Source organism: Mobula hypostoma, chromosome 9 (assembly GCF_963921235.1).
Source record: "Mobula hypostoma chromosome 9, sMobHyp1.1, whole genome shotgun sequence".
In the NCBI taxonomy this organism is placed as follows: Eukaryota; Metazoa; Chordata; class Chondrichthyes; order Myliobatiformes; family Myliobatidae; genus Mobula; species Mobula hypostoma.
The window spans coordinates 18,567,363-18,639,451 of NC_086105.1; positions in this window are offsets into that span (position 1 = coordinate 18,567,363).

Sequence of the window (72,089 nt, forward strand, 5' to 3'; positions counted from 1 at the left end):
CATATATTCCACACTTACTTTTATGTATAACCATTGCTAACCTGTTTGATTTATCTACATTTATATTACTGTATTGCGTAGTTACTAATAAATATTAGTAGTTTATAGCAATACTGGACTCCAAAGTGATTTCTATTTCTGCTACACACATCAAAGTTGCTGGTGAACGCAGCAGGCCAAGCAGCATCTGTAGGAAGAGGTGCAGTCGACGTTTCGTCTCGGCCTGAAAGGTCGACTGCACCTCTTCCTACAGATGCTGCTTGGCCTGCTGCGTTCAGCAGCAACTTTGATGTGTGTTGCTTGAATTTCCAGCATCTGCAGAATTCCTGTTGTTTGTGTTTTTCTATTTCTGCTGGTTTCTTTATTCCCGTCATGGGGTACGTGACATAAATTGGGGCCTGCGTCTGCAATATGAACAAATTGGTCGGGAGGCTGGTTTGATTGATTGGGGAAAATCCCTTTTGAATTTGGACTTTTGATTTGGTTGTGTGGAAAAACAGCAGAAATGGGTGTTAGAGACCTTCTGAAATCACCAGACCTGGTGACTTTGAAGTTAACTAAAAAGTATGAGTTGCGGGACATTGCTAAAGAATTGAAAGTTGAGGTAAAGAGAGGGATGACGAAAGTAGAAATTCAAAGGAAAATAGTTGAATATTATATAGATAAGGAACATTTGATGAGGAGGCGTTAGAGTTGTTCATGGAAGGTGAACCTACTGAGGATGAGTTTCAGCTTCTGTTGGAAATATTAAGAAGGGAGCATGAATTGCAATTAAAACAGCTCGAGAGAGAGGCTAGAGAGGCAGAAAGAAAGAGACAGCTCGAGAGGGAGAAATGGCAACATGAAGATCACGAGGCAGAAGGGCAGAGACAGTTTAAAAGGGAGAGGTTGCAGCGAAGAGGTTTAGAGTCGGACCCTGATGATTTTTACAGCTCGGAAGGGCTAGTTTTGTGTGATGAATTTAAAAGTTGTGTTCCTGATGAGGTAAGGGCATACCCAGTTGCAGAGAATGCCCCTAGCCTGCAGGGGTTTGATATGAAAGCAGACAAAGAAGTTTTAACCCATGAGGCTGAGTTTACTTCAGAAAAGAGTTTGCCGGAGAATAGCTGGGAGGTTCGAGATGACCTTGAATTTGAAACTGGGGCAAGTGATGACAGCCCAGAAGAGGCAGTTGTTCCAATTGAATGTGTTCAGGTTGTTGAAGTACCTGTGGATTCACAGGATTCTGAACCTTGTGTTGAAACTCAGTTAAGGTCTGAGGTGCCTGACTTGCTTGGAAAGGAATGCAGTTTTTGTGTGTCAGATGATCTTGGTTCAGTGAATAAGGGGTTAACCTTGGTGCCAGTGAAATGTGAGGATTCTCAGTCATTTGTAGTAGACTGTGTTTTAAAGGCTGGTGAGGTCAATGTTGCTGGAAGTAATGGGAAAAGTGCTGTTCCTGGACTTTTGGATAAAGAGCTGGAAAAGGTTGGATTCGTTACGCGACCTTTGACCCTGCTTGCAGAACAAAGGCCTGCTGAGAGAGGATGTGCTAGTTTGTTGAATTTTGTTTGGACATTTGAGCACCTGCAAGGTCATATTGTTAGGTAGTGTAATGTTATGAAGGAGGAAAAGAATAACTGTTATGGTTTTGGAATGGAAGTTGCTATGGAAGCAAGGCATAGTGAAGGTCGGAGAAAGTTGATAAAGAGATTGTTTAGCCTCCTTCATAATGTTTAAGTAATTCTCATCAGCCTGATGATGATGCAGAATTTGATAAACAATGGAGGCATGTTGACAGCTCTCCAAGATAAGAGTGTTTCAGCAATTCAGCTGACGAGCAAAGCTGCTATTGAGACCTACAATAGAAAAACCAAAGGTTTAAATTATGATGTGTCACAGACTTTTCTACCTTCCAGATTTCAGCAGGACTTAGAGGGTAGTACAGCTGATTAGAGTAAGGTGTATAAGAAAGGTTTGTCTTTATTGAGGAAGGAACAGAGGAACAGAAGCGAGATTCTGGAATAGTGACTTTAAGAGAGATAGCTCTCACAGGAGAGGAGGTTCAGAGAGAGTCAGTGGGATATTATCTTACGGATGGGAGGTTGATGAGAAGATGGAGACCAGCCACAGTGCCTGCAAGTCACGTGGTGGTTTTGAAAGGTTACAGGGCTGAAATTTTAAACATGCCTTACAGTATGCCTTTAGGTAAAGCACATTGTGTGAGAAACAGGAAAAATTGGGATGAGGGGGTTCCCCTCCTTTTATTTATTGTTGGAGATTCGATTCAGAAGGCAGTGAAGGGTAATTTGTTGGAACTCGTGTTCAGTTACAGGCCAAAAGGACCTTTGACCCTACTCAGAGAACTCTGGAAGGGATTTAGTAAGATTTGTGTCCTTGCTAAGGAAAGTTTACAAAATGGTTGAGTCAGAATAAGAGGCGCAGTCGACGTTTCAGGCCGAGACCCTTCGTCAGGACTCCTGACGAAGGGTCTCGGCCTGAAACGTCAACTGCGCCTCTTCCTATAGATGCTGCGTTCACCAGCAACTTTGATGTATGTTGCTTGAATTTCCAGCATCTGCAGAATTCCTGTTGTTTGAGTCAGAATAAGACAGTTGTTTGCCAGAATTGCAGCTGGGAGATTTGTTGTAGAACAAAATGGAGTCGTGAAATCTGATAATGGAATGGAAAGACATGTTTACCTGTTGAATCTAGACTCACCCAGATGTCAGAATTCCATTGTTTTGAAAAATATTACTGATAAGGTCCACCAGTTGGACCCAAAGCCAAAAAAACAAGTAAAAGAACTAACTGGTGTTTGAAATGGTGCACAGGTGCAGTGCATCACGTTATTATGAATTCAGCCCAGCCTATGAAATGGTATCTTTACGGAGTGAACTTGGAGGAAAGTAAAATGATTGAAGAAGAAATTGGAAACAAGAAGGAACAAGGAAAGAGAATGGATGACTGTATTGATAGACTGGGGAAGGCTAAATGCCTTATTAAGATTGACTTGTTAAAAGGATACTGGAGTGTTACTTTAACAGAGAGGGCTAAAGAGATATCAGCATTTCTGACACCGTCTAGACTGTATGAATACAATGTTTTACACTTCAGGATGAAAAATCCTCTAGAACCATTTCAAAGAATGATCAATTTGGTGATTGGAGGGTTAGGAAGCACAGGAGTTCATATCAATGATTTAGTGGTCTGGAATGACACGTGGGAAGAGCATATTGCAGCTGTAGAAAAATGGTTTGACAAACGTTCTAAGGCCAATCTTACGGTGAACCTTGCTAAGAGTGAATTTGGCCATGCCACAGTCACGTATCTGGGTTATGTGGTGGGCCAAGGCCAACTGGCTTCTGTACAGGCCAAGGTTCAAGCTATTGCAGAAGTTCCTGTTCCAACTAACAAGAAAGCTTTGAGAAGGGTTTTAGGAATGGTTGGGTATTGTCATAAGTTATGTAAGAACCTTGCTGATATCGCTCTTCCCCTAACAAAACTCCTGGGGAAGAGTGAAAGATTTGAATGGAGTGACCTTTGCCAGGAGGCATTTGACCGTCTGGAAACCATCCTGTGTTATCATCCTGTGCTCAAAGCCATTTTCTATAACAAAGGTATTAGTGATGAAGCTGCTGGGGCAGTACTGTTACAGAAGGGAGTGGATGACATTGAACATCCAGTAGCTTATTTCTCAAAGAACTTTAATGTACACCGGAAAAAATATTCAACCGTTGAGAAGGAGTTATTGGCACTTATTCTGGCCTTACAACATTTTGAGGTTTATACTTGTCCTGCCCAAATACCTCTTGTGATTTACACAGATCACAATCCCCTTGTGTTTCTAACTAAGGTGAAGGATAAGAATAGAAGATTGTTAAATTGGAGTCCAATATTGCAGGAAGGTGACTTAAAAATCAAACATGTAAAAGGTACTGATAACATCATAGCTGATTGCTTATCCCGATGCTAAGTTGGAAATTGTACACATTTTTGCTCAGTCATCTGATGATTTTACCTGTATTGTTTCAAACTCTGTGATTTACATTTAGAAAAAAAATCATCTTTGACAATTTTTTTTCCCTGAGGAAGGGGAATGTGAGCGGATACAGGAGTGCACCTATTAACTGTTTTGAAGAGAGAGAGAGAGAGAGAGAGTTATTTACCACCGATATGTTGCTTTTGAAAAGAGAGAGAGAGAGAGATGAAGATTAATGGTTGGACTGTCACTTTAAGGCATTGGAAGTAACTTTGGATTTCTACTGAGTTGGGTTTGGAGACAGCACCGAGCAGCTCGAAAGTTGCTATAGTGACCGAAGGCAGATTGTTGATGTTACTTTCAAGGACTTATTGCCTGCTTGCATTCCTTTACAGACAAAGGAAGGAAGGACTCTTTGAATGAGAGGTGATGCTCAGCCTGGTGAGATAAATAGGAGGTCAGATGATACAGACCTCAGACACATGACCTGGACACTGAATGAGCATTGTTGTGCCCGCAGAGAAAGTGGGTTTTGGAGTATCGATCAGGCGGATCGATTCAAATTGCTATTCCAGTGAAGGAGAAGGGGTTGACTGGTGGGGAGTTGTCCATGTGTCCACCCTTGCCGGGGTGATAGCTCCACCACAGGAAAACCGGTCGCCCTGGTGAAAGTCACAGTTGGTGACTTGTAAAGGATTTCGGAGGACGATGAGGAAAATCGACGGCAACAGCTCACCTGAAGACTCAACTCACTGTCTCTCTCTCTCCATCGCTACTCAACTACATACCACGAACTGAACTTTACTCAACATCGTAAGACTGTATCTTTTTACCCCTAGACTTAAAGAAGCTTGGTTTTTCATACACATATATTCCACACTTACTTTTATGTATAACCATTGCTAACCTGTTTGATTTATCTACATTTATACTACTGTATTGTGTAGTTACTAATAAATATTAGTAGTTTATAGCAATACGAGACTCCAAAGTGGTTTCTATTTCTGCTGGTTTCTTTATCCCTGTCACGGGGTACGTGACATCCATCAATTTGACGACGCACTAGCACAGTGCTGCCGAAACCAAAACCCAAATTTTTATTGGATGCTATTGATATTTTTTAAGATGCTGGGTGGCTTAGTAGCATAATGGCTCATGCAATGCTATTACAACACGAGCAATTGGCGATGCGGGTTCAATTCCCACTGCTGTCTATAAGGAGTTCATACTTTCTCCCCGTGACCACATGGGTTTCCTCCAGGTGCTCCATTTTCTCCCCATATCTCAAAGACATCCAGTTAGGGTTAGTAAGTTGCGGGCGTGCTGTGTTGTTGGGGGAAGTGGAGCAATACTTGAGGATTGCCCAGCACAATCTTCCTTGATTTGATTTGATTCGATTCAAACGACGCAGTTCACAGTATGTTTTGATGTACGTGTGACAAATAAAGCTAATCTTTATCTTTGTAACCCGTCCCACCTTGCTACAGCTGCTATAGTCATTAGCCAAATAAAAGATTACTTATTTATTCGTTTGCTTGTTGAGATACAGCATAGAGCAAGTTCTTCTGGCCCTTCGAGCTACACCATCCAGTAATTTGTGAGTTAACCCTAGCCTAATCACACATTAGATTAGATTAGATTAGATTATGAGGACATGCAGTCCTCTTTTATTGTCATTTAGTAATGCATGCATTAAGAAATGATACAATATTCCTCCGGTGTGATATCACAGAAATACAGGACAGACCAAGACTGAAAAACTAACAGAAACCACATAATTATAACATATAGTTACAACAGTGCAACAATACCATAACTTGATGAAGAACAGGCCATGGCACAGTAAAAAAGTTCAAAGTCTCTCGAATGTCCCACATCTCACACAGACGGGAGAAGGAAGAAAACTCTCCCTGCCGTGCCCGACCACAGTCCGACTCTGAGTCGTCCGAAAACTTCGAGCCTCCGATTGGCCCTCCGACACTGAGTACCGAGCACCATCTCTATCCGAATGCTTCGACCTCAGCCTTGGTTGCCAGCAGCAGGCAAAGCTGGGGATTTTGGGGCCTTCCCGCGGAAGATTCTCGATCGCTCAGTAACAGCGGCAGCGAGCCGGCATTTCAGAAATTTCTCCAGATGTTCCTCTGTGCTTTCATGTCTGTCTCCATCAAATCAGAATTGTCCACGGCCCCTATTTAACAGATACGATATCATTTCACCGGAGAGCTGTACGCGCTGCCATCTTCTCCTCCCACCCAATTACTTACAATGCCCAATTAACCTACTAACCAGTAAGTCTTTGGACTGTGGGAGGAAACCAGAGCACCTGGAGCAAACCCACACAGTCACAGGGAGAACATAAAAACTCCTTGTAGGTGTTGCTGGGAATTGAACCTAGGTTGCAGGTACTGTAAAGCGTTGTGCTAACCAATACAATACCATGCCACTTCCAGTATTTGAGAGCTGGTTTAGTGCTAAGGAAAAATCATTATAAGAAAGAATTTTATTTTGACATGTTGATGATACAGGGTTGTTCGTTACATACTAATAAAATTTTACTTTACATTTCTCAGCAGTCCAGACAATTTAGATAAAGGTTCCAAACACCTAGAATGACAGTGAATGGATAAAAGCCATCAGCCTAATTTTGTCATTGTTTTCTAATAATACAGCCCAACTACTGTACATATTTTTACACTGTATTACTCTTTCTTGAAAGATGAATGATGTTAATAGCAATGATCTTTCAGCGCATTGCATAAACTGGGTTTCTACCTCTGTAATACATATTTCATCACTTCCTGTTGATTGTCACACTGATAAAACGGGTATTGTTAGCTTTTGTTATGTGCTTCATGATTCAATGAAAAGACTAAGGAACGTCAAGAGGAAACAAACAGGTGGTAACCAAAGGTCAAAGCCCCAGACTACCTGAGGTTGCGGAGAAGAGCATAAATACACTTGATTTTACTGCAACACTGTGGCATAAAATTTCTTCCTACCTAGGCAGTGTATATCTATGAGAATGTTATATAAAATATTAAGAGCTAGTTGTGTATTTAAGAGACTTTGAGTGGATGAAATTGCAGTATCACAATGCACCGAAATCCTCCGAAAGGACCACCACCTTGTTGTCGGGTTTGGAAGCTTGCACCTCAATGACCCAGAGAGCTATGCTGGCTGGAGTCAGGGCTTTATGCTTTGGATCTTGGTCGGGTCACTCATGTCAAACAGGTCAAAGGGTAGAGGCCAGGTTAAGAGTGGTCCACTGGTCCTCCAAGTTTGGGGTTTCAGCTCAGAGCTAACAACCCTGACTGGTAAAGGAAAGTTGTTACAGAAAAAGCAATAAAGAATTCTTCTACACCTGGGCGTGACGGTATTCCTGAGTCTCCACCTGGGACTTGCATGACTGACAGTCATGAAAACCAAGGGGAAGGTATTGGCATGATGAAGGAAGCCCTGAACACCACCAGAAATGGATGACTTTTTTTTTGCTGCCCTAAACGCCAGTGGCATAATGGGTAGTGAGTAATGCACTGAAATAATGGATACTTGGTAGATGTTATCTTCTGGAGGTTCTGCCTACAGCTATCTAAAGAAACAACACTAAAAACTATAACACTATTTCTTAATATTCTTTGGGGATTCTGTCAGTTTTCCACTGGAGTAATAGTTTCAGGGGAGCGGAACTTGCCTGGGAATTCAAAGAAATCTTTCGCCTCTTCTACGTCAGCGAGACCTGTCATAGATTGGGGACGTCTTCAACGAACACCTTCGCTTCGTCGGCCACAAAAGGCGAAATTTCCCGGACACCATCCATTTCAAATAGACTTCACATTTCCATTCTGACAAGTTGGTCCATGGCCCCTTTTAATGCCACGATGAGCCTACAGTCAGGTTGTGTGGTGATATCACGTGCAAAGATGTGCCAGTACATGATTGGACAGAGCACTGAGCATGCGCGGGATTGCCAGAATGTTCCAGCGCGTGGCTGGGTTAAGACGTGTTTGTTTATTACTGTAAATAAAAGTTCACTAATTCTTCCAGAATATGATTCTTTACTGTTAACCCATGGTACGTTTAAACAGAAGTAACATAACATGGTGTCAGGAGTGGTTCTGGATGAATAATACGGGAGAATCGAGAATCGAGAATCGAAGATAATCGAAAAAAAGAGAAGTAGAAAAAAGTTTGAACTGTAAAGGGTGAAATGGAAGGTTTACAACACCCACCAAAACTTCAGCTGACTGGCAATGTAGCTGAGAATTGGAGGATATTCAAGCAACAGTTTGAACTGTACTCATCAGCGATCGATTATGAAGAATAATCGGAAAAAAACAAAGCTGCGCTTTTGCTCCATGTAATCGGGAATGACGCAGTAAAGGTATATAATAATTTTGTCTTTGAAGGTGGAGATAATTTCAATTTAAAGTCGATAATGGACAGGTTTGAAGTATTTTGTATACTTAAGCGTAATTTAACGTATGAGCGATATAAATTCTTCACATATGTGCAGAGAGCCGCTGAAACAATTGATCAGTATGTTACTGAGTTAAGAAAGTGTAGTAGAACATCTAAGTTTGGATTGCTCATGGACTCTCTCATTAGAGATAGACCAGTTTGTTGCAATCGAGATAATGCTCTGAGAGAAAGGCTGTTGAGAGAGCAAGATTTGTATTTTGCAAAAGCTTTGGTGCTTTGCAAAGCTTCTGAGAACGTGACGTTGCAGGCCGAAGAGCTTTTTGCTGAAAACTTCAATGTAAACACTGTAAAGAAGCGCAAATACATCAAGAAATATAATAGTATGTCGATGAAACCGACAGAGAGCAAGATGGCATTGGAAAGAAAGAATTCATGTGATCACTGTGCGCAGGAACATCGTCCGAATCAGTGTCCTGCATATGGCAAAATTTGCAATGGCTGTGGTAAGATTAATCATTTTTCACGCTGTTGTAAAAGTAGAAAGAGGGAAAATAAAATGAAACAAGTAAATGTCATGCTTGAAGATGAACATGAGGAATTTTATATAGCTGCGCTTTGTGAAAATAAACAATGTGAGAATGACTGGACTATTCTGTCGCAAGTGAATCAAAACAATATTCTGTTTAAACTTGATACTGGAGCGCAAGCAAATGTCCTTGCAGAATTTGAGTTTAATGCTTTAAAGTCAAGACCGAAGTTACATCAAACAAATATAAAAGTGACTGGATAGTCAGACATTCCAGTTAAAGGAACATGCGTGGCAAAGGTATCACACAAAAATATTGTGCATACGCTTTCATTTGTGGTCTTGCCAAAAAATGTACAGTCAATTCTGGGTTTATCTGCCTGTGAAAGACTTAATTTGGTGAAAAGAATTTTAGTCCTGGATAGCGACACAGAGTCAGAATACAGTGACTTGATGCAAGAGTATGAAGACTTGTTTAAAGGATTTGGTTGCCTTCCAGGAGAGCACTCGGTTAAAACTGACAATACAGTGCAACCTGTAATGCATCCATGCAGAAAAGTACCTTTTGCATTACGTCATCAGCTGAAAACAGAGCTTGACAGAATGGAAAGGCGAGGAGTCATAAAAAAAATTGATGAACCAACTGAATGGGTCAATTCGTTTGTCATTGTTGATAAGAAAAATGGAAAACTGAGGATTTGCTTAGATCCAAGAGACTTGAATCGGGCCATTAAAAGAGAGCATTTCAAATTGCCTACTCATGAAGAAATTATGTCACAGTTTGCTAATGCAAAGTATTTTCGTAAATTAGATGCATCCTCCGGATTCTGGCAACTCAAGTTAGATGAACCGAGTTCAAAGCTGTGTACCTTTAACACTCCTTTTGCTAGATGCAGTTTTCTTAGGCTCCCTTTTGGAATTGCATCAGCTCCTGAAGTATACCATAAAACCAGTCACATGTTATATGAGCACATTGAGGGCGTAGATACATCCATGTATGATATTATTATGTGGGCATTGACTAAACAAGAGCATGACGCCAGGCTCAGACAAGTCTTTGAGGCAACATGCAAGGCTAACCTGAAATTTAATAAAGACAAATGTCAGCTAGGAGTGACTGAACTTACCTCTGTGGGCGATATCATCAGCAAAGAGGGTGTGCGTCCTGATCCATTGAAGGTTTCTGCTATTGAGAACATGCCAAGACCGCAATGTAAAAAGGATGTTCAAAGGTTTATGGGAATGGTCGACTACATGGGAAAAATTATACCCAATCTCTCGGAACAGCTTGCTCCATTGAGGCAGTTAGCAGAAAAGAAAAATGGATGGAGTTGGAACCATGAACAGGAGAAGGCATGGATAAATCTCAAGAAAGTACATACAAAAGAACCTGTGTTGAAATTTTATGATGCTGAAATACCCATCAAAATTTCATGTGATGCATCTCAAGCAGGCTTAGGGTCAGTATTACTCCAAAATCATGATCAGGAATGGCTACCAATGGCATATGCGTCTCGTTCATCATCTGATCCAGAGACAAGGTATGCCCAAATTGAAAAAGAATTTCTTGTGAGAGATTCAATCAGTTTGTGTCAGGGCAATCTATTGATGTTGATCGTGGATTGCATTGTTTAACAAACCTTTAAGCGACTTTGCTTAATTTGCTTAAACCTTTGCAAATTCAGCGAATGATGATCAAATCGCAAAGATATGCGTTGAATGTGTCATACACACCTGGGAAATTCATGTACATGGCTGACACTCTTTCCAGAGCTGTGGATCCAACAACAAAAGACAGTCACAAGAATGTTATTGATGTTCAGGTATTTATTGATATGGTCATAGAAACTGTACCTGTTTCTCCCAAAAAGAATGATGAGTTTGAGTACAGAGAGGAAATTAAGAACCTGGTGGCATGGTGCGAAGACAATAACCTATCCCTCAACGTCAGCAAGATGAAGGAATTGGTTGTTGACTTCAGAAGGGCTAGTGGACCACACGACCCGGTGGTGCACAAGTGGAACAGGTCAAAAGCTTTAAGTTCTTTGGGGTCAATATCACAACTGATCTGACTTGGTCCAACAAAGCAGAGTCCACTGCCAAGAGGCCCACCAGTTCCTTTACTTCCTGAGAAAACTAAAGAAATTTGGCCTGTCCCCTAAAACCCTCACTAATTTTTATAGATGCACCATAGAAAGCATTCTTCTAGGGTGCATTACAACCTGGTATGGAAGTTGCCCTGTCCAAGACCGGAAGAAGCTGCAGAAGATCGTGAACACAGCGCAGCACATCACATAAACCAATCTTCTGTCCTTGGACTCACTTTACACCGCATGCTTTTGGAGCAGTGCTGCCAGGATAATCAAGGACACGACCCACCCAGCCCACACACTTTTCGTCCCTCTTCCCACTGGGAGAAGGCTCAGGAGCTTGAAGACTCGTACAGCCAGATCTGGGAACAGCTTCTTTCCAACTGTGATAAGACTGCTGAACGGATCCTGACCCAGACCTGGGCCGTACCCTCCAAATATCCGGACCTGCATCTCTGTCTTTTTGCACTTCCTTACTTTCCATTTTTCTATTTTCTACTTATGATTTATAATTTAAATTTTTAATATTTTACTATCGTTTTGTAATCCAGGGAGCAGGAAGTGCAGAATCAAATATCGCTATGATGATTGTACGTTCTAGAATTAATTGTTTGGCGACAATAAAGTATAAAGTATAAAGTCTTGAGACAGAGGAGGACAAAATTCTCAATCAGGTAATACAAATGGTGATGGATGGATGGCCAGATAATAGGCATGACTGTACCTCAGTAGTTCAAGATTATTGGAACCACAGATCAGAACTGTCTGTTATGGATGGGATATTATACAAAGGTAGTAGAATTGATATACCTAAAATTCTCCGTAAAGAAGTGCTTGATAAAATTCTTGAAGGCCACCTAGGCATTGAAAAATGTAAGAGAAGGGAACGGGAAGTGACGTTTTGGCCCAGTATGAATCAAGAGATTACAGGATTGGTGTCTTGTTGTCAAATATGCCTTAAATACCAACCTAGCAACCCTAAGGAGCCAGTGCACCCACACCCGAATCCATGGAGACATTATCAGAAGGTAGGTGTTGATCTTTTTATAACTAACAACAAAGACTATCTATTACTAACAGATTACTACTCATTGTATCCTGAAGTGTGTTGCCTGGGCAGAACGACTGCAGAAGATGTAATTACATGCATGAAATAGGTTTTTTCAAGACATGGTGTATCTGATGAAGTTTTCACAGACAATGGTCCACAATTCAGTAGTGAATGCATGAAACATTTTGCTCGTGAATGGGGCTCTGTTCGTACAACACCTAGTCCATTTTTCCCTCAGTCTAATGGATTAGTTGAGAAATTGGTAGGAATTGTCAAGAAACTGATGCACAAAGCAAAAGATAGTGGAAGTGATTTTTATAAAACCTTGTTAGCCTATCACAGTACTCCACTTGAATGTGGATTTTCACCTGCTCAGCTCTTGATGGGACGACGTTTGGGATCTAATCTGCCAATGGATGAGAGCCTTCTGAGAACAGAGGAAGGTGAACAAGAGAAAAGATGGAAAGATGAACATAAAGCAAAGCAGAAAATATACTTTGATAGACATTCTCATCCATTACTGCATCATCCATGAACTGCATCAGGGAGATGAAGTGAGGATACAAGACAAAATGAACACTTGGACACAGAAACCTACAGTACTTGAAGAAGTACAACCCAGATCATACATGGTCCAAACAGAGGAGGGAGCAGTGGTAAGAAGAAATTGTAGAGACCTCAAGAAAGAGCCAGCTTCAGAGATTCAGTTAACTGATGCAGGCGAGACAAAACATGTAAATAATAACAAGGAAACACAAGATCTGTGTGTACCACTTAGAAGGCCTACTGGTGTTCGTAAAGCCACAGAGAGACTGATAGAGACTTGTTGAATTACGTACTTGCTTTGATTAATGTTGTTAATTGTTTTTATTTTTAAGGAAAGGAAGATGTGGTGATATCACGTGCAATAATGTGCCAGAACATGATTGGACAGAGCACTGAGCATGCGTGGGATTGCCAGAATGTTCCAGCACGTGGCTGGGTTAAGATGTGTTTATTTATTACTGTAAATAAAAGTTCTCTAATTCTTCCAGAGAATGATTCTTTACTGTTAACCCATGGTGTGTTTAAACAGAAGTAACATAACAGGTTGGAGGAGCAACATCTCATATTCCATCTGAACAGCCTCTAACCTGATGGCACGAACGTCAGTGTTTAGATTAGATTAGATTCAACTTTATTGTCATTGTGCCAGGTACAGATACAAAGCCAATGAAAAGCAGTTAGCATCTGACCAGAAATGCAAAGAATAGTATTAGTTACAAAATAACTGCAAATAAAAAGTAAGTGCTAAAGCACACAAATATAAAAGTACTGAGACAGTACAATATGGGTGAAATACTGCTTAGCGCTGTGATGTGAGGTTCAGCAAGGTCACAGCCTCAGGGAAGAAGCTCTTCCTGTGCCTGCCGGTGCGGAAGCGGAGGCTCCTGTGGCGCCTACCGGATGGGAAGAGAGTAAAAAATCCATGGTTAGGGTGAGATGCATCCTTGATAATGCTTTTCGCCCTGCCCAGGCAGCGTTTATGGTAGATGTCTCAGTGGTGGATAATTAGGTGCTGATAATCTGCTGGGCAGTTTTCACCACACGCTGGAGTGCTTTGCGGTCCGATACGGGACAGTTGCCATACCACACTGAGATGCAGTTGGTGAGTACGCTCTCAATGGTACAGCGGTAAAAGTCCGTCAGCATCCTGGGACAGAGGTGAGTCTCTAATTTCTGATATTTTCTCCTTCTCTCCTTATCTCTTTTTCATTTGCCATTTTGGATCCCCTCCTACTCCTTCTCTTTCCTTCACCTGCCCTCACCTCCCTCTGGTGCTCCTCCTCCTTCCCTTTCTCCCATGGTGCAATGTCCTCTCCTACCAGATTCCTTCTTCTCCAGCCCTTTACCTCTTCCACCTTTTACCTCCTAGCTTCTTACTTCATCACCCCTTCTCCACTCACTTCCGCCTCACCTGCTCTCAACCATCACCTGCCAGCTTGTACTCTTTCCCTTCCCCCAGCTTCTAATTCTGTCATCTGCCCCTTACTCTCCAGTCCCGATGAAGGGTCTTGGCCTGAAATGTCAACTGTTTAATCTTTTCCATAGATGCCATCTGATTTGCCGAGTTCCTCCAGCACTTTGTGTATGTTCCACATGATAAATGATTATTAGTACATAGACTCATGCAGAGAAATCACTTACGTTTATATTTGCAGAGTGAGAGAGCAGGACTGTCAATCAGTACTGGGTTATTAGAGCCAAAACAGACAACACTTCACGCTGCACATGATTGAAATTTGGAATTGCTGCCTGAAACGACCGCAGATGCTGATTCAGTTAAAGGTGAAATCTCCAGAGCAACACACACAAAATGCAGGAAGATCCCATCAAGTCAGGCAGCACCTATGGAAAAGAGTAAGCTGTCATGGTTTTGGGCCAAGACCCTGCTTCGGGACTGAGAAGGAAGGGGCAAGACGCCAGAATAAAAAGGTGGGGGGTGGGGAAGGAGACTAGCTGGAAGGTGAAGTCAGGTGGGTGGGAAAGGTGAAGGGCTGGAGAAGAGGGAGTCTAATAAGAGATGAGAATGGACCATAGGAGAAAGGAAAGGAGGTGGTGAAAGAAGTAAAATGACAGAGTGGGGAATAGAAGAGGAGGGGGATTTTTTGTTTTAGCAAAACGAGAAATTGATATTCATGCTATCAGGTTGGAGGCAACCCAGATGGAATATGAGGTGTTGCCCCTCCACCCTGAGGCCGGCCTTAACTTGGCACAGATTTTTGTCAGATTAGAGAATGACAGAATGTCGGAACAAACGCAAGTTAATGAAGCTGAGGTACACATCTGCCGTGATGTAATAAGTGGCATGTCAAGATTAAGGAGCTCAATGAATTTGTGGATAGAGACAGCTGTGAGTAGAGAGCGAAGATTATGGATAAATGCGTGGTTCATGAATCAGCAGGTTATGGTAGACCCATATGATATGAGAAAGAGACTTGCATTTTCTGTTGATACAAATAATGTAGATTTAGAAAGAAAAGTTTGTGTGTGATAACTAATTGGGAGGCAAGAGAAGATGACAAAACAAACACAGGCAACTGGAGGCTTATTAGCATGCTTCAGCTCCGTGTAATTTAATTAAGTTGATCTTCACGATTAAACTTGAAGTTTAGCTGTGTAAAGCTGCCTGGTAAATTGTATCAAACATTGCTTTGAACAGCAAAGCTCATGGATGGAACTATCTATTCAGTAGCAAGATGTGAGTATTGGATGCTGAGGTCAAGAATGCACTTTCACTACCTTCCCCAGGGTGGCTAGGCGTGGCAATAAATTATAATCTGCAAACAGCAACAGTTTATGTGAGTTTATTTTTAAAAAAAGCAGTGCGAGCTAAACTGAACAGAGCAGAAGGACATGCACTAACAACATGATGCAAGGTCTTACACCCTCCAGTGCACACATTGTGCAAAATTTGCCCTGCCTGTTTGCTCTAATAGGTTGAGTATGCATCCATGATTAACTCTACTATTTCAGAAGAGTCTTAATTTTAACAATAAAGCTATCTTGCATAGGTTGAAACAATCTAACATTTCTTAACAACAAGCTCCTTTATGTCTGCAGCAAATGACATAAATGACATGAGCTTGGTCTGACCCAGAAAGCATTTAGGAAGGTCTTGACAAGGGAGGGAAGGGGATAAATGGTTTCCTGATACTGCATGGTGCAGAAGGTAGAGAAAAGATATGAATTCTGGAGAAGGTATTAGAGTCAAAAAGTAATAGAGTACTGAAATAAGCGCTTTGGCTCAACTCATTCACGCTGACAAAATGCTCATCGCATCTCAATTGCCTGCAGTTAGCCCATATCCCTATAAACCATTCCTGTCCATGTACCTGTCCAAATGACTTTTAAATGTTGTTATTCCAAAAAGCCAGAATAAGAAGAGAGCTAATATCATCAATCAGGAAACAGTAGCTGTGATTTCTGGGACATGTACTGAGAAAAGAGAAGCTCAATCATCTTGCAGTGATGGGAAAAAATAACGGTAGAAGAAGTCATGGTTAACAATGCATGATATTTATGAGTTACATCAAGAGATAGATAGGCAAATGTTTTGAAGAGTTTATTAGAACTTCTCTGATAAAAGACTGATGGAAGACCATGATCACCCATGTCGTATGACATGGCATATTTTGGTATGACAGCACATATTGATGTTGATGATGATGATATTTTACCGGTCTCAACCATTTCCTCTGGCAGCTCATTTCATGTCTGCATTAACGTGACACCATTACAGCTTGGAGTTCAACTCCCGCTTCCTTTGTAAGGAGTTTACATGAACGTGTGGGTTTTCTCTGGGTACACCAGTTTCCTCTCACAGTCCAGTTAGTAAGTTAATAGGTTATTGTAAATTGTCCTGAGATTAAGCCAGGGTTAAGAGGATGGGTTGCTGGGTGGTGGTGTCTCATTGGGCTGGAAGGGCCTGTTCTCGAAATAAAAATAAATGAAGTTGCCCCTCAGGCCCTTTTAAATCTTAAACCTGTGCCCTCTAGTGTTGATTCTCTTTACTTGGGAAAGACTGTCTGCATGCACCCTACATATGCCCCTCGTGATTTAATACACCTCTGTAATGTCACCGCTCAGCCTCATACTCTCCAAGAAATAAAGTTCCAGTCTGCCCAACCTCTCTTTATAACTCAGACCTTTGAGTCCTGGTTATATTCTCTTACATCTTCTTCACACTCTCTCCTGCTTAGTGATGTATTTCCTATAACATGGTAACCAAAACTGTACACGGTTCTCTAGTGTGGCCTCACTAGCATCTTGTACAACTACAACATATCGTTCCAACTCCTACACTGAATGCCCAGACTGACAAAGGCTAGTATGTTAAATGCCTTCTTCACCACCTTGCCTATCTCTGATGCTATTTTCAGGGAAATATAGTATGTACTCCTTAAGTATTCCTGTTCTATAACACACCCTAGAGCCCTACCATTCATTGTGAAAGTCCTACTGTGGTTTGACTTCCCAAAGTGCAAGACCTCACACTTATCGGAATTGAAAACAGGGTTAATGGTAAGACTCTTAGAAATTTGGAGGAACGTAAGGATCTTGGATTTCACATCCATAGATCCCTCAAAGGTGCAGTGCAAGTTGACAGAATGGGTAAGAAGGCGTAAGGTGTGTTGGCCTCCAGTAGTCAGGAAATTGAGTTCAAAAGCCGCTAGGTAATTTTACAACTCTATAAAACTCAAGTTACACCACATGGAGTATTGTGTTCAGTTCTGGTTGCCTCATTATAGGAATATGTTTGAAGTTCAAAGTAAATTTATTATCAAAATGCATATATGTCACCCTATACTGTCTGGAGATTCATTTTTTTGCAGGCATTCAGAGTAAATATGAAGAAACATAATGAAAAACGGTACACAGACAAAAAAAGACAAACAACTAATTTACAAAAGACAACAAATCATGCAAATAAAAAAAGAAAAAAACAAGAAAATAATAATAAATGGCACCGTGGTATTGTAGTAGTTAGCATGACACTTTTACACCTCAGGGTGTCCTGGAGTTTGGAGATCAATTCTCGTACGTTTTGTACATTCTCCCTGTGAACCACATGTATTTCTTCCAAATGTCCTGGTTTCCTCCCACAGTCCAAAAATGTACTGGCTAGTAGGTTAATTGGTCATGTAAACTGTCCAATGTTTAGGGTGGTGTTTAATAGGTGAGTTGCTGTGTGGTACAGTAATAAATATGGAGAACTTGAGTTCTAGAGTCCTTGAAAGTGAGACCCTAGCTGGAATACATAGGTGGGTGCAGAGGAGGATGCTGCCTGGATTAGAGATCTTGTCTTATGAGGAAAAGTTGAGCGAGCTAGGGCTTTTCTCTTGGGAGAGAACGAGCAGGAGAGGAAATTTGATAGAGTTGTACAAGTTGATAAGAGGCATAGGTTGTGTGAACAGCTAGAGACCTTTTCCCAGGCTAATAGCTAATTCAAGGGGAGATAACTTTAAGGTGTTTGGAGAAAAGTATAGGGGTATGTCAGAAGTAGATTTTTTTTTACAGAAATTGGTAGGTGTATGGAATGAATTGCCAGGGTTGTAGTAGAGGCAGATTAGGGACAGTTTGGAGACTCTTAGATAGGCACATGGATGAAAGAAAAGGGTTTTGTCAGAGGGAAGGGTTAGATTGATCTTGGAGTTGGTTTAAGGGTTGGCTCAACAACATGGGCTGAAATGCATGTGCTGTACTATTCAATGTTCTATGAATGCCATTTGCTACTCCTCAGTAATGAAAATGAATGGTGGAAATGTATTAGAATATGATGGTACTATATTGTAAATATGAACTTGTCACGACCAGGGTCTAAACACTCGTTCTGCAACAGGTTCGGCAATTGTGCTTGTGAGTATGCGCACTCCAGCTAATTACTGTTTCATTATGACGGTATTTAACTCCCTTCTTTTCATTCTAGTCTTGTCGAGAGTTGACCGAAAGCACAGAAACATATACGTCCCCTGCCTACCCTTGTCCTTGTCCGGGAGAGAGAACTACCCTTTTGACAGACACTGAAGGAGCAGTATTCACTTAGCATTCAGTTATTGCTTACAGCTGCCGTGTTGGCGTTAATTTTCAGTTTGCAAGTTTAGCTAACAGCCTTGCTGGCCTAGTGTTTCTTGTTTTTCTTTTCCTTTTAATTCTACAACAGTTCTCATTAAAGTCAATGAACTGTTGACTTGCTTCAGCATCTCTCTTTCTGCACATGCCACATCCGGACGTTTTGACAGAGCTTCCAAACGGTCCTCTTTACAATGATAATTCTTGAGTGTTTCTGGAACAAATGATATCAGAATGTTAATGAAAGCTTGATAACACATCTTTGAAACTACTTTGCCTAATTCTAAATGTCCTCTTCAAAGATCTGCAGAGAGCATATGAAGTTCATTCTCTCGTGTAACGAACATCCCTTAAGCAGCACTTGCTGTCAGTACCAGCACCATGTTTAGCCCCTAATAAATGGTTAGCATAAGGAAGGATGCTGGTCTCCCAAGTACCCTGCAGCTTTTTTACTTAGCATTCATCATAAATGGAAATTAGGAAATTAGTGACTCTAAAAATCGATCGGAAATATGTTGACTTGATTCTGATTTGGACGAAACAAACATTTACTTAGGATCATTTTGCCCATCCCAATGTGTCATTAGCAACTCCTCATAGTGTTTAAAAATGTAAAGCCTGGTTTATACTTCTGCGTCAATGCGTCACCGTAAGGCCTGCGTCGCCGCAAACCCTACGCAAAGCTAATGCGGAACCCTACGCGAGAGCCTGCGTTGCTGCGATGCGCACCTCTCTCAAAAAGTAACTGTGTGTCGCGGCAACGCAGACTGTAAGAACTGTGATTGGTCTGCTTGGTAGCATCGCATTTCCCCCTACGCTGCAATAGCTTCCCATTGGGCGACTGAAGGGCAGGGAAGGAACTCCGGCTGCAATGCTTTCCATAAAGCTTTACAGACCTCCAAAATTATGGAGGACACATTTCGATTTTACGAAAAAAGACGCTTGCTTCTTGTTTATCCCAGGAAAGACTACCATGACCATGAAGCCTTGCGCGGGCAGGTGAGTGCGTATGCGTGACCTGCGCGAATTGCAGAGCGGCGCAGACACACACAACGCACAAGTATAAATGCTCACAACGCGCGTAAGTCACTTGCATAGGTTACGGCGTCCAGTTAACGCAGAAGTATAAGCCAGGCTTAAGGCTGCAGCTGAAAGGGACCTGGAAGTTTAATTAAACTATGAAAGTGATGTAAATAGGGTAACCTTCTAAAATGTACAGAAATGATCTTCTCCCATTTTCCCCAATTGTTCTTTGATTGACAGTTTGACAATAGTTTGAACTCCAACAAAGATACAAAGACTGGTGGCACTTATTGTTCTTGAAGGGTTTGCGTGCATCATCACTGGTGCAATATCCCTGATGTTGACCAAACTCTTGATGTCATGCGAGACAATGCAGGCTGAAAACAAACACCTCCATATTAGCCGCAATAGTCCAGGTACCTCAGTACTTGATATCTCAGACTGTGAACTCTGGTGGTTTTGATTTCACGGCTGAGTTACTGAAATCCTCAACTCCTTGCTACCCAATGTCTTCAATTTGTTTTCAGGTAATAATACAAAATGAACTCACCTTCCACCTATGTCTTGGTTTCTAGACAATAGACAATAGACAATGGACACTAGGTGCAGGAGTAGGCCATTCGGCCCTTCGAGCCAGCACCGCCATTCACTCTTTAAATCAAATGAAGTTCATAACGTTCATATTTTGGGGGAAAGTTATCTGAACAGCTTTATGTTTAAAAATATGATTTTATTGGAGGTGAATCTGTGGAATTTGTTGCCACAGATGGCCGTGGAAGCCAAGCCATTGGGTATATTTAAAGGCAAACAACAGGAATTCTGCAGATGCTGGAAATTCAAGCAACATACATCAAAGTTGCTGGTGAACGCAGCAGGCTAAGCAGCATCTATAGGAAGAGGCGCAGTCGACGTTTCAGGCCGAGACCCTTCGTCAGGACTAACTGAAGGAAGAGTGAGTAAGGGATTTGAAAGCTGGAGGGGGAGGGGGAGATGCAAAATGATAGGAGAAGACAGGAGGGGGAGGGATAGAGCCGAGAGCTGGACAGGTGATAGGCAAAAGGGGATACGAGAGGATCATGGGACAGGAGGCCTAGGGAGAAAGACGGGGGGGGTGACCCAGAGGATGGGCAAGAGGTATATTCAGAGGGACAGAGGGATAAAAAGGAGAGTGAGAGAAAGAATGTGTGCATAAAAATGAGTAACAGCTGGGGTACGAGGGGGACGTGGGGCCTAGCGGAAGTTAGAGAAGTCAATGTTCATGCCATCAGGTTGGAGGCTACCCAGACGGAATATAAGGTGTTGTTCCTCCAACCTGAGTGTGGCTTCATCTTTACAGTAGAGGAGGCCGTGGATAGACATGTCAGAATGGGAATGGGATGTGGAATTAAAATGTGTGGCCACTGGGAGATCCTGCTTTCTCTGGCGGACAGAGCGTAGATGTTCAGCAAAGCGGTCTCCCAGTCTGCGTCGGGTCTCACCAATATATAAAAGGCCACATCGGGAGCACCGGACGCAGTATATCACCCCAGTCGACTCACAGGTGAAGTGATGCCTCACCTGGAAGGACTGTTTGGGGCCCTGAATGGTGGTAAGGGAGGAAGTGTAAGGGCATGTGTAGCACTTGTTCCGCTTACACGGATAAGTGCCGGGAGGGAGATCAGTGGGGAGGGATGGGGGGGACGAATGGACAAGGGAGTTGTGTAGGGAGCGATCCCTGCGGAATGCAGAGAGAGGGGGGGAGGGAAAGATGTGCTTAGTGGTGGGATCCCGTTGGAGGTGGCGGAAGTTACGGAGAATAATATGTTGGACCCGGAGGCTGGTGGGGTGGTAGGTGAGGACCAGGGGAACCCTATTCCTAGTGGGGTGGTGGGAGGATGGAGTGAGAGCAGATGTACGTGAAATGGAGGAGATGCGTTTAAGAGCAGAGTTGATGGTGGAGGAAGGGAAGCCCCTTTCTTTAAAAAATGAAGACATCTCCCTCGTCCTAGAATGAAAAGCCTCATCCTGAGAGCAGATGCGGCGGAGACGGAGGAATTGCGAGAAGGGGATGGCGTTTTTGCAAGAGACAGGGTGAGAAGAGGAATAGTCCAGATAGCTGTGAGAGTCAGTAGGCTTATAGTAGATATCAGTGGATAAGCTGTCTCCAGAGACAGAGACAGAAAGATCTAGAAAGGGGAGGGAGGTGTCGGAAATAGACCAGGTAAACTTGAGGGCAGGGTGAAAGTTGGAGGCAAAGTTAATAAAGTCAACGAGTTCTGCATGCGTGCAGGAAGCCGCGCCAATGCAGTCGTCGATATAGCGAAGGAAAAGTGGGGGACAGATACCAGAATAGGTATGGAAGATAGATTGTTCCACAAAGCCAACAAAAAGGCAGGCATAGCTAGGACCCATACGGGTGCCCATAGCTACACCTTTAGTTTGGAGGAAATGGGAGGAGCAAAAGGAGAAATTATTAAGAGTAAGGACTAATTCCGCTAGACGGAGCAGAGTGGTGGTAGAGGGGAACTGATTAGGTCTGGAATCCAAAAAGAAGCGTAGAGCTTTGAGACCTTCCTGATGGGGGATGGAAGTATATAAGGACTGGACATCCATGGTGAAAATAAAGCGGTGGGGGCCAGGGAACTTAAAATCATCGAAAAAGTTTAAGAGCGTGAGAAGTGTCACGAACATAGGTCGGAAGGGATTGAACAAGGGGTGATAAAACAGTGTCGAGGTATGCAGAAACGAGTTCGGTGGGGCAGGAGCAAGCTGAGACAATAGGTCGGCCAGGACAGGCAGGTTTGTGGATCTTGGGTAGGAGGTAGAAACGGGAAGTGCGGGGTGTGGGAACTATAAGGTTGGCAGCAGTGGATGGGAGATCCCCTGAGCGGATAAAGTCGGTGATGGTGTGGGAGACAATGGCCTGGTGCTCCTTAGTGGGGTCACGATCGAGGGGTAAATAAGAGGAGGTATCCGCGAGTTGTCGCTGTGCCTCGGCAAGGTAGAGGTCAGTACGCCAGACTACAACAGCACCCCCGTTATCGGCGGGTTTAATAATAAGGTTAGGATTAGTGCGGAGGGAGTGGAGAGCAGAGCGTTCCGAAGGAGTGAGGTTGGAATGGGGACAAGGTGCGGTGAAGTCGAGACGGTTGATGTCCCGTCGGCAGTCAGCAATAAAGAGATCCAGAGCAGGCAGAAGACCAGAGCGGGGTGTCCATGAAGAAGAGGAGGGTTGAAGACGGGAGAAGGGGTCATCGGTGGGGGTGGAAGAGTCCTTGCCGAAGAAGTAGGCTCGGAGACGGAGACGGCGGAAGAAAAGTTCCGCATCGTGGCGAATACGGAACTCGCTGAGGTGTGGGCGAAGGGGGACAAACGTGAGGCCCTTACTGAGAACAGAGCGTTCTGCCTCCGACAGTTGAAGGTCGGAGGGGATGGTAAAGACCCGGCACGGATGAGAGCTGGAATCAGAGGGGGGAGGGGGGAGGCTGGGGGTGTCAATGGAGAGGGGAGGGTTGGGGTGAGAGGAAGATGGAGCCTCTGAGGGCCCAGGAGCTGACGGTGGGATCTGAGGAAGACGGGGCTGCGGAGTGGTGGTGGGGGAAGGGGAGACGGGAGTCACAACAGCAGCACATAAAGACCCGGCCTGGAGTTCAAGGCTGGAGTCGCAGTTGGTGGTTGCGTAATCATTTCGAATGTGTCCATGGTCGTTGCTGGAGTCCGGGTTTTGAATATGTCCTGAAGTGTTGGAGCCGCCGAGATCAACGGCAGAGGCCGCAATTGAAAGTTCATGCCTGCTAGCGTCGGGGCGGGCAGGCTCTGGAGTCCGTAGATGTAAGATCTTACGATCTTTGCCTAACATGACAAAGTCAAAAAAACGGCGATTGCAGGCGCGGATCCGACGGAGGATGAAATAGCGGGTAGGACCATTACAGACGGCGAAGAAAGTGTCCCGAAGGTGTGGAAGGGTCTGGGATAGGGACACCAAGTACCTCCTCATGGCGGAGAGCGTCGCCTTCAGAGCTTGACGGGAGAAGCGGCGAGAGGCAGAGTCAATAAAATGTGAGTACCTGGGATCCTCAGAAGGTCCAAATTGAGAGGCTTGGAAACGAATCCTAAAGCCAACTGGAATAAGTTGGCGACAGAGGCACGTTCCAAGAAAGGATACATGGCTGTGATAGCGAGTCTGAGTCAAAATGTGGTCGAAAAGTTGAAGAGCCGAAGAAATTACAGATGGGGAGCAGTGAGAGATGGTTTCACTGAACACCCGTCGAAGAGAGGATCTAAACTTCTTCGGTGTAGGCATCACCGGAAGAGGCTTCGCAGTAGTGAATTTAAACGCAAACAACAGGAATTCTGCAGATGCTGGAAATTCAAGCAACATACATCAAAGTTGCTGGTGAACGCAGCAGGCTAAGCAGCATCTATAGGAAGAGGCGCAGTCGACGTTTTAGGCCGAGACCCTTCGTCAGGACTAACTGAAGGAAGAGTGAGTAAGGGATTTGAAAGCTGGAGGGGGAGGGGGAGATGCAAAATGATCTGTCCGCCAGAGAAAGCAGGATCTCCCAGTGGCCACACATTTTAATTCCACATCCCATTCCCATTCTGACATGTCTATCCACGGCCTCCTCTACTGTAAAGATGAAGCCACACTCAGGTTGGAGGAACAACACCTTATATTCCGTCTGGGTAGCCTCCAACCTGATGGCATGAACATTGACTTCTCTAACTTCCGCTAGGCCCCACCTCCCCCTCGTACCCCAGCTGTTACTCATTTTTATACACACATTCTTTCTCTCACTCTCCTTTTTCTCCCTCTGTCCCTCTGAATATACCTCTTGCCCATCCTCTGGGTCACCCCCCCCCCGTCTTTCTCCCTAGGCCTCCTGTCCCATGATCCTCTCGTATCCCCTTTTGCCTATCACTTGTCCAGCTCTTGGCTCTATCCCTCCCCCTCCTGTCTTCTCCTATCATTTTGCATCTCCCCCTCCCCCTCCAGCTTTCAAATCCCTTACTCACTCTTCCTTCAGTTAGTCCTGACGAAGGGTCTCGGCCTGAAACGTCGACTGCGCCTCTTCCTATAGATGCTGCTTAGCCTGCTGCGTTCACCAGCAACTTTGATGTATGTTGGGTATATTTAAAGCCAAGGTTGATAGGTTCTTGATTAGTAAGAATGTCATAGGTTATATGATCATATGATACAGGAGCAGAATTAGTTCATTTGGCCCATCCAGTCTGTTCTGCCATTTCATCACGACTGATCCATTTCTCTCTCGGCCCCAAACTTCTGCTTTCTCCCCGTATCCCTTCCCTTCCAGGAATTCCAGGAAGTAATTCAGAAGGCACTGGATATGTACATCCCAAAGAGGAAGGAGTATTTTAAAGGAGTGATGACACAACCATGGCTAACAAGAGAAGCCAAATACAATATAAAAGCCAAAGAGAGGGGATGTAATAGAACAAAAATTAGTGGGAAGTTAGAAGATTGGGAAGCTTTTAAAAGCCAACAAAAGGCATCTAAAAAAGTCATTAAGAAGGTAAAAATTGAATACTGAAGTAAGCTAGCCAGTAATATTAAAGAGGATACCATAAATTTCTTCAGATACTTAAAATGTAAAAGAGAGATGAGAATGGATATCAGACCACTGGAAAACCATACTGAAGAGGTAGTAATGGGGGAAAAGGAAATGGTGGATGAACAGAATAAGTATTTTGTGTCAGTCTTCACTCTGGAAGAGACTAGCAGTATGGTGGAGGTTCCAGGTGTCATGGGTCATAAAATGGGCGAAGTTACCATAACTAGAGAGAAGGTTCTTGGGAAGCTGAAAGGTCTGAAGGTAGATAAGTCCCCTAGACCAGATGGCGTACAGGCCAGGGTGTTGGAATAGGTGGCTGAAGAGATTGTAAAAACATTAGTAATGATCTTTCAACAATCGCTAGATTCTGGAATGGTTTCAGAAGACTGGAAAATTGCAAAATGTCACTTCACTCTTCAAGAAGGGAGAGGCAGAAAACTATAGGCCAGGTAGTCTGACCTTAGTGGTTGGGAAGATGTTGGAGTTGATTATTAAGGATGAGGTATCAGGGCACTTGGAGGTATATGATAAAATAGGCTGTAGTCAGCATGATTTCCTCAAGGGGAAATCTTGCCTGAGAAATCTGTTGGAATTCTTTGAAGAAATAACAAGCAGGATAGATAAAGGTGAATTGGTTGAGGCTGTGTACTTGGATATTCAGAAGGCCTTTGACAAGGAGCCACACATGAGGCTGCTTAACTAGCTATGAGCCCATGGTATTACAGAAGATTCTACCAAGTATAAACTAGTGGTTGATTGGCAGGAGGCAAAGACTGGGAATAAAGGGAGCCTTTTCCGGTTGGCTGTCGGTGACTAGTGGTGTTCACTAGAATTCAGAAGAATGAGGGGCTGACCTCATTGAAACCTATCAAATGATGAAAGGCCTTGACAGAGTGAATATGGAGAGGATGTTTCCTATGTTGGGATAGTCTAAGAGCAGAGGACACACTCTCAGAATAAGACCATAAGATATAGGAGTAGAAGTAGGCCATTCGACCCATCAAGTCTGCTCTGCCATTCAATCATGGGCTGATCCAATTCTTCCAGTCATGCCCCGTCCCCTGCCCTCTCCCCATACCCTTTGATGCCCTGGCTAATCAAGAACCTATCAATCTCTGCCTTAAATGCACCCAATGTCTTGGCCTCCACAGCCACTCATGGCAATAAATTCCACAGATTTACTACCCTCTGACTAAAGTAATTTCTCTGCATCTCTGTTCTAAATGGACGTTCTTCAATCCTGAAGTTGTGCCCTCTTGTCCTAGACTCTCCTACCATGGGAAATAACTTTGCCATATCTAATCTGTTCAGGAATTTTAACCTTCTGAGTGTTTCTATGAGATCCCCCTCATTCTCCTGAACTTCAGAGAATACAGCTCAAGAACTGCCAGACGTTCCTCATACGGTAACCCTTTCATTCCTGGAATCATTCTAGTGAATCTTCTCTGAACCCTTTCCAATGTCAGTATGACCTGGATGAGGAAGTAGAGGGATGGGTTAGTAAATTTGCTGATGACACAAAGGTTGGGGGTGTTGTGGATAGTATGGAGGGCTGTCAGAGGTTACAGCAGAACATTGATAGGATGCAAAACTGGGCTGAGAAGTGGCAGATGGAGTTCAACCCAGATAAGAGTGAGGTGGTTCAATTTGGTAGGTCAAATATGATGACAGAATATAGTATTAATGGTAAGACTCTTGGCAGTGTGGAGGATCAGAGGGAACTTGGGGTCCAAGTCCATAGGACACTCAAAGCTGCTGCGTAGGTTGACTCTGTGGTTAAGAAGGCATACGGTGTACTGGCCTTCATCAATTGTGAGATTGAGTTTAAGAGCTGAGAGGTAATGTTGCATCTATATAGGACCCTGGTCAGACCCTACTTGGAGTACTGTGCTCAATTCTGGTCGCCTCACTATGGGAAGGATGTGAAAGCCATAGAAAGGGTGCAGAGGAGATTTACAAGGTAGTTGCCTGGATTGGGGAGCATGCCTTGTGAGAATAGGTTGAGTGAAGTCGGCTTTTTCTCCTTGGAGCGACGAAGGATGAGAGGTGACTTGATAGAGGTGTACAAGATAATGAGAGGCATTGATTGTGTGGATAGTCAGAGACATTTCTCCAGGGCTGAAATAGACAGCACAAGAGGGCATAGTTTTAAGGTGCTTGGAAGTAGGTACAGAGGAGATGTCAGGGGTAAGTTTTTTTACGCAGAGAGTGGTGAGTGCGTGGAATGGGCTGCCGGCGGCGGTGGTGGAGGCAGAAATGATAGGGTCTTTTAAGAGGCTCCTGGATGGCTACATGGAGCTTAGAAAAATAGAGGGCTATGGGTAAAGCCTCAGTAGTTCCTGATAGGGACATGTTCGGCACAGCTTTGTGGATCGAAGGGCCTGTATTGTACTGTATGTTTTCTATGTCTCTATATTTCTATCCTTTCTAAAATAAGGAGACCAAAACTGCGCACAATACTCGAAGTGTGGTCTCACAAGTACCTTATGGAGCCTCAACGTCACATCCCTGCTCTTATATTCTATACCTCTAGAAATGAATGCCAACATTTCATTCGCCTTCTGCATCATTTATTCAGCCTGGAGGTTAACCTTAAGTGTATCCTGCACAAGGACTCTTAAGTCCCTTTCCATCTTTTGAATGGAAAAAGATTTTGAATTCTTTCCACATCTAAATAATAGTCTGCCCAATTATTTGTTCCACCAAAGTGCCTGACCATACACTTTCTAACATTGTATTTCATTTGCCACTTCTTTGTCCATTCCCCTAAACTCTCTAAGTTTCGCTGTCGGCTCCCTGTTTCCTCAAAACTACCCACTCCTCCACCTATTTTTGTATCATCAGCAAATTTGGCCACAAATCCATTTATCCCATAGTCCAAATTCATTGACGTACATCGTAAAAAGCAGCTGTTCCAACACCGACCCCTATGGAACTCCACTGGTAACTGGCAGCCAGCCACAATAGGATCCTTTATTCCCACTCTCTGTTTTCTGCTGATCAGCCAATGCTCCACCCATGCTTGTAACTCCTTGTAATTCCATGGGCTCTTACCTTGCTAAATAGCCTCATGTGCAGCACCTTGTCAAAGGCCTTCTGAAAGTCCAGGCACACCACATCTACTACATCTCTTTTGTCTACCCTGCTTGTAATTTCCTCAAAAAATTGCAGTAGATTGGTCAGGCAGGATTTTCCTTTCAGGAAACCATGTTGGCTTTGGTCTATCTTGTCATGTGCCTCCAGGTACTCTGTAATCTCATCCCTAACAATCAACTCCAACAACTTTCTAATCACTGATGTCAGGCTAACAGCCCTATAGTTTTCTTGCTGCTGCCTCCCACCCTTCTTAAAAAGCAGAGTAACGTTTGCAATTTTCTAGCCATCTGGTACAATGTCAGAATCTATAGACTCTTGAAAGATCATTGTTAACGCCTCCGTAATCTCTCCAGCTACTTCCTTCAGAACCTGAGGGTGCATTCCATCAGGTCCAGGAGATTTATCCAGCCTCAGATCATTAAGCTTCCTGAGCAAATACTTCACTTTCCTAACACTCTTGAATGTCCGGTATACTGCAGATATCTTCCACTGTGAAGGCTGATGCAAAATACGCATTCAGTTCCTCTGCCATCTCTGTGTCTCTCATTACAAGATCTCCAGCGTCATTTTCTATTGGTCCTATATCTATCCTCAACTCTCTTTTACCCTTTATATACTTAAAAAAGTTTTTAGTATCTTCTTTGATATTAGTCGCCAGCTTCCTTTCGTAATTCATCTTTTTCTTCCTAATGACCGTCTTAGTTTCCTTTTGTAAGTTTTTAAAAGTTTCCCAATCCTCTGTCTTCAGTAGCTTTGCCTTCTTTGTATGCCGTCCCTTTTGCTTTTACTAGAGGGGTATCCTTTTAGAAAGGAGATGAGGAGTAATTTCTTTAGCCAGAGAGTGGTGAATCTGTGGAATTCTTTGTCACAGGCAGCTGTGGAGGGCAAGTCTTTATGTATATTTAAGGCAGAGGTTGATAGATTCTTGATTGGTTTGGGCATGAAGGGATAGGAGGGGAGGTGGCTGATTGGGGCTGAGAGGAAAATTGGATCAGCCGTGATGAAATGGTGGAGCAAAATCAATGGGCCAAATGGCCTAATTCTACTCCTATATTTTTTAGTCTGATAGTCTTATGCACTAATGAATCAAGAGTCTATCAACCTCTACCTTAAATACACGCAATAACTTGTCCTCTGTTGTAAATGGCCATGATGGGAAGAAGGCAGGAGAATGGAATTAAGAGGGATAATAAATCAGCCATGACGAAATGGTGAAGCAATCTCGATGGGCTGAATAGCCTAATTCTGCTGCTAATGTGTTATGGTCTTATGTACCTTATCTATGTAGTTCTGCAACTAGAATAGTCTACCTATTCCATCATTCTCATCTGTTACCTTGAAATATTTTAAATTCAAGTATTTTTAATCAAAAACACAACTTCATATCAGTACAAATATTTTAGAAACCCAATAATGAATTGTAACTTCTTTAATTTCCTTTCCCTTAAAAACAATCAATAATTCCAAAAAACAATTATATTATTAATTTTAAAAATGGGTAATTCAGAATTAGACCTAAATAGTTAGAAAAGGTGATAAATAGGAATTGAATTTCCAAGATGGATTCACCTAACAAGCTCATTAGACAGCACAAAAATCAACAATGTTTAGGTAATCTTTCTGGCTTGGCCCATAACAAATATCCCTCAAGCATCCATACCTTTCAATATCCAGTCAGATCTCCCGATATTTCTGCTCCATTTCCCTCCATTATTCCCTCTGTTTCTGCTTGTCCATTTTCCATAATGATTATCCAATGTTTTGGTTGAGCAAATTTAAACTTGGCATTTTCCTTTTAAGAATATGCCTCTGCTCTCAAATTTCTATCAAACTAAAATACAAATATCCATTGCTTTAAGTTTCTGAGTTGGAAACCATCCAATATTTATCGATATCAATTTATCCCTAAGTCTCTTGGATAATATTGTCTCAAAGTTATTACTTTTGAAAACATGAAAACACATACAAAATGCTGGAGGAATTCAATAGGCCAGGCAGCATCTATGGAAAAGAGTAATCAGTTGATGTTTTGGGCCAATACACTTTATCAGGACTGGTGAAGGACATTAAGGACATTTGAAAAGAATCCTGTTCATCATATTCTCATGGTCATGTACCTCAAATTGGGCTTCAATGAAAATAGGAAACATGGTTTGTTCTATGAACACAAGTTTAAAGCATTCCATTGGGATTCTGGTTATAAAAATTGTGCTTTCAAATTAGATCACAAAAATAAAGAATTAACATTATAATTATTCTTGAATCTTTTGAAAAATCTCAACAATAAAACATCAGTCATGGTTATTAATACCATTTAGTCCTTTCAGTACATGCTTCTTGTCTTAAAAATTATAGTTGTGCACATATCTAATTAGGCAGAATACGGAGGATGATATGTGTTTCTGGGCAGATAGCCTAATCTTGGATCATGTATCATTGTGTCCTCGAGGTAACTACAATACATAGGACATGCATAATGTATAGTTGTCACAAGAATGGAAGTATAAAGGGCAAAATGATCCTACCATGAGCTAAAATAATATTGAGCTGAAGAATGAGCTTAGGATATGGTTACCAGTGTGGCATTCACACCAATGATTAGAGAGACCATTACTACACCTAATAGAAAAATTTTCAATATTTTTCTTGTGGACCTGTGGGAATAATTTCAACTTTGATTGATGGTATAAAACATGCAATATTAGATTATACAACCCAATGATTTTCTTTTCTATTGACTTCAGTGAAATGAAATTTAGTAAGGTTAAATTACGAGCAGTGATCTGATATCACCCATTTTATGACTTCACAAATGCCAAAATGACCTCAAGGTCTTTTCAACATGATTATATTTTAACTTCATCACTGCATTCTAAAAGCTTGAATGCTTTTTCCTATGAAGTATGAAGCTTGATTACACTCTAATTGAGTACTGTATCCATTGTGGCTGCATTTCAAGGTACTGGTAATTAGTAGGAAGACTGTGACTATTTAGAATGATGCACAGAAAATGTACACTAAATTTTGATTCTTGTACAATTTTGCATGATTTTTTGGATTAATGGCTTTTGTTTTAATTGTAATTACTTTGAAAAGAGCACAGTTAATGAGTTTGGGTGTTAGCTACTCACCCAGTTGCTTTGTTTAAAAGTCAGGCAACCCTGCAAAGTGTGTTACGTAAGTCACCCATAAGCCAACAGGAGACTACAAGAAGAACACTGTTTTTGACCCTCGTCTAAAAAACGTGCTGACGTTGGAGAAGGTCCAGAGGAAGTTCATGTGAATGATTCTGAGAATGAAAGGGTTAACGTATGAGGAGCATTAAATGGCTCTGGGCCTGTACTCATTGGAATTCAGAAGAATGAGGGGGATCTCATTGAAACCTATTGAATGCTGAAAGGCCAATATAGAGTGGATGTGGACATAATGCATACATGAGGTTTAGGAAGCAAGGATCAGATGGGTCTATTGAGGAATATAGGGTAGCAAGAAAGGAGCTTAAGAAGGGGCTGAGAAAAGCAAGAAGGGGACATTAGAAGGCCTTGGCAAGTAGGGTAAAGGAAAACCCCAAGGCATTCTTCAATTATGTGAAGAACAAAAGGACGACAGGAGTGAAGGTAGGACTGAATGGAGATAAAAGTGGGAAGATGTGCCTGGAGGCTGTGAAAGTGAGCGAGGTCCTCAATGAATACTTCTCTTCGGTATTCACCACTGAGAGGGAACTTGATGACGGTGAGGACAATATGAGTGAGGTTGATGTTCTGGAGCATGTTGATATTAAGGGAGAGGAGGTGTTGGAGTTGTTAAAATACATTAGGACAGATAAGTCCCCGGGGTCTGATGGAATATTCCCAAGGCTGCTCCACGAGGTGAGGGAAGAGATTGCTGAGCCTCTGGCTAGGATCTTTATATCCTTGTTGTCTACGGGAATGGTACCAGAGGATTGAAGGGAGGCGAATGTTGTCCCCTTGTTCAAAAAAGGTAGTAGGGATAGTCCGGGTAATTATAGACTAGTGAGCCTTACATCTGTGGTGGGAAAGCTGTTGGAAAAGATTCTTAGAGATAGGCTCTCTGGACATTTAGAGAATCATGGTCTGATCAGGGACAGTCAGCATGGCTTTGTGAAGGGCAGATCATGTCTGACAAGCCTGATAGAGTTCTTTGAGGAGGTGACCAGGCATATAGATGAGGGTAATGCAGTGGATGTGATCTATATGGATTTTAGTAAGGCACTTGACAAGGTTCCACATGGTAGGCTTAATCAGAAAGTCAGAAGGCATGGGATCCAGGGAAGTTTGGCCAGGTGGATTCAGAATTGGCTTGCCTGCAGAAGGCAGAGGGTTGTTGTAGAGGGAGTACAATTGGATTAGAGGGTTGTGACTAGTGGTGTTCCACAGGGATCGGTCTGGGACCTCTACTTGTGATTTTTATTAATGACCTGGATGTTGGGGTAGAAGGGTAGGTTGGCAAGTTTGCAGACGACACAAGGGTTGGTGCTGTTGTAGATAGTGTAGAGGATTGTCAAAGATTGCAGAGAGACATTGATAGGATGCAGAAGTGGGCTGAGAAGTGGCAGATGGAGTTCAAGCCGGAGAAGTGTGAGGTGGTACACTTTGGAAGGACAAACTCCAAGGCAGAGTACAAAGTAAATGGCAGGATACTTGGTAGTGTGGAGGAGCAGAAGGATCACGGGGTACATGTCCACAGATCCCTGAAAGTTGCCTCACAGGTGGATAGGGTAGTTAAGAAAGCTTATGGGGTGTTAGCTTTCATAAGTCGAGGGCTAGAGTTTAAGAGTCGCGATGTAATGATGCAGCTCTATAAAACTCTGGTTAGGCCACACTTGGAGTACTGTGTCCAATTTTGGTCACCTCACTATAGGAAGGATGTGGAAGCATTGGAAAGGGTACAGAGGAGATTTACCAAGATGCTGCCTGGTTTAGAGAGTATGGATTATGATCAGAGATTAAGGGAGCTAGGGCTTTACTCTTTGGTGAGAAAGGAGGATGAGAGGAGACATAATAGAGGTGTACAAGATAATAAGAGGAATAGATGGAGTGGATAGCCAGTGCCTCTTCCCCAGGGCACCACTGCTCAATACAAGAGGACATGGCTTTAAGGTAAGGGGTGGGAAGTTCAAGGGGGAAATTAGAGGAAGGTTTTTTACTCAGAGAGTGGTTGGTGCGTGGAATACCCTGCCTGAGTCAGTGGTGGAGGCAGATACACTAGTGAAATTTAAGAGACTACCAGACAGGTATATGGAGGAATTTAAGGTGGGGGCTTATATGGGAGGCAGGGTTTGAGGGTCGGCACAACAATGTGGGCCGAAGGGCCTGTACTGTGCTGTACTATTCTATGTTCTATGTTCTTAAAATGTTTCCTATAGTGGCCGTGTCTAGGGCCGGAGGGCACAGCCACAAAAAGGAAGGACATGCAATTTAGAGCAGAGATGAGGAAGAATTTTTGAGCCAGAGGGTAGTGAATCTATGGAATTCATTGCCACCACAGACTACTGTGGAAGCCAAGTCATTGGGTGTATTTAAAATGAGGTTGATAGGTTCTTGATTAGCCTGTGTGTTAAATGTTGTGGGGAGAAGGCTGGAGAATAAAGGTGAGATGGATAATAAATCAGCCATGATGGAATGGCAGAGCCAACTTGATGGGCCAAATGGCTCAATACTGCTCCTGGGTCTTATAGTCTCGTCCTGATTTTGTGAGACTTTGCTAGTTGTATTAAAAATGTCAGAGAAGACTTATTTCAAATAAGCTGCCCTTTCTACATGGGTTCTCTTAACTCCTGTCTGTAACTTCTGCAGTTCCATCTGTGTTTTCTCTTCACTGTGTGTTTCCTCTCAGACTTGTTCATTTACTCCGTGTGGACCTGAAGTAAGATTGTAAAACCTCAGAGAGCCCTGAGCGGGTAAGAGTAGTATGGTAGGAAGGGAATGGGTAAAACCTATTGGAAATGTTGTAATATGTTAATTTACAGGTTGGTAGAGTTCAGAGAAAAGTGGAGAATGTGAAAAGATAGAAAGGACTCTTGTTTTAGTTTAGGGCTCAGATAACACCTGCAATCATTTGTTGATGTTCCCCTAATTGTAAGAGGCATGTGGGAACCGCTACAAGTATTAAGAATATGGTTTCTGTGGCCTGGAAATGCCCTGTAGCGAACATGGCTGCATGGCATGAAACTGGGAGATAGGGGCAAGGGACTAGCATGGGTGGGAGTAGTCAAGAGGTTGTGAGATGGAACTCATGAACAGAATTAGATTGTAGAGGTATAAATGGAGAGGGGGTGTTAGAAGACAGTGATGGATCAGTTTGGATTAGATATTAGTGTTTTGCGTGAGTGGGTTTGGGGATTTGAAGTACAATAATGCAAAATTTTTCACTGGAGCACACTTTCATTTATCTTCAAGCCAAGGACTGCAGACAGCAGGGAAAGTAATTACCAAACCTCCCAAATTTCCGCTAGTGCTGGTTTTTGCTATGTTCTGTGGGAATTATGAACAATGACTCATAAACATGCACATTGTCTCAGTTTTTTCTTCTGCAGTGACACTGTAAGGAGCTGTGCAGTCAGAATGGAAGTTGAGCAACTTCCTCAGCTTGTTAGCTGGAAAATCATTCCACTAACCTGCATCAGAATATATTTGACATTGGAGAAACATGTCCACCCATTTGAGATGTGAGGGAACAACACATTTTTCCTGCTGTTTTAGACTCTTGAGCAATGGCACACAAGTTCATGGAAGGTTCTGAGAATGTTTGAAATCTCCATCTTCATAATTTGGGAAAATGAGCACTCAGGTTACAGAAAAAAAAACCTTTCTAATTGGTTAAGATTCAGCTAACACTTCCTCAGCGAATAGCAGTGAGCATTTTTAGATACACCGAGGTACCAGATATATAAGGAGTATATTTGGCCCATCAAATCTATACTGGTTCATGGAGAAATCTCATACTTTCACTTATTTTTCCTGTAGCCTATTCTTCCTCACATTCCTTACATTCCATAGTGATTAATTCACCTACCAGTTACTACATCTTTGGTACATTGCAGAAACTGAAGCACCCAGAGGAAATCCATGCTGACAAAAGAACATTCAATTCACACACAGCTAATTCCAGAGATCAGGACAAAACCCATGCCACTGGAGTTGTGAATCAGCAAATCTTCTTGCTTGTGTATTGAATTTGATGTTGAACTGTTGATCATATACTGAGCCAAGATCCCCAGACAGAGTTACAGATGTCTGCACGGCAAGGTTAACAACACATTCATATGTTTTTGCCACTGCCAAGTACATCAATCTCATCTTTGATAGCTTACAAACAAGGGAAAATCTGCAGATGCTGGAAATCCAAGCAATACACACAAAATGTTGGGGAAACTCAACAGGCCAGGCAGCATCTGTGGAAAAGAGTGCAGTTGATGTTTCGGTCCAAGACCCTTCATCGGGAATGAAGAAAAAAAGATGAGGAGTCAGAGTAGAAGATGGGGGGGAGGCGAGGAAGAAACACAAGGTGACAGGTGAAACTGGGAGGGGGCAGAGTAAAGAGTTGGGAAATTGATTGTTGAAAAAGATACAGGGCTGGAGAAGGAGGAATCTGATAGGAGAGGACAGAAGGCCGTGGAAGAAAGAAATGGGGGAGGAGCACCAGAGGAAGGTGAGGAAATAAAGCGAGAGAGGGAAATGGGAAAGGGGAATGGTAAAGGGGGAGGCATTACCAGAAGTTCAAGATATTGATGTTCATGCCAAGCCGTCATGTTGGAGGCTACGCAGGTGGGATATAAGGTATTGCTCCTCCAAACTGTCTGTGGCCTGATCAAGACAGTAGAGGGGGCCATGGACTGACATGTCAGAATGGGAATGGGAAGTGGAATTGAAATGGGAGGCACTTTTTCTGGCAGATGGAGCATTGGTGCTCAGAGAAGCAGTCTCCCAATATGCTTCAAGTCTCGCCGATATACAAGAGGCCACACTGGGAGCACTGGATGCAGTAGGTGACCCCAACAGACTCTTAGATGAAGGGTTCCCTCACCTGGAAGGACTGCTTGGAGCCTTGAATGGTAGTGAGAGAGGAGGTGTACGGGCAGGTGTAGCACATGTTCCATTTGCAAGGATAAGTGCCAGGAGGGAGATCAGTGGGAAGGGATGAATGGACAAGGGAGTCGTGTAGGGAGTGATCTCTGTGGAAAGCAGAATATAGGGGGGAAGGAAGGATGTGCTTGGTGGTGGGATCCCATTGGAGATGGCGGAAGCTATTGAGAATTACGTGCTGGACGTGAAGGCTGGTGAGGTTGTAGGTGGGGACAAGAGGAACCCTCTCCCAGCTGGGGTGGCAGGAGGATGGCATGAGGGCAAACGTGTGAAATGGAAGAGATGCGGTTGAGGGCAGTGCTGATGGTGGAGGAAGGGAAGCTCGTTTCTTTGAAGAAGGAGGATATCTCCTTCATTCTGGAATGAAAAGCTTCTGAATTGAAAATTGATATCTTACTGCTGAATCTTTTGCCTTTCAAATTAAGTAATGTTCTCTCAAGCATAACTATCCAAAGATGGCATCGCCACCTTTTCAAGTGACTTGATGAATGCATTCAATGTAAGGTATTTTATCTTAAGGGTGGCGGTCATTTACAGCTCGATAGGACTCTTTCAAAGTATGGTAATATTCAAAATTAAAGATAATTTAAAATATGCCCACATTTTTGACAAATCTTTTCAAATTGATATTTAGCTTTATCAAAAATACTAGCTGCAGTTCAATCCATCCTTTTTCAACTGTGACTCTTGCACAGAAAAATGAACCAGATTTGAACATCATCCTTGCTGGTTACAGCCTAGGGCTTTCTGTCTAATACTGTAACTGATGGCTTTAATATTTAAACATTCCTGTAGCTACACTTTCCTTTAAATATATATCCTTAATTTTAGTATTGTTTATTCTTCGGTTTTAATTCTTTTTTATTCATTTTTTGTTAGTTTATTTCTTACTTTCTCAAAGTTACTTGGTCTTTTATTTTCGATTTTATTTGATCTTTGGTCTTTTCCTATGGTTTGTTTTTTGACTTTTATCATTTTCTTTTAAAAATTTTAATTACCCCTTTTCTTCTGTCTGTATTTATTTTTGATAGTTTTCCATGGAAGTTTTACTATTACAGTACTATTGCATTCATACATACAGATGCTGCTTAAACCCAATTAGTATAACTGTAAATGAAAATTAAATTGGTGAAGATAAATTTGGTTATTTGGCAATGAAATGGTGGAGGCAACTGAAGTCGTTACTTCTGGTGTCAATAATATGATTCAGCATTGCAGCATCACTCAGAGCAGGTGACAGCACTTTCAACATTTACATTCAACTTTCTCTGCTGCCAAAGTGGATTTACAGAGCATTGTTCTTCTGCTTTGAGGAGTCATGTGAAGATAATTAAAGAAAACAGGCAGCATCTCTCAGGGTCTGTGGGCTAATACATTACATTATCAGTTATCAAAATATCTGACTGTTTCTTGATGCATGCAGCACACTTTGTAGGCTGGAATCTGACTTTGTCTTGCTGTCAAAGTATATGGTCTTTCTCAACATTCTCTTCAAGTCACAAGAGATTCTACAGATGATGGAAATCTGGATCAGCACACACAAAATGCTGGAGGAACTCAGCATCTGTGGTGGGGAAATAAACAGTTGACATTTCAGGCTGAGATCTTTCATCAGGACTGGAAAAGAAGAGGGCAGAAGCTCAAATAAAAGTGTAGGTGGAGGGGGAGGTCCAGGAGGTGGCAGGTGATAGGTGTTTTCCAGGTGAGGGGATAAGGTAGGTTGGTGGGGGGAGTGGTAAAGGGAATAGTGTGAGAAGCTGGGAGGTGATAGGTTGAAAAGGCAAAGGGCTAAAGAAGAAACCTGACAGGAGGGGACAGTTGACCATTCAATAAGGGAAGGAGGTAGAAAACCAGAAGGAAGAAGGTGTATGTAATGCGTAGATTGTGATGGTGGGAGGTGGGGGGGGGGGGGAAGAGAAGGGCTTAGAGGGCCACAAGGATAAGAAAACACAGAATTGGTGGGGTAGAAAATGAAGGGTGTGGTTAATGGAAGTTAAAAAAATCTTTGTTGATGCCATCTCATTGGAGACTACCAAGACGACATATGAGGTGTTGCTCCTCCACTCTGTGTCTGACTTTCACGTTGCAATGGAGGAAGGGGAAGTAGAATAAAATCAGATTATCTACCAACATCTTTTACAAATTCAGTGACTCCCACAGTTACGTTGGCCACTCCTCTTCCCACTCTGTCACTCTGGTGAGGCTTTCCATTGAAGGTCATCTGAGATATCCTCTTTTGTCAGGAAACAGGGTTTCCCTTCTATTTCTACCAATGCAGCCCTCAACCACATCTCCTCCATTTTCCGTCATCTGCCCTGACCAAAGTTACAGGGATAGGGTTCACATTTTCCTCACCTACCACCTCAATAACCTCTACATACGACACATTTTTCTCTGTAATGTCTTCCGTCCTCACCAGGATTTAACTTGGCACGGTCCTTGCTGGGATAGCTCCCTGTCCCCTTGTCCCTCCCCACTGATCACCCTCCTGATACTTATCCCAGTAACTATATTAAGTGTTACGGCTGCCCTGATATCTCCTCCCTTTACACTACTCAGGGATCTAAACTGTCCTTCCAGCTGAGGCAGTGCATCATATACAAATCCATTGGTATCATTTATTGCATCCATTGCTCCTAGTGTGACTCCTCTACATCTGTGAAACCCAGCATAGATTGGGGATCACCTTGCTGATCACCTTTGCTCTGTCTGCCACAACAGCCAGGATCTCCATGTAGCTAACCATTTTAATTCAACTTCCCAATCCTGCACTGATATAATTGTCCACGGCCTTCTCCACCACCACGATGATACGTGACAGAGATTGGAGGGTCAACACCTCATATTCGACGTTGGTAGTCTTTGACCTAATGCACAAACATTGATTAATCTCACATCCAGTCACTACGCACCTCTGTTTTCCACCCTCTTTATATTTGTCCTTGTCTATATGGCACGTTAACCTTTCATTTGCCCCTCCTTCACCCTTTTCCTTCTGGTCCCCACCCTCCCTTTACCTTTATTCTCTGGTCTACAGTGCTCTCCCTATCAGATTCCTTCATCTCCAGCCCTTTGCCTTTCCCACCTATCACCTCCCAACTTCTCATACTATTTCTTTTACCCCCACCCACTCTACTTTCCCCCACTCCCCAATACTGGATTCACTTGCTACCCACCAGCTCGTGCTCCACCCCTTCTCCCTACCCTTTCATTCTGGCTTCTGTCCTCTTTCTTTCCAGTCCTGATGAAGGGTCTCAGCCCAAAATGCCATCTGTTTATTTTTCTCCACAGATGATGCCTGACATGCCGAGTACCTCCAACATTTTCTGTGTGTTTGTCCTCATGGACTTGTGTAGTATGTTAGGCCAGATTCTGAGGAGACGTGGTGTCAAGGTAAGCCCAGAAAGACAGTAAATTCCCCAAATAAGACTCATAGCAGTGCCAAGAAGCACAGCACAGGCAAAAACCTCTATAGATGCTGTAGATACAGATTGCTTAGCAACCTTCATTTGTCCTCCATTGTTCTTCCATGAATGCCTCTGTATCTTTCCATTTACCCTATATTTGTTTCGCCATTAAAAGTAGACATGCAGTATGTTGGAAGGCCTTTAGTATGTAATTACCAAAAGGTGAATTGTCCCGTGATTAGAACCACAGAAAGACATTGACAAAGTCTTTGTTTAAGTGAACAAAAAGATTTTCAACTTAGAACTAACCACTTAGAACTTTGTTACTAACCACTGTGCTAAGGTGGAGCAACATGGTAGTGTAATGGATAGCACAACGTCTTACAGTACCAGTGACCCAGGTTCAATTCCCGCAGCTGTCTGTAAGGTGTTTCTACGTTCTCCCTGTGACCATGTGGGTTTCCTCCAGGTGCTTCAGTTTCCTCCTACAGTCCAAAGGCAGTTTGATTGGTCATTGTAAATTGTCCCAGGATTAGGCTAGGATTACATCGGGGGAAGGTCCAGAAGGGCTTCTCCCCTGCTGTAACTCAGTAAATACATAAACTGCTGAAAGACAATTGATGAAGTCTTTTTTTAAGTAAACAGGAAAAATTGTTCCCATTTTTAGCCAGATACTGTTGGGTAATTTGAGGGATTCTAGGCCTCAAAATGGAAGTTATACTTAAAGAGAGAGTAGGCTAGAGAAAACTTTGCTTTTTACTTGTATAAATATTGAGATTTAAAACTGACTGCCTTAATTAGGAACTGATCAATTTTACATGTCATCTTGCATGACATTTTAAGCGGCATCGAAGTACATATAATGGGTCAGTTTTTTGACAAGATTACTAATGATCCTGTTGTAACAACCAAAGAGCGGGTTTTGTCATTTATAGCAACGCACACAAAATGCTGGAGGAACTCAGCAGGTCAGGCAGCATCTATGGAAATGAATAACAGTTGATGTTTCAGGCCAACACCCTTCTTCATGACTGGAAATAAAGGGGGAAGATGCTAGAATAAAAGGTGGGGTGGTGGGAGGGGAAGGAGCACTTGCTACAAAGTGACAGGTGAAGCCAGGTGGGTGGGAAAGGTAGAGAGCTGGAGAAGAAAGCATCTGATAGGAGAGGAGAGTGAACCATAAGAGAAAGGGAAGGAGGAGTGGCACCTGGGGGAGGTGATAGGCAAATGAGGAGAAGAGGTAAGAGGCCAAAGTGGGGAATGAAAGAAGAAGGAAGGGAGGGGGAACAAAAAAGTTACCAGAAGGAGAAATCAATGCTTATGCCATCAAGTTGGAGCATAGTCAGACGGAATATGACGTATTACCCAACATCACCCTGAGAGTGGCCTCATCATGGCAAATGAAGAAACCATGGGCCAACGTGTCAGAATGGGAATGGGAATAGAAATTAAAATGGTTGGCCACAGGGAGATTCTATTATTTTGTGGATAGAGTGGAGGTGCTTGACAAAGCAGTCCCCCAATTTACGTCAGGATTCACCAATGTAGAGGAGTCTGCATCGGGAGCACTGGATACAATAGATGGCCCCAACAGATTCGCAGATGAAGGGTTACTTCATCTGGAAGGACTGTTTGGGGCCCTGAGCGGAGGTAAGGGAGGAGGTGAGTGGGGAGTGTAGCATTTCTGTCACTTGCAGGAATATGTATTAGGAGGGAGATTGGTGAGGAAAGACGAATGGACGAAGGAATCATGCAGGGAGCAATCCCTGCGGAAAGCGGAGAGTGGGTGGAGGTAAAGATGTTTTTGGTGGTAGGATCACAATAAGGATGGTGGAAGTTGGGGAGAATGATGTGTTGAATGCAGATCCTCCTGGGGTGGTAAGTTAGGACAAGAGGAACTCTATCTCTGTTAAGGCGGCAGGAAGATGAGGTGAGTGTGCATGTCCTGGAAATGGAGGAATGTGGGTGAGGGCAGCATCATTAGTGGAGGAAGGGAAACCCCATTCTTTGAAGAAAGAGGACTTCTCCGATGTCCAGGAAAGGAAAGTCTTATCCTGGAACCTGGCATGGCAGATACAAAGGAACTGAGAAAAGAGGATAGTATTTTTACAGGAGACAGGGTGGGAAGAGGGATAGCCGTCTAGATAGCAGCTGGAATTGGTAGGTTTGTAAAAAATTTTGGTGGACAATTTATCTCTAGAGATGGAGACAGCAAAATCGAGAAGGGGAGAGAAGTGTCAGAAGTGGGTCAAGCGAATTTAAGGGCAAGGTGGAAGTGGAAATTGACAAACTTAGCATGGGTGCACGAAGCAGCACCAATGCAGTCATCAATGTAGTGCAGAAAGAGTTGGGGAGCATTACCAGGGAAGGCTTAAAATTATGATGGGTATAGATAGAGTGAATGCAAGCAGGCTTTTTCCACTGAGGCAAGGGGAGAAAAAAACCAGAGGACATGGGTTAAGGGTGAGGGGGGAAAAGTTTAAAGGGAACATTAGGGGGGCTTCTTCACACAGAGAGTGGTGGGAGTATGGAATGAGCTGCCAGACGAGGTGGTAAATGCGGGTTCTTTTTTAACATTTAAGAATAAATTGGACAGATACATGGATGGGAGGTGTATGGAGGGATATGGTCCGTGTGCAGGTCAGTGGGACTAGGCAGAAAATGGTTCGGCATAGCCAAGAAGGGCCAAAAGGCCTGTTTCTGTGCTATGGTTTCTATGGCTTGGAACATGGACTGTTCAATGTAGCCAACAAAACAGCTGGCAAAGCTGGGGCCCATAGCCACCCCTTGAGTCTGGAGAACTGGGAGAAGCTGAAGGAGAAATTGTTGAGTGTGAAGACCAGTTCTGACAGAAGGAGGAGGGTGGTCATGGAGAGGGACTGGTCTGGTGTTCTGTTGAGAAAGAAGCAAAGAGCTTCAAACCTTTCTTGATGGGGATAGAAGTGTTTAGGGACTGGACATCCATGGGAAAAATGAGGCGGTCAAGGCCAGGGAATTCAAAGTTGTTGAGAAGATGAGAGCATGCGAAGTGTCACGGATGCAGGTGGGAAGGGACTAAACCAAGGGAGATAAGATGATATTTGTCACCTATAATTTGTTTTCCTGTTCAGATTGACTGGAATGTTGGGTCACATCCATAATCATTGCATTAACTCAATGAGCTAAAAATAGTGAAGAAAATGGATTTTCTGCATTAATGATTTCTTATTTGGGATTAGCACATGCTCCTTTATGGTTTGTGCCTAAATTCATTAAATAATCTGTGAAATCTGAGTTTAGAGCTTTCACACACTATGTCCTCTTATTCTGCTTCAACAAAAAAAACAATGTAAATTTGAGGATCAGCATCTGATCTTCATTCAAGGCATGTCACAGTTCTCTGTACCCAAAATTAAATTGAACTGTTTCAGCTAAGCTGCCGTTCCAATTGGCACCAGAGCAAGGTAATTCTGCTGAAGGGTTGTCAATGTGCATTATCACCCCTGATTTCTCACTCTATAGATTTGTCTAACGTCGATGAATCAGAATCAGGTTGAATATCCCTGGCATATGTTGTGTAATTTGTTGATTTTGCGGCAGCAGTACAGTGCAATACCTAGTAATAGATTTTTAAAAAGTTGTGAATTACAGTAAGTACAGTATACATATACTTTTAAATAGTTGAATATGTAGTGCAAAAACAGAAATTAAAAAGTGGTGAGGGTTCAATGTCCTCAGATGACAAAGCGGAAGAAGAGGTTCCTGAATCATTGAGTGTGTGCCTTATTGCTTCTGTACCTCCTCCATGGAAGAAAGAAAAGGAGGAGGAGCATCAGAGGGAGGTGATGGGCAGGTAAGGATGGCAGACCACAGTACGTGTGCTTGCAACACTGTGTGTCCGACAGAGTGATCAGCAGCACTGGGGCTCCACAGGGCACTGTCTTGTCTCCCTTTCTCTTCACCATTTACACCTCGGACTTCAACTACTGCACAGAGTCTTGTCATCTTCAGAAGTTTTCTGATGACTCTGCCATAGTTGGATGCATCAGCAAGGGAGATGAGGCTGAGTACAGGGCTACGGTAGGAAACTTCGTCACATGGTGTGAGCAGAATTATCTGCAGCTTAATCTGAAAAAGACTAGGGAGCTGGTGAAGACCTGAGGAGAGCTAGGGTACCGGTGACCCCTGTTTCTATCCAGGGGGTCAGTGTGGACATGGTGGAGGATTACAAATGCCTGGGGATACGAATGGACAATAAACTGGACTGGTCAAAGAACACTGAGGCTGTCTACAAGAAGGGTCGGAGCCGTCTCTATTTCCTGAGGAGACTGAGGTCCTTTAACATCTGTCGGATGATACTGAGGATGTTCTACGAGTCTGTGGTGGCCAGTGCAATCATGTTTGCTGTTGTGTGCTGGGGCAGCAGGCTGAGGGTAACAGACACCAACAGAATCAACAAACTCATCCGTAAGGCCAGTGATGTTGTGGGGATGGAACTGGACTCTCTGACGGTGGTGTCTGAAAAGAGGATGCTGTCTAAGTTGCATGCCATCTTGGTCAATGTCTCCCATCCACTGCATAATGTACTGGGTGGGCACAGGAGTACATTCAGCCAGAGGCTCATTCCACTGAGATGCAACACAGAGCGTCATAGGAAGTCATTCCTGCCTGTGGCCATCAAACTTTACAACTCCTCCCTTGGAGGGTCAGGCACCCTGAGCCAATAGGCTGGTCCTGGACTTAATTCATAATTTACTGGCATAACTTACATATTACTATTTAACTATTATGGTTCTCATACTATTTATTATTTATGGTGCAACTGTAACGAAAACCAATTTCCCCCGGGATCAATAAAGTATGACTATGACTATGACTATGAAGGAGATAAGATGAGAGAGGGAAATGGGAATGGGGAATGGTGAAGGGGGTGGCATTATGGGAAGCTCATGCCGGAATATTAGTGGCTACCCAGACAGAACATAAGCTGTTGCTCCTCCAGCCTGAGTGTGGCCTCATTGTTACAGTAGAGGAGGCCATGGACTAGCATGTTGGAATGGGAAAATGAAGTGGAATTAAAATGGGTGGCCACTTTTTCTGGCAGACAGAGCGTAGTGGCTAGGCGATAAAGTCTTCCAATCTACATCAGGTCTTGCTGATATACAGGATATGCTTGACAGAACCAGACTCCCTGGTAAATTACAACATGGCTGTACCAACATTTTCTTCTACCAAGGCTGCTCTGGCTTTTCACAGTGTATGAATTCCCCATGACCACTATAGAAGGCATCGAGTAGAAAGTCAGCAAGCACCTGCAGAGATGGCTGGGGACACCCCTAAGTATTTCTTCAGTGGGGCTCTACATTAGATCAGGCCAGCTACAGCTCCCGTTGTCATTGGCAGTGGAGGAGTTCAAGGTGGCAAAGCATAGAGTTGTGTTAACAGTGCGGGGCTCTGTTGACAAGCCAATAAACCAAGCGGGAGTCAAAACATTACTGGGCTGAAAGTGGGCTACCAGCTCGGCTGTAGACCAGGCAGTGAGCTCCTTGCAGGTGAGAGGTATCATGGACAACCTATTGCTGGGTCTGCGAGGCCTCAGCTCAGCACACTTCCAACGATGGGGGAGTGCAGGTGCAAGAGGTAGGCGTGACATGCTCCAGGCAGGATGAAAGGCGGGCATCGAAAGCAGTGGAGTTGGGGGCACAGGGCGCCTGGGCGAAATGGGATCTTCCCAAGCGCAAGTTCACTTGGGAAGAGCTTTAGAGACTGAAGCCCTTCTGCATTTCTTTACTCTTGCAGTCTGTGTATGACACTCACCCTACACCACCACAGCTGCACACATGGGGGCCGAGAGAGGACCCTAACTGCAAGCTTTGTGGGTCAGCAGGGTTCACTGGCACACACACTGTCAGGGGGCAAAACAGCTTTAACACAAGGACAGTATAGGTGGCACCACAACAACGCCCTGCTGTCCCTTGCTGACACACTGGAGTGGGAGAGGTGTAAAAAGAGACCAGCTGGCAGAGAGGAAAACAGGGCAGTCATTTTCATCAAGGAGAGGGCCATGCCAGTCATATCAAAGAGGCCTAAATCTAATCTGCTGCAAATCGTGGGAGATGAGAGGCGATGTGGAGAGGAAGATGCAAACCACACTTCAATCAGACATCGTACTGTGAGCCACCAAAGACAAGAAAATTATCCTGATGGAGCTCACAGTACCATGGGAGGAAGGATGTGAGGAGGCTCACGAGAGGAAGGCCCTGAAGTATCAGTCCTTAGTCCAGGAGTGCAGGGTCGAAGGATGGCAGACGTGGCTATTCCCCATGGAGGTCAGCTGCAGAGGGTTCCCGGCGAGGTTGGTGTGGATGCTGCTGTCTGTGCTGGGCCTTGATGAAAGGAACAAGAACCAAGCAGCCCTAAGGATGAGGGAGGAGGCAGAAAGAGCCTCTTGCTGGATATGGAGCAGGCGAGAGGAGCTGAGCTGGAAGTCAGGAGCAGATGGGCAGTGATTTGGCCACCACTGCTGGCCTGCCAACTGGAGAGTGCAGTGGTTAAGTACCGGGACACTCTATGAAGCCTGACAACATCCGTCCTTTGCCAAAGTCTATGGTTACCTCATCAGATAACTACAGACAGCACCATGTTGTATGATGCAAATGACATCTGGTTGACCAGTGACTTCCAGGAAAGACTGGTTGGCAACTGAGAAAGGTTGGTGATGCTGGAAAGACAGATGACCTCCAGAAAAGACTGTCGGGGCACACAAGGCTATCAACCTTGTGTGCATCATTCACGAGAGGGCACCATACATGCTATGAATGAACTAAATACGCAATACCCCCAGAGTCTCCTGAGAGGTGGGGGGGATGAGAAACTCAACAGGACAGACATAATGGCTAAGGCCAGGACTGAAAATACGATAATGAGAAGGCTCAAGCAAACATCACTGACCAGGGAGGCATTCACCGCAGAGTACACCAGGTAACTGTAGAGAGGACCTCAATGTATGATGGAAGATAGAAATAGACAGAGCAGGGATGAATAATTTTTGTTGACCTGATAACTTTGTGAAATTCACTTATTACGCTAATTTTGCTATCGTTATGCTAGTTCCGTTAGTTTTTATCGCTATTTTTGATTGTCTTTGCTGGTTTTGTAGTTAAGGATCAAATGTACTTTTATCAACTTGGAACTCAGGTCGAGTCTCTCACTCAGCCTCTCAGCGGTTTTGGTTTGTTTTCAAGTAGCTGCTACAACATGAGTTGCAATATTATATTGACAGAGTACAAGATATTTTTGAGGCCAACCTTTTGAGTATTGTGTGTAGTTCTGGTCACATGCTTTCAGGAAAGATATCAATAATATTGAAAGAGTGCCGAGAAAATTTACAAAGATGTTGCCAGGACTTGAGGGTCTGAGTTAGAGGAAAATGTTTGAAGAGGTTAGGACTCAATTCCCTGGAACACAGGAGAATGAGAGGAGATGTTAGTTAGGGTGAATGCATTGCAGGTTTCCCCCCCACCCCCCACGTTATGTGAGGCTGGAACTAGAGGTCGTAGGCTTAGGGTGAAAGGTGAAATACTTAAGGGGTATCTGAGGAGAAAGTTCTTCACTCTGAGGGAGGTGCGAGTGTGACATGAGCTGTATCATGTAGGAGATGTTTAGATAAGTACATGGATGGGAGACTGGCTTGGAGGGAATTGGATGGGTGCAGGTAGATGGGACTAGGCAGAAGGTCAGATCGACCTGGACTAGATGGGCCAAAAGGCCTGTTTCTGTGCTGTAATACTCTATGACTCTATACACAGTACTTCCAAAGTAAAACGGTTTGTGACTGGAAGGGCAATCGGTGGGTGCAAATGTTCCCATATACTTGTTATCCTTATCCTGCTTGGTAGTAAAGGTTGTAGATTTAGAAGGTTAATGTTTAGGATAGAGTGCTAAGCAAGCAGGTTGCACTGTCTTAAATGATGTTAAACTTTTTAAGAGCTGTTGCTGCTGTAGTGGTCCAGCAAGTGTGTGTGCAGCTCTCCGGTGAAAAATGATATTGTATCTGTTAAATTGGGGCCATGGACAATTCTGATTTGATGGAGAATGGACGTGAAAGCACAGAGGAACAACTGGAGGAATTTCTGAAATGCCCGTTCGCTGCTGTCGTTACTGTGTGGTTGGAATCTTTCGGAGGGTAGGCCTCAAAATCCCCGGCCTTGCCTGCTTTTGGCGACTGAGAAGGAGGTTGAATCGTTTGGACAGAGATGGCGCTCAGTACTTGGTGTCAGAGAGCTGATCAGTGCTCAAAGTTTTCGGATGACTCAGAGTCGGATTGTGGTCAGTATGGCAGGGAGAGTTTTTCTTCTTTCTCCTGTCTGCGTGAGATGTGGGACATTTGAGAAACCTTGAACTTTACTGTGCTCATGGACTTCTTCATCAAGTTATGGTATTGTGCACTGTTGTAACTATATGTATAATTATGTGGTTTTGTCAGTTTTTTCAGTCTTGGTCTGTCCTGTGTTTTGTGATATCATACCGGAGGAAATAACGTATCATTTCTTAATGCATGCATTACTAAATGACAATAAAAGAGGACTACGTATCTTCATAATCTAAAAAAAAGTCGAAGTGGAGAGTGTTTTGCCTTGTTCCTCATTCTCCAAAGGTGGAAAGGTTGTGTTGTGTGAAACTGAGTCACCACTATCACACATGCTTTGACCTCCTCTTGTGTGGCTGGCTAGTTGAATTTCTCGTCAATGGTGACCCTCCAGGATGTTGTTGATGGGTGAATAAGCGACAGCAATGAGATTGAATATCAGATCTGGATGTCTGCATCTTATCCTAAAGACTGTCTCATTGACTAGCACTGTGCAAGCACAACTGTTGCTTGCCGCTGAATAGCTCATGCCCGAACATTGTTTGGTACCTGCTGCATACAGACATGAGGATCTGCAAAAGAAATTAAGCATTGTGCAAACATCCCCACTTCAGAGTTTTTTATCGAAGGAAGATTACTGATGAACCAGCTAAAACTCATTAGGTCTAGGACACTTCTCCAGTGTCACGGTAGCTTGGTAGTGAGCACAACCTTTACTGCACCAGCAATCAGCAATTGGGGTGCAATACTCATCACTATCGGTAAGGAGGTTGTACCTTCTTTCCGTAATTGTGTGGGTTTGCTCCAGGTGCTGCAGTTTCTTTCCACTTTTCAAACATATACAGGCTAGAGTTCTTAAGTTTTGACCATCCTATGTTGGTGTTGGTAGCAAGGTGACAATTATGGGCTGTGTCCCTCACATCCTCTGACTGTGTTAGTTGTTAACACAAATTACACATTTCATTGTATGCTTTATGTTTCATTGGACGTGTGACAAATAAAGTTAATCTTTATTTTTTAATCTTTAATCTCTAATTTCTATATTGGGAAGATGGAACTCTGACAATCATAATGCTTTTCCTTTGTGGAGGCTTGATTCCAAATATTTTGGTGCTTACACTTTGCTGTCCATTGACTTTGGTTTTACCAGAGTATCTTGTTCCCACAATCTCTTTCTTCTCTCCATTCTTTGCAACATGTTTTAGATTTCAAACTTCTGTTCCTGGTGAAAGGTCGTGAACTTGCCTTTATCTCTCACTGGTGCTGTCTGACCTGTTCAATAATTCCACAACTCTCTGCTTTTATTTTATATACATTTGGCATTTTAATATGAATATGTTTTAAAAAATGTTAGCAAGTGACTTGTCCACATTTGGGACTTGAATTTCACTGCAGTATATTGTAATAGAATTAAAAATTCATATTTCTGCTCGCACACATGGATATAGAAAATTAATCAAAGTTTTTTTGCCCAACGTTCCTTAGTCAATCTACACCCACACCAATAATTACTTCGAGCATTTTTGAGATGTTGTGTGAAAAATCTGAGCCTTGGGGAGAGGAAGAGGCATAAAAAGCAGTCTTCTTCTTCCCTGTTCGTCTGCCTGTTCAATGTTTCATCAAACTGACAAAAGCAGTGGCTCTGAAAACTACTTGATGTTTTTGGGCAACACTATTAGCTTCTGCGTAAAGAATCACAAATGGAAAGTTTCCGTGTTCATCTGCATTATGTTTTACCTGCAGTAAAATAACTGAATTAATGTCTGTGCAAAATGATTATGCATGATACCAATCATTAAATGATAAATAATGGTAATGCAAGTCTTGTGATTCCCCTTTGCATACCTTTACTGTCATAGAAGTTCTGCGATTCACTTCGAAGGCAAACAACAGCAGTAAAGATTTTGTGATTTTGTTTAAAATTAGATTAGATTATGAGAACACTCAGTCCTCTTTTATTGTCATTTAGAAATGCATACATGCATTAAGAAATGATACAATGTTTCTCTGGAGTGATATCACAGAAAACAGGACAGACCAAAGACTATCACTGACAGAACCACATAATTATAACATATGGTTACAGCAGTGCAAAACAATACCATAATTTGATAAAGAACAAACCATGGGCAGAGTAAAAAAAGTCTCAAAGTCCCGAGTTGATCGACTCCTGAGTCCCCGATAGCAGGCGGCAAAAGGGAGAAACTCCTTGCCATAAACCTCCAGGAACTGCCAACCTGCTGTACCTTGGAAGCAGTCGACCACAGCTGACACTGAGTCCATCCGTCCGAAAAACTTCGAGCTTCCGACTAGCCTCTCCGATACAGCCTCCCGAGCGTCATCCTCTGCCAAGCGCTTTCGACCTCTCCCCAGCCCTTGAAACACGCAAAGCCGAGGATTTTGAGGCCCTCAGCTCCGGAGATTCCCGTTGCCACATAGTAGCAGCGGCAGCAAAGCGGGCATTTCAGAAATTTTCCAGATGTTTCTCCGTGCTCTCATGTCTATCTCCATCAAATCAGAATTGTTCACGGTCCCCTACTTGACAGATAACAGATATCATCACCGAAGTGGCCGCGCGCTCTGCCGTCGCGCCGCCATCTTCTCCCCCCTCCCCCTACTTCACATCATCCCTCTACCACTCTCAGCATAATCAATATACAGTACACCATTTTAGTGAGAATAGATGAAACCTAGGTTCACTCAGTTCATGATGCTTTTGAAATATTAGTTGAATTAGTTTCACATAACACACTCCTCTGTAATTAATGTATTAAATATTCTTGCACTGTAATTATGTCTATAAGATGAAGTTCAAACTATGAAACATTATATTAGGAACAATTTCAGTAATTACTTTCTATAAACATTGTTATGTCTTTTAACACCCAGTTGTGATTTAGGGTTTAAACATTTTTTGTCATTCATTATGAAAAGAGTTTGGAGTTGAATATGTCATTATTCTGCTTTTTTTTAAATTTCCAATTTTTGTAAAGCTCAAAGAAACTGTAAGAAGTTGCTTCTATCTTTAATCATCAGCCTAATTGTAGTTGTGTATGGACAGGGAAGAATGTAAGAACGCCAAGGCTCAGCACTGAGCACTCAATTGTTTGTGCTCCAGTCTCCATCTCCACCTCGTCAGCACTCAGGCTAATGGGCCTTGATCACCAGCCACCATTGTTGGCAGACACTTCTCAGTCTTACGTGGACTCCAGAATTTCAAATAGTCCAACGTGCATTGTGGTTGGGGTCTGACGGTCTTGTTTGCAATGAGAAGGGAATTCAATGACATTGAATTGGTTTGACGATTGGGGGGATTAAGCGAAATTAGGCGTATTGATAAGGGGAGCTCAACAGTTTGATTAGTGATATTTGGGTGGAGAGGATTGGAGCAGATGGATAGGTAGTGATGATCAGGGCCAGCAGTCTGAATGATGATGGTGGAGAGGGACAGATTTGGAGACTGGTGGTTGAATAATCTGGGGAGGAATGGGGTGACAAGGACAGTGTGCATTAGGGAATCAAGGGGTTAAGGCCTAGTGCAACTGTGTGAGATTGGAGGATGGTGATTTAAGCTGTAGGCGGCTGGAAACAGTGAAGTTTATAGTCCTGAGGACAAGTACAGGTAAAAATAAAATTTGCTTTTAGCAACATCACAAGCATGTAGGTACAGGCAACACACAAATTCTAAAAATTGCATAAATATTACATAAAGTTATACCATTGAGTAGAAAAAGGCAGTGAAAATGAGACGTCAGTGCAAAAAAAATGATATAATCGAAAACAAATCCATGGTGGTGCAAGACGTGGCCCATAGAGTCCACTGCTGAGGTGGGACTGGATTTGTGCAGGTAGCCAACGGCCGTAGGAAAGTAGCTGTTCCTGATCCTGGTGTGTCAGTATATTGCGGGATTTTGTTGCCAAGGGATGGAAAGCAAAATAGTGACTTCCTGGGCAAGCTAATGATGAAATAGTAAAACCTACTTCTCCAAGGAATGTTCCTGGGACACCTTGGTCCAAGTGGCTTTGCAGTGCTCCAAAAGAGGCATTGATGAGGAATAACTTCTACCCACATGACACTGACATGGAAATTGTGTCAGAAATCTGCCGGTCGAATTTTTGGAAATTGCCACTATCACTATGAAGGGCAACAGTGAATTTTGATTAAATATTGCTTTAAAATGTGCCATTCAATTGAACTTCTGTAAAAAAAAGTCGAAGAAGGAAGTTTGACAGTGGAATCCTCCTTGCTCCATATTCAGGCTAAGTTTTAACACGTATTCACTAGTTCCAAGTCCTTATAAGGGCATTGGGATAATTAGTTTTCTATAGTCTATTTAAATGTAATAATATACTCTGACTACCTAAAACAAATTGTGTAAATGCAAAATCAACAATGATATATGACATGAAAATCAACACTACCACTCCTGCTATAGAATTTCTTTGTAGTTGTGCTTGTCATACCAGCTTTCAAAAGCTCTGAATATAATCATGGTACTTTGAACTGTAATCCAATTTTATTCAAAAGTTATTCCAATGTGTAGAACTTCAAAGCAATTAAGCCTGGAGAGCCATCGTTTGTGCTGATGTGTCACTTTATTGTATTGTACAGACTTGATATGACAGATTTAATTCTAGTCCAATTGTCTGATGGCTTTGTAAACCTTTAGGTATAACACTACAGGTCCTTATGCAATCCGATTGCCTTCAGTAATAAAAAATGGCCTCTGGCTAGAATTTACCTTTCACTGAAATTTATTAGTAAAAGATCACTGGAGGAGAAAAATAAGTCAAAATATGCAGAGGTGTTCTGTTTTGATGCAAAATGGAGAAGTCAATCAATTTGACAGGATATTAGAGTATTTAAAATTAAAATCTATATCCATTTCTTCAATGAATTGAGTTCAAATTATAGTCAATCTATGGAAGTGAATATGAATCCAAAAAGTAATCCTATGTACACACACACACACACACACACACACACACACACGCACACACACACATATATATGGGGTGATTGATAAGTTCGTGGCCTAAGGTAGGCGATGAGCTATTAACTTCAAACTTTCTGCATAATCACTCAAAGAGTTGAACTGCACGTGCATGTAACGAGAGCTGTATAACTCATTTCCTGCTACCTTAAGGCCACGAATTTATCAATCACCCCTGCTGTGGACCACTTTCTGGAGGTCCAAGACGCCGACTTCTACAAAGAAGAGATCCGTATGCTCCATGACCGCTGGACTAAGTGTGTAAGTGTAGGAGGGGACTATGTTGAAAAATAAATGTGCTAGGTTTTCTAAAATTGACTCCTTCTACCTTAGGCCACAAACTTATCAATGGCCGTGTGTGTGTGTGTGTGTGTGTGTGTGTGTGTGTGTGTATAAATTATAAGTCAAAATAATAAATTAGCAAATTGTTGGCCTCATAGATCATAGGAACCTTCATTTTGATGAACACAATATAAATATATATTTCTTTAAAATGAGATGAGCTTTATGAATTCTGCCATGTTAAAAAGAAAATTTAATGTATTTATAAACAGCAGCATCTGGGATATATTCATATGACAGCAAATGACAATATCAACAGTGCACAAGTCAATCAAATGTAGATGTTTTCTCTATAAAGTCACCAAGAATGCTAATGCTTAACTTAGAAGTCATGTAAGCCTTATATAAAATATTCACAGTGATTTTCCCATGATCTTTTCACTTCAGAATTGAAGAGTCTGTATTTAGTAACATGATAATCCCTTCTGTGTACTTTTAGGCCATAGAATAGGTAAGTGAGATGATAAGAGGCACAGACTGAGTAGACAGCCATTAGCTTTTTCCCAGGGTGGCAATGGCTAACACAGGAGGACATATTCTTAAGGTGATTGGAGGAAAGTATAGAAGGGATTTCAAAAGTTAGTTTTTTACATAGAGTGCTATGTGCATGGAAAACGCTGCCCGGGTGGTGGGAGAGGCAGATATGTTGTGGACAATTAAGAGAATTATTCAGATAGACAGATGGATGAAAAAAATGGAGTGTTATAGGGGAAGTAAGTGCTAGATTGATTCGGCGCAACATCGTGTGTTGAAGGGTAAGTACCAAGCTATACTGTTCAACGTTCTGCATTCTAAGTAAACGTTCAATGCTTAAATTTGAAGCAAAGTTTGGAGAATGTGCTGTTACCTTGCTTAAAATAATATCCATGTTAACCATGGATTCCTTTTCCAATTGTTTTCTTAAACCCTTCTGTTAATACATGTTCACCTTCAAAATTCAGGGTGAGAGATAACATGACCATCTGCTGAGGTGGTTCTGCAGCTCCCATCTTTCTTAATGAGTCATATCTCCCTTCAAGTTCCTCTTCTATGAGCCATTGTTTCTTGTCTATACCCACTCATGGACTCGTAGAATCATTGAGATACACAACACAGAAACAGGCCCTTCGGCTCAAAGTCCTGCTGTCCAAGGTGCCAATATAAATATCCTGTTTCCCTATGTTTGGCTCACATCCCTCTAAACCTTTCCTGCCCAGGTAGCTGTCCAAATGCCTTGAAATTGTCCCTGCTTCTATGATAACTTCTGGCAGCTTGTCCCATATACCCACTGCACTCTTGTGTGAAAAACTTGCCCTCCAGATCCCTTTTAAACCTTCCCCCTCTTACCTTAAACCTATGCCCTTTAGTTTTAAACTCCCCTACCCTGGGAAAAGTGCTGTGTCCATTTGCCTTATCTATCTCGCAGCCTTCAGCCTCATTCATTCTGGGGAAGGCAGTTCCAGCCTACCCATTATTCATTATAACTCAAGCCCTACAGTCCTCATCTTTGTGAGCACCTTTTGTGGTGGAAAGGGAATTATCAATATTTAAGAGTGAAACCCTTCAAGCACCCTTGTGAACCTTTTCCACACCCTTTATAGCTTAATTATATCCTTCCTATAGAGGGACAAACAGAACTACACACAATACTTGAATTGTGGTCTCAGCAGCTTGTTGTACAGTTGTAACATGACATGCCAGCTTATACCCCGCTCAATGAAGGTGACTGCCATATGCCAGCTTCATCACTCTGTCTACTGGTGTTGCCACTTTCAGGCAACTACATACTTGTACACCTTGGTCTCGGTTCTATAAAATTCCCCCGAACCCTGCCATTAACGGTGTATGTCCTGCCCTTGTTTAACTTCCCAAAGTGCATCATTGCCTGAGTTAAATTCAATTTGCCATCTCTTTGCCCACGTTCCCAGTTGACCCAGATCCTCTTGTCGCTATCGTTAGCCTTCTTCACTGTTCACTACACCACCAGTTTTGGTGTCATCTGCAAACTACTGGCCGTTCCATCTACAGGAACCCAGCACAGATCTCTATAGCACACTACAGTCCTCAAGCCCACCACTACCACCCTGTGACCACCTCCAAAAAAACAGTTTTCTGTCTGGCTGCCGAGCTCACACTGGATCCCAATCTTCTATTCAGTCTTCATTTTACCCTGTCCATGAGAAAGATATTCTTCTCCCCCAATCACACTCCCAATAAATTGCTGCTTATCTAACTTTTATTCCGAGACTCATCCACGTTCACTCTGCAGTTTGTTTTCCCTCCTCAGAGGCTGGCGCCCTCTTTGCAAAACCATATTTTTGTCTTCTAAGCTCACTCTCTTAATCATCAGTGGCTACAAAATCATCTATCATCACTCCTAAACACTATCTATGTCCATCTTTTTGACACTACGTTTGGATCTCTTCAGTTAGGTAAACTCTTGTCAGTGCCAAAATGTCTAAATAAAAGCTGTAACTGTAACCTTTGGTAGTTGTGACCACAAAATATTATCTCCTGATCTTTCTCAACCTAGTTGTAAACCTTGACATGGATGAGCAGATGATCCCTTTGCAATATCTGTCACACTTACCTTGACAGTTCCTTTCTATCACAGCAAAATTGACTTCACTTTCAAAACCTTCGATTTATACTTCAGGAGCCTCCAAAGACCTAATCCAATTTTTCCTGATTCTTGTTTTCACTTAATCAGTTTAAGGTTATTTTTTATTTTTTTTTACTTAGGTTCTTTTATACTGCTGTTTATTACAGAATCTAACAAGCATGGAGAAAGTAACCAAAGCTTCTCCATTGAACTAATTTGGCAGGGGGATGGGACCCAGAGTGATAGTGCGGAGGATGAGGTAGTTGTTTTACAAACAGAGGCAGTGTGCAGTGAGACTGTGAGCAAGGACAGGCTGATGACAGAGCAAAATTGCAGTCAAAGGATGAGTTGCAATGTAAAAGGCTGATTAAATTGAAAAGGGTGAACACAGGACTGAAGGTGTAATATTTGAGATGAAATCATAGCACAGTTACAGATTACTACGTATGACCTTGTGGGCATCACTGAATTATGGCTGAAAGAAGATTATGGCTGGGAGCATAACGTCCAAGGATACACATTGTATTGAAAGGCAGGTAGAGAGAGGGGGTGGGATTGGTAAAAAATGAAATCAAATCATTAGAAAGAGGTGACATAGGCTTGAAAAGTGTTGAATTGTTATGGGTAGGGGTAAAATACTGCAAGGGTAAAAAGACCCTGATTGGGAGTTATATACAGGCCCCCAAACAGTAGTAAAGATGTAGTCTACAAATTACAATGGGGAATAGAAAAAGCATGCTGAAAGGGCAATATTACATAGTCATGGGGGATTTCAATGTGCAGCAGATTGGGAAAATCAGGGTTGTTGCTGGATTCCAAGAGGGGAATTTTCTAGCAACACACATCAAAGTTGCTGGTGAACGCAGCAGGCCAGGCAGCATCTCTAGGAAGAGGTACAGTCGATGTTTCGGGCCAAGACCCCTCGTCAGGACCCGTCATAATCAGGGGGATTTTCTAGAATGCCTTCAAGATGACTTTTAAGCTCAGCTCATAATTGAGCACACTAGTGGATCAACTATTCGGGATTGGGTGTTGTGCAATGAACTGGAATTTATTAGAGAGCTCAAGGTAAAGAAACCCTTTTAGGGGCAAGTGATAGAGTTCACCCTGAAATTTGAGAAGGAGAAGCTGAAGTCAGATATATCAGTATTGTAGTGGAGTGAAGGAAATTATGGAGGCATGAGAGACAGCTGGCCAAAATTGATTGGGAAAAAGCACTGGCAAGGATGGCAGCAGAGCAGCGGTGGCTGGAATTTCTCTGAGCAATTCGGAAGGCACAGGATATATACATCACCGAAAAGAAGTATTCTAAAGGCAGAATGACACAGAAGTGGCTAGCAGGAGAAGTCAAGGCCAACATAAAAACCAAAGCGAGGGCATACAATACAGCAAAAGCTAGTGGGAAGTTCAAGGATTGGAAAGCTTTTAAAAACCAAGAGAAGGCAACTAAAAAGTTATAAAGAAGGAAAAGATGGAATATGAAGGTAGGTTAGCCAATGGTATTAAAGAGGATACCAGAAGTTTCTTCAGATGCACAAAGTGTAAAAGAGAGGCGAAAGTATGATCACTGCCTCCCAAGGGTTCCTTTACATTAAGCTCCCTAATAAGATCTGGGTTACTACATAACACCCAATCTAAGATAGCCTTTCCCCGAGTATGCTCAAGCACAAGGTGCTCTTAAAAAGCCATCTCGTAGGCATTCAACAAATTTCCTCTCTTGTGACCCAACACCAACCTGATTTTCCCATCCCCTTGCATATTAAAGTCCCCTATTGCAATTATGTCATTACCCTTATTAAGTGCCTTTTCCAGCTCCCTTTGCAATCTCAACCCCACATCTTGGCTATTATTTGGAGGCCTATATATGGTTCCCATAGTGGTTTTTTTACCCTTCCAATTTCTTAACTCCACCCACAAAGATTTAACATTCCCTGATCCTATGTGACCTCTTTCTAAAAATGTAATTCCATCTCTTACCAACCGAGCCACATAACCGCCTATGCCTCATAAATATCAAGAACATGATGTGGAGAGTCCCTGCGAACAAGTTCATTGGTTATAGGAACAGTTCAGCGATAGTGTGAGTGAAGTTGAGTGAAGTTATCCCTCTGGTTCAGGAGCCTGAGGTGTACTATCGGTTCCTGAACCTGGTGATGTGAGGTGTCAGGCTCCTATATCTTTTTCTTGGTGGCAGCAGTGAGAAGAGAGATTGGCCTGCGTGGTGGGAGTTGTTGATGATGCATGCTGCTTGCCTGTGCTCTACATAGATGTGCTCCATGGTGGGGAGGGCTTTACCTGTGACGGACTGAGCCATATTCGCTACTTTTGCAGGCTTTTCCACTTAAGGGCATTGGTATTTTCATACCAGGCCCTGATGCAACCAGTCAATATGCTTTCCACTGCACACCTATAGAAGTTTGTCAAAGTTTTAAATGACATATCGCATCTTCTCAAGCTTCTAAGAAGTTAGTGTGACTGCAGTGCTGGACCCAGGGAAAGATCCTTTCAAATAATAACACTGAGGAATTTAAGTTTGTTGACCCCCTCCACCTCTGGTCCCCTGATGTGGACTGGCTGATGGACTTCCAGTTTCTTTTCCTCCTGAGGTCAATAATTAGCTTCTCTCTCTCGCTGACATTGAGTGAGAGGTTGTTGTTGTGGCATCACTCAGTCAGATTTTCAATCTCCATCCTACATGAAGATTCATCATCACCTTTGATTTGGCCAGTGACCGTGGTGTCGTCAACACTCTTAAATGTGGCATTGAAGCTGTTCTTAGCCTCCCAGTCATAAGCATAATGTGAGTGTAGTGGAGGGGCTGTACTGATGGAGATTGTGGAGGAGATATTATTGCCAATCCGAAACGACTGGGACCTGCAAGTGAGGAAATTGAGGATCCGATTGCACAAGGAGTTATTGTGGCCAAGGTCTTTAAGCTTATTGATTAGTTTTGCGGGGAAGATAGTATTGAATACTGTGCTGCAGACAATGGAAAATATCTTGGTACTTGCTGTCCAGATGTTCCAGGGTTGAGTGAAGAGTGAAGGAAATTGCATCTGCCGTTGTTCCAGTAGGTAAACTGAAGCAGATCCAAGTCGCTTCTCAGGCAAGAGTCGATATTTTTTGTCACCAGTCTCTGACAGCTCTTCGTCTCAGTGGCTGTAAGTGCTACTGGAAGATAGTCATTGCTGCAGGTTACCACATTCTTCTTAGACACTGTAATAAATAGATAGGTACTTCAAACTACTGGTGAGAGGTTTAAGATATTGGGGAACAGTCCAGCACAGTTTTTTAGTACTCAGCCAGGTACCCCGTCTGGGCTGGATGATTTCTGTGAGTTCGCCCTCCTGGAGGATGAGCTGCCATTGGCCTCAGAGACTGAAATCACAAAGTCATCGGAGACCCTGGGAGATTGTGAATTTTCCACCATGTTTTGATGGTCAAAGCAAGCATAAAATGCATTGAGCACACCTGGTAACGAAGCCTTGTTGTCACCGATGTCACTTGGTTTCAATTTGTAGGAGGTTTCGCTCTGATAGCATTTAAGCCCTATCAGAGCTATCAAACATCAGTGATTGAAATTTGGTCTGGAGTTGCAACTTTGCCAGTGAGGTGGCTTTCCAGAGATTGGAATTTGTCATCAGACCCGATTGCCACTGACCTGGCCCTCAGCTAATTGTGGATTTCATGGTTCGTCCAGGGCTTCCTTTTGGGGAGGACCTTTGAATGACTGTGGGGACACACTCATCTGTGACTGATTTCATAAAGTCTGTGATGTATTTATTCAGATCCTCAGTGGAGTCATTGAACATGGTCCAGTCTACTAACTTGAAGTCCCATAACTGCTTCTCTGCCTCCTGCAACCACCTCGTTGTTGTTCTTATTTCTGGAGCCTTGTCTGGCCTCTGCCTGTATGCAGGTAGGAGGAGGACAGACAAGTGATCAGATTTCCCAAAATGCGGTCTAGGCATTCCTAATCATACAATAGCAGTGGTTTGAGACCCCTGGTACTGCAGATGACACCTTGATGATAACTGGGAAGAGCATTATTCAAACAAGCCTGATGTTTCCTTTTTGCCGATGATGACACTCAATACATTGAGTGCCTGCTTAATGTCGTCCACTGGTGGTACGTAACCTGCGGCAAGGATCATGGAGAAGAACTCTCTTGGTAAGTAGAATGATCGGCACTTAATCATTAGATGTTCCAGGTCAGAGGAAGAAGAGTACAACAAGTCAGCTGCGTCTGAGCACCACAGGGCACTTATTATGAAACACAGACACATACCTTTTGCCTTCTCCGAATCAGCAGTCCTCTTGTACCATTCTAGAATCTGATGATTCTTAAAAGATCACTACAAATACCTCCTCAATCTCTTCAGCTTCCTCTTTCAGAACCCTGGGTGTGGTGCATCTAGTCCAGGTGACTAATCTACTTTCAGACCTTCCATCTTCCCAGGCACTTTCTCCTCAATTCTGCTCCTGACACTCTTCAATTTCTGGTATACTGCTAATGTCTTCCACTGTGAAGACTGACAAAAAATATTTATTAAGTTTATCTGCCATTTCATTGTCCCTATTACTACCTCTCCAGGATAATTTTCCAGCAGTCCACTCTTGCCTGGCTTTTACTCTTTGTATATCCAATAAAACATTTTACATTCTCTCTTATATTATTGGTTAGCTTACCTTCATTATTTATATTTTCTTTCCTTATGGCTTTTAATTACCTCCTGTTGGTTTTAGCAGCTTCCCAATCCTCTAACTTCCACTAATTCTTGCTACATTGTATGCCCTGTCTTTTGGAATTATGCTATCTTTGACTCCTTTTGTCAGCCATGACTCAACCTCCCTTAGAATATTTCTTCTCCTTTGTGATGTATGCATCTTGCACTTTCCGAATTGCTGCTGGAAACTCCAGCCACTGCTGTCCTGCTATCATTCCTGCTCGTGTCTCCTTCCAATGAACTTTGGCCATCTCCTCTCTCCTGCCTCTGTAATTCCCTTTGCTCCACTACAATACTGATACATCTGACTTCAGCTTCTTCCTCTCAAACTGCATGATGAATTCTGTCATATTATGCCTCCTAAGAGTTCCTTTAACTTTAGGTCTCTAATCAATTCCCTTTCTTGGGATCCAGCACCTACCTGATTTTCCCAATTTACCTACATATTGAAATCCCCCATGACTTACATAACATTGCCCTTTCTATCGCCCGTTGTAATTTGTAATCCACATCCTGTCTACTGGTCGGAGGCCTGTATATAACTCCCATTGGGGTTTTTTTTTCACTCTAGCAGCTTCTTAACTCTACCCACAAGGATTCTGTATCTTCCAATCCTATGTCATCTCTTTCTAAGGACTTTATTACATTTTTTTTTATCAAACAAGCCACCCACCCCTCTATCTGCCTGCCTGTCCTTTAATACAATGCATATCCTTGTATGTTAAGTTCCCAACTATGATCTTATTTCAGCCACGGCTCAGTCATACTTACAACTTCATATCTGTCAATCTCTAACTGCACTACAAGATTACTTACCTTATTCCATATACCGTGCACTTTCAAATATAACACCTTCCCTCCTGTTTTCATCACCCTTTTCAATTTTCCCCATACGTTGCACTTCAACCACTGCCCTACCATTTGCATGTCCTTCCTCACAGTCTCACTAAACTGCATTTACTTGTATACCAAGTGCCACATCCTCAGCCCTATCAATCTAGTTCCCATCCCCCTGCCTAATTAGATTAAATCCTCTCCTACAGCTCTAACAAATCTGCCCAAAAAGACATTGGTTCCCGCCCCGGGTTCAGGTGTAACCCATCCTTTATTTGAAGGTCATACCTTCTCTAAAAGAGATCCCAATGATCCAGAAATCTGAAACCTCAGTACCTCAAATACCTAAGCTACACATTCATCTGTCAAATCATCCTATTCTTGCCCTCACTGGTGTGTGTGTTACAGCAGCAATCCATAGATTTGACCTGGTGCTCTGGTTTCCATCCTCCTGCCAAAGCCCTGCTTTACAGCTTCTACCCAACTCTTTATATTCTCTCTTCAGTACCTCATCTCTTTCCAGCCTATGTCTTTAATACCAATATGTACCACAACCTCCGGCTGTGACTTTCAGCTAGACATAAAAACTCCACCAGTAGTTCACATACCATAACACAACCAATCCTTTTCACTTAACAAAAGGTTTAAAAAGGGTTGTGTGCTGTCTCCCAGCTGTTATGGTCCAGGATATCTAGGAGTGTCTGCAGAAGATTCTCAGGGTGGAGGGTGAGTAGCCAGAGGTTGTGGATCACCTTGGCACTAATGATATAGGTAGAAAGGGGGAGGAGGTCCTGTTCAGTGAATATCGTGATGTTAGGAAGGAGGCAGAAGAACAGAATCTGCAAGGTAAGAATCTTTGGATTCCTCCCAATGCCATGTGCTAGTGAGGGCAGAAAAAGGATGATAGTACAGTTGAACGAATTGCTGAGGAACGGTGCAGTGGCCAGGGTTTCAGATTCTTGGTTAATTGGAACCTTTTCTACAGCAAGGGTGACCTGCACAAGAGGGATGCATTTCACTAAAATGGAGGAAGACCGATATCCTGTCCGGGAGGTATGCTAGCGTTACCTGGGAGAGTTTAAAGTCATTTGGCAGGGGGGTAGGAACCAGAGCACCAGGTCAAAAAGTGGAGGGATGGACAGGAAGGTACATTTCAGGGCCAGTAGAAACAGGCAGGAGCGAAATAATAAATAGGATGGAACAGATAGTTTCAAGTGTGTGTATTTTAATGCTAGGAGTATTGTGGGAACTGAACTTCAAATGGAACACAGTTTATTACTTTCATCCTCGATTGCAAATCAATTAATGAAAACAAGAAGCAAATTTTATATACATAGTGACAAAGTTGGTAAACTGTTGGCTAATCAGTTGAAGACTAACTATACTAAATTTCAAATTAATCAGATTTATAATCAAAAAGATCAACTGATATTTGATCAAGCTGAGATTAATCAATCCTTTTTTGATTTTTATTCCTCCTTATATCAATCAGAGTTTCCACGAGACTCTAAATAATGTATGACTTTTTAGATAACCTAGATTTCCCTAAGATTTCACATGATATATCTTCTATGCTAGACATTTTCTTCACCACTGATGAGATTAAGAATGTTATTTTCTCTATGAACCCGGGGAAAGCTCCTGGTCCTGATGGGTTTACCGTGGAATTTAACAAATTGTTTGTATCCTCATTAATCCCTTGGTTATTCAGGGTTCTGGAGGCCTCATTAAAACTTGGTAAACTTCCTGAATCCTTCTATACAGCATCGATCTCTTTAATATTAAAGAAGGATAAAGATCCTGCTCAATGCGCATCTTATAGACCAATATCCTTATTAAATGTTGACTCTAAAATTTTTTCTAAATTATTAGCAAACAGATTAGAAAAAACACTTCCTTATATTATTTTGGAAGACCAAACGGGTTTTATTAAAGGTCGTTACTCTTTTTATAACATTCGCACACTGTTAAACATTGTTTATACCCCCTCACAAAACGATCCTGAGTGCGTCATTTCCTTAGACGCTGAAAAAGCCTTCGACAGAGTCGAATGGCTTTACTTATTTAAGGTGCTTGAAATGTTTAATTTCAGCCCCAAGTTTATATCCTGGATCAAATTGTTATATCATTCTCCTATGGCCTCAGTTCGTACTAACTGTTTAAACTCACCTTTTTTCCCTCTTTTTCGAGGTACCAGACAAGATTGTCCTCTTAGTCCTTTATTATTTGATATTGCATGAGAACCTCTTGCAATTGCTATTCGAGAATCTCCAAATATTATTGGGATAACTCGGGGTTTAAAGTCCCATAAAGTATCACTCTATGCTGATGACTTACTTTTAAATATTTCCAAACCTAAAAAATCTATCCCTGCTGCTTTAGATTTATTAGCACAATTTAGTCTTTTTTCAGGTTATAAGTTAAATCTCAGTAAGAGTGAACTTTTCCTGATTAATAAGCAAGTTCCCTTATATCAGAACCTTCCGTTTAAATTGGTTAATAATCATTTTTCATATCTTGGGATTAAAATTACCTGTAAACATAAAGAATTACTTAAAACTAATTTCCTACCCTTAATTGATCACATTACTCAACTTTCATTTAAATGGTCTCCATTTTATTAAACTTTGATTGGTCGTATTAATGCTGTTAAGATGTTTATTCTGCCAAAATTTTTATATGTATTTCAGGCATTACCGATTTTTGTTCCAAAATCCTTTTTTGACAAAGTTGACTCTAAAATTTCTTCATTTATTTGGCAAAATAAAAACCCGAGATTGGGTAAAATACATTTACAGAAAGCTAAGAGACATGGAGGTTTGGCATTACCTAACTTTAGATTCTATTATTGGGCAATTAATATTCAACACATGAAATTCTGGTTACTTGATCAAGATACACTATCCATTCCTAAATGGGTAGTATTGGAATTACAATCTGCTCAAGGTTATGCACTTGGCTCCATTTTAGGTTCTTCTCTTCCTTTTGATTTGAAACGCCACAAACAGGTTTGTAACCCGATAGTTAAACATACCTAACGTATTTGGTTTCAATTCCGAAAATTTTTCGATCTTAATCAATTTGGGCTTGTGATTCCTATTTTAGGCAACATATTCTTTCCCCTCTCTTCCACGGACCGTGCCTTTCAAATTTGGAAGACTAATGGTATTTCACGGTTTTTGGATTTATTTTTAGATGGTTCCCCTATGTCTTTTGAACAATTATCTAACAAATATAACTTACCAAGAATACATTTTTTAAGATATCTCCAAGTTAGAAATTTCCTAAGTACTATACTCTCTTCCTTTCCGACGTTACCTCCTACAGATATTTTAGATACTATAATTAACCTTAATCCATGTCAGAAAGGTGTAACGGCTATTATTTATAATACTGTTATGAAACTTAGGAAAGCTCCATTCGATAAGATTAGGTCAGATTGGGAAAAGGAATTGGGCTTTATTCTTTCGGCGGATGACTGGGCACATATTTTACAACTAGTCAATACTTCCTCTATCTGTTCTAAACACTCCCTAATTCAATTTAAAGTTGTCCATAGAGCACATATGTCTAAAGATAAATTAGCTCATTTTTATTCTCATATTAACCCTCTTTGTGACAGATGTCATGGGGAGATAGCTTCCTTAACTCATATGTTTTGGTCCTGTCCTACTTTGGAAACTTTTTGGAAAGACATTTTTAATGTTATTTCAAAGGTATTGAATATAGATATTTCTCCCCATCCTATTACTGCTATCTTTGGATTACCTAAAATTTCCAGTAATCTTTCCCCTTCAGCCCGTAGAATGATTGCATTTCTTACTTTAATGGCGAAAAGATGTATTTTACAACATTGGAAGGAGATGAATGCTCCAACTACGTTCTTTTGGTTTTCCCAGACAATACTATGTTTAAATTTGGAGAAAATTAGAAGTAATCTTTATGATTCTTCAATTAAATTTGAACAGACCTGGAGATCTTTTATTCAACATTTTCATTTAATGTAACTTTTTTTCTCTCTCTGTCCATATTTACATTCCCTTCTTGCTTTTTAACTGTTTTTAATGGAGGTCGGGTTTGAGGACGTGATTGTTTTAAGTTGTTTAACTCTACTTGATACCTAGCTAGCCCATTGCTTTGCTTTGCTTTTTAGATTAGTTGCACGGTGGGTTTTTTTTTGGGGGGGGTTGGATTTTTTTTTCTTTTCCTTATTGATATGTATGAAAATTAATATACTATTATATTACCTTACAACAGGAATTCTGCAGATGCTGGAAATTCAAGCAACACACATCAAAGTTGCTGGTGAACGCAGCAGGCCAGGCAGCATCTATAGGAAGAGGCGCAGTCGACGTTTCAGGCCGAGAACAGTCAGGACGTCCTGACGAAGGGTCTCGGCCTGAAACGTCGACTGCGCCTCTTCCTATAGATGCTGCCTGGCCTGCTGCGTTCACCAGCAACTTTGATGTGTGTTGCTATTATATTACCTTGTTATTTTATATCTAAACTGCACTGTTTGTACTAACTTCTTTTTGTGTATTAATATCTCTTGTAAAGTTATACTGCAACAGTGTATTAGTGCCTACATGGTTTACCTTTTGTGTACTAATTCAATAAAAAGATTTAAAAAGAAAGAAAGGAGTATTGTGGGTAAAGGTGATGAACTTATAGAATAGATCAGTAGACAGAACTATGATGTTGTGGCCATTACAGAGACCTGGTTGTGAGAGAGAGACAGGAATGGATGCTTGATGTCCCAGGGTTCTGATGTTGAAGGAAAGATAGAGATGAATATATACAAGAGATGGGGGAGTTGAAGTTGCACTACTAATCAGGGATAATATCGCAGCTGCACTCAAAGGGGATATAATGGAGGGCTCATCCACTGAGTCAGTATGAGTAGAACTCACGAACGGGAAGAGTGCAATCGTCTGATGGGTTTGTACTACAGACGTACTCTAATAGCTACTGGCACAGTGAGGAACAGATATGCAGGCAGATTAAGAAAATGTGTAACAACAATAGGGTTGTTGTCATGGCCCTGACATAAATTGTGACCTTCTGTGTACAAGGGGTTTAGATGAGGCAGAATTTGTTAGGTACATCCAGGAGAGTTTCTTGAATCAAGACTCTATGAAGATAGACCAACAAGAGGAGGAGCTGTACTGGACCTGGCGTCGGGTAATGACACTGGCCAGGTGACCGACCTTTCAGTGGGTGAACAGTGACCACAACTCCTTAACTTTTATGATGGCTATATATAAGGATAAGTACGGACATTGTGGGAGAGTATTAAATTGGAACAGAATAATTATGAAAGTATTAGGCAGGAACTAGGGAGAGTTAATTGGGAACAGCTGATTTTTGGGCAAGTCCTTATCTGACATGTGGAGGGTGTTTAAAGACCAAATGCACAGAGTACAGGCCAGGTATGTTCCCATCAGAAGGAAGGACAAGGATGGCAAGGTAAGAGAACTTTGGATGACAACACAGGCGATGAATTTAATCTGGAAGCAAAAGGAAAAGTATGTAAGGCTTGAGAAGCAAGAATCAAATAGAGCTCTTGAGAGTTATAAAGAAGCCAGAAAAGAACGCAAGAAAGGAATTGGGAAAGCCAGAAGGGGCCATGACTGTCTGTGACAAGTAGAATTAAAGATAATCTCAATGTATTCTGTACATACATCAAGAGTAAAAGGACAACTAGGGAGAGGGTAGGACCATTCAAAGATAAATGTGGGAATACTTGCTTGGATGCAGAGGATGTGGGTAAGGTCCTTAATGAGTACTTTACTACAATATTTACTAAGGAGAGGATATGGAGGATAGGGAGATCAGTGCTGAGTGTATTGATATTCCCGGGCACTTCAAAGTAAAGGAGGAGGTAGTGTTGGGTCTTTCAATGAGCAATGAGTTGGGTAAGTCCCCAGGGCCTAACCCAAGGTTATTGTGAGAGGCAAGAGAAGAGATCACTGGGGCCTTGGTAATATCTTCACATCCTCTGTAGCTACAGGTGAAGTCTTGGAGGACTGACAAGTAGCTAATGTTATTCCATTATTTAGGAAGGGAACCAGGGATAATCCTGGAAAGTATAGACAGGTGAGTCTTATGTCAGTAGCAGGGAAGTCACTGCTGTGAAATCTTGGGGATCAGATTTATGAGCATTTGGAATACTGTGGAGAGTCAGCACGGCTTTGTGCTTGGCAAGTCATCTCTTACTCAGTTGATTGATTTTTCTTGACGAGTTGACAAGGATGATTGGTGATGTTAGTGCTGCGGATGTTGTTTATGTGGATTTTAGAAAGGCGTTTGACAACATCCTTCATGGTAGACTCATCCAGAAGATTAAGATGAATGTGATCCATGGTGAATTGGCTGTTTAGGTTTAGAACTGGCCTGCCCATAGAAGATAGACTGTAATGGTCAAAGGGCTTATTCTAGCTGGAGGCCTGTGATTAGTGGTATCCCAATGGGATTTGTATTGGGACCTCTGCTGTTTGTGATGTATATTAATGACCTGGATGAAAATGTAGATGGGTGGGTGAGTAAGTTTGGAGATGATACAGAGATTGGTGGTGTTGTGGATAGCGCAGAAGATTGGCGAAGGACACAATGAAATATAGATCAGTTGCATATAAGGGCAGAGAGAAGACAATGGAGTTTAGCCTGACCAAATGTAAAGTGTTCCACTTTGGTATGTCAAACTGTTAAGGGCAAGATCCTCAACAGTATTGATAAGCAGAGGGATCTTGGGTCGAAGTTCATAACTCCCTAAAAGTAGCAACACAGGTTGATAGGGTGGTCAAGATGGCATAAGGCGTACTTGCCTTTATTAGTCGAGGCATTGAGTTCAAAAGTTGAGAAGTTAAGTTGCAGCTTTGTAAAACTCTAGTTAGGCTGCATCTGGAGCATGGCATTCAGTTCTGGTCACCCCATGATAGGAAGGATGTCGAGGCTTTGGAGAGGGTGCAGAAGAGGTGTTGCCTGGATTAGAGGGCATGTGCTATAATGAGAATGTGGACAAACTTGGGGTTGTTTTCCCTGGAGCGGTGGAGGCTGAGGGGAGATCTGATAGAGATGTATAAGTCTATGAGAGGCGTAGATAGAGCAGACAGAGAATATCTTTAGGGTTATGGTAGAGGCAAATAAATTAGAGACTTTTAAGAGATGTTTAGATAGCACATGAATGTGAGAAGTATGAAAGGGTGTGGACATTGTGTAGGCAGAAGAGATTAGTTTAATTAGCCATTTGATTACTAATTTAACTGGTTCAGCACAACACTGTGGGCCAAGGGCCTGTTCCTGAGCTGTACTGTTCGATGTCCTGAATCAGATCATTGCTCTGTGATGATTTGCTGCACCGTTCCACACATTATGATACTGAAAACACTTCAACAGTACTTCAGATGTAAAGGATATTAGGTTGGGCTGGGGCATTACAAAAACTATATAAATTTCCTTCTTAATCATTGTAAAGCATCCTCAGCTTTTGGCTACTACTTTCTAAGTCCCGCTTAGTGTTGTAACTGCAGAATTTAGGAACTTACAGCAAAGTTATTTATTCTCCCTCAAACATCAAGAAACTCACTACATATGATGCTCATACCACAATATACACTGCCCCCCTCTAATCACAAAATTCACTTACATGTGCATTGGGTATAACCTGGTGCATATAGTATAATCTTGGGATAGGAATAATGAACTACGTCTCACACACACACACACACACACACACACATGCGTGTGCACACACACACACTCTCGTTCTCTCTAAGCCAACATGAATATTTAAAAGTGAGTGTTATAGTTCACAGTAGATCATTCTTGATGCCAAAATGCAGGATAAGAGGTTGGGCATGCTTGCCTGACTAGGTAAAATAAGGTACTTGCCCTAATTTCTAAAAGCTATGTGAACGAGTTGGCATGTTTTTGAGAATTATGATTGGTTTTCAATGCTTACGCTAAAAACATTAAGCATAGTGTTTCATAAATAATGAAGTATATTATATATAGGAGTTGGTTAAATGCAAATTCCCCACTTGCTCATGTTTATTAGTCATCCACAGGGTCACTGTCAATACCTCATCTGCATGAACACACAACATGACTCACATAACCAGTTATTCTGTCAATTAGCAAACATCATTCAGTCACATAACCCCACCCACAGAGCTTCCTAATCTTCCATATCCTCTCTCATCCAGTCACCCATGAATTCACTGAATTAGTCACTTTTCCTCTGATTTCATTTCCCTTGCATTAGTAGCTCGAGAAATAACATTAAAACAACAATTCTGCCCCTTTGTCTGTGCAAAGACATATCACTCTAGCATATTACACACTCAATCCATACTCATTAAACATACCACGGGAAAGTTTTCCGTCAATATTCTTAAATCCTCTGAGTTTAATTAGAAAATATGCTTAGAGTATTCATCTAGCCCTTCAATTTTCTCTGAATGCACTGACTCATGCAATATTTAATTCTAATTTTAAAAGCTATCATCTACTCAGTATCATGTGGGAGCTTGTTGAGTGCAAATTGGCACCTTCGACAGTGACTACAATTCAAAAGTGTTTCAACAGCTGTGAAGTGTGATTATTAAAGGTGGTATACAATAAGTTCAAAGACTTTCTTTCCAAAGGTTCAAAAGGATCGAAGGTTCAAAGGTTAATTTATTATCAAAGTATGTATGCAGTATGCACCTCTGAGATTCGTATTTTCCAGATAGCCGTGAAACGAAGAACGCTATGGAAGTCATTCAAAGAAAAGTATATCAAACCTACCCCCTCGCACAAAAAAACTGCAACACGATCATCGACCACAATTCACACTCCCCCCATAAAAAACTAACAAAGTGTGCCAAATGGCAATAAGAACATCAACCCCTAAACCCTCTCCCCACACAGAAAAATAACTAACAAATTGCACCAAATGGCACGCCCAAATCCCCCTTCGCACAAAAATAACCAACAAATTTCACCACGCAACAACCCGCAAACTCCCTCCCCTCACAAAAATAACTGACAAATCACACCTCACGGTAACCCCCAAACCTTCTCCCTTCACAAAAACCAACGACACAGCAACAAGAAAGAACTGGCAAAAATACAGTATATAAAAACCTTAAGACTGGCAAAGTCTACTTAATATTTGAAGGTTTAATAATCAAACTGGTCTTTTTCTCTTCTGATTGCTTTGTTTCTCTAATCACTAAATTTCAAACTTTGCTTCAGATATAATCAGCAGAATTCTTAGCTTCATATTTTCTTGCAACAGGCACAAAATGCTGGAGGAACTCAGCAGGCCAGGCACCATCTATGGAAAAGAGTAAGCAGTTGGTTTCGGGCCGAGACCCTTCATGAGTCATGATGGAAGGTCTCAGCCTGAAACGTTGACTGTTTACTCTTTTCCATAGATGCTGCCTGGCCTGCTAAATCCCTCCAGCATTTTGTGTGTGTTTAATTTTCTCTTGTTTATGTATATTCTTGGTTGATTTTCTTCTCTTGAGCTGTACATATTGGGCTTGGCTTTCTCAGGACAGGAATGCGTAATCTAAACTGAAGCTTCTAAACTGAATGTCACAGTAAAAGACTAACTGGCATTTTCCAAAGCAAACCAGGTAAGTTTATCCCATAACAAAGTCACTTAGTCACTCCTAGAATGTAGGTGTCACTAGCCAGGGTTTATTGCCTTGATAATATGTTAAATATTCTTTTGGAAACCCTGAAACAAAAACCACTTAGGTTTTACTGATCAGCCCATAACATATACCAACTCTTTACTTTCAGATTTTTTAAACTGAATTCAAATTCCCAATCTGCTACATTGACATATGATCTACTGCTTTGAATTACTGCTGCTGCCTCTTAATTATCAGTCAATAGTACATCTGCATTACTATATGAAGTTGACCAATTGTTAATTGCTGTTTCTCATACTTTGTGCCAAGTTGTTGACATGTTTCTCTTTATTACACTGTTGGCTGGACTACTAAAAATCTTCATTATCTATGGTGCACTTTGTGACATTGGCTTTTGCAGAAAAAGTTGCTGATACGTGGAATTTGCTGCCGGAGAAGGTGGTGGGGGTCACATACATTTGAAAGACGTTCAGACAGGCACTTAACTAGACAAGTCACAGAAGGAAATGGACCTAATGAGGGGACATGGGATTAGCATAGATGGGCAAAAAGACCTGCATCGACAAGATAGGCAGAAGGGCCTGTTTCTGTGCTATACAGTTCTATGACCCCATTGTTCTGTTTTGGGATCCGGAAAGGCAGATATAAACCTAATGTACTCTTCATGTCTTGGAACTTAATACATTCTCCTCCTTGTGATTTTTTAAACTGTTTCATTATTCTGTTCCCTTGTGTACAATTAAACACACAAATTAGGAGCAGGAGAAGACCACTCAGC